The sequence below is a fragment of the Neoarius graeffei genome, chromosome 2 (genome assembly GCF_027579695.1).
Source record: "Neoarius graeffei isolate fNeoGra1 chromosome 2, fNeoGra1.pri, whole genome shotgun sequence".
Taxonomy (NCBI): Eukaryota; Metazoa; Chordata; class Actinopteri; order Siluriformes; family Ariidae; genus Neoarius; species Neoarius graeffei.
In genome coordinates, this window is record NC_083570.1 from 105595394 (window position 1) to 105667482 (window position 72089).

The following is a 72089-nucleotide window of genomic DNA, read 5'->3' on the forward strand; positions in this document are numbered from 1 at the left end:
TATTTACAATTTGTACTTTGTCCCAACTTTTTTGGAATTGGGGTTGTATTTTTAGTGCATATATTTATTTTCCTTTTTTTTTAAATACAAATGTTGGCTTCATACCAAACACACGTGGTCCTCTGCTTCTTTCTGCAGCTGCATCTCTTTCATTCTGTCTCACATCCTGACCATTTTCCCAGTAATACCCACATGCCTGTCTCCTGGTGTCCCCAGTGATTGTGTGTTGTCTCAGATCAGCCTCGTTATGTGTGGGTGAGATAATTGATGAGCAGTTGCTCCCTCCCTCCTCGGAGAACAGAGGTGGACTTGGAGCCACTGAAAAAGGACACACTTGGGAGTCCACTCTTCATTAGAGCAGCCTATAAGTGCACTCAGTCACCTGTTGGCGCTCACCTGGTCACTTTTTCTACACCTCTCCTGTCTTTCCATTCTCTCGGCACAATGGACAGTGCTGCTGCTTTTCTGGATGTGTGGGGTTTATTTGATCCAAACGGTAAGCCTTGTCTCTAAACCTCATATTATCGTGCTCTGATAATGAAACAGTAAAAATGGTGTGTTTTTATCATGGCAGATCATGGCTACATTGAGGGAAAGCATGTGGATGAGTTTTTCCAGTGCATTGTGAAGAAATTACGGGTGACAGTAAGCCAGTTATTTCTTTCTTTGTGTAATATAGCTGAATATTCTTGTGGAGAGAATATGTTAGGGTAAATTGGTCAAATAGTCACTTGTTTCTGTTTAGACAAAACTCCAAATTGGCTTTAACTTTGTGTTCATTTTTTGTTGCTTCAGTCCATCTGTCGCCAGTGATGTTGAAGCATATTCAGAGGAATCACCATTAAAATTGCATGACTCTATGTCAACAATGGTGTGTTTTTGTTTTTATCTTTTATACGCACTTCAAGATTATTTATCCATATTCAATTTGGAATTTCTCAGGTAAACCCTACATGTAGGTGAACAATTACATCCATTATTACGCACAATTTGTCAGAGGTCTACCCCAACCATCAACAGGACCATCCCTGAGCTGGTGTTATTAGGTGATCTGTGTGTGGTGATGGTACGAGTATATCACACAATGTATGCATACAGTACCAGTCAAAAGTTTGGACACCTCTACAGTGGTGCTTGAAAGTTTGTGAACCCTTTAGAATTTTCTATATTTCTGCATAAATATGACCTAAAACATCATCAGATTTTCACACAAGTCTTAAAAGTTGACAAAGAGAACCCAGTTAAACAAATGAGACAAAAATATTATACTTGGTCATTTATTTATTGAGGAAAATGATCCAATATTACACATCTGTGAGTGGCAAAAGTATGTGAACCTTTGCTTTCAGTATCTGGTGTGACCCCCTTGTGCAGCAATAACTGCAACTAAACGTTTGCGGTAACTGTTGATCAGTCCTGCACACTGGCTTGGAGGAATTTTAGCCCATTCCTCCGTACAGAACAGCTTCAACTCTGGGATGTTGGTGGGTTTCCTCACATTAACTGCTCGCTTCAGGTCCTTCCACAACATTTCCATTGGATTAAGGTCAGGACTTTGACTTGGCCATTCCAAAAAATTAACTTTATCCCTCTTTAACCATTCTTTGGTAGAAGGACTTGTGTGCTTAGGGTTGCTGTCTTGCTGCATGATCCACCTTCTCTTGAGATTCACTTCATGGACAGATGTCATGACATTTTCCTTTAGAATTCGCTGGTATAATTCAGAATTCATTGTTCCATCAATGATGGCAAGCCGTCCTGGCCCAGATGCAGTAAAACAGGCCCAAACCATGATACTACCAGCACCATGTGTCACAGATGGGATAAGGTTCTGATGCTGGAATGCAGTGCTTTCCTTTCTCCAAACATAACACTTCTCATTTAAACCAAAAAGTTCTATTTTGGTCTCATCCATCCACAAAACATTTTTCCAATAACCTTCTGGCTTGTCCACGTGATCTTTTGCAAACTGCAGATGAGAAGCAATGTTCTTTTTGGAGAGCAGTGGCTTTCCCCTTGCAACCCTGCCATGCACACCATTGTTGTTCAGTGTTCTCCTGATGGTGGACTCATGAACCTTAACATTAGCCAATGTGAGAGAGGCCTTCAGTTGCTTAGAAGTTACCCTGGGGTCTTTTGTGACCTCGATGACTATTACACACCTTGCTCTTGGAGTGATCTTTGCTGGTCGACCACTCCTGGAGGGTAACAATGGTCTTGTATTTCCTCCATTTGTACACAATCTGTCTGACTGTGGATTGGTGGAGTCCAAACTCTTTAGAGATGGTTCTGTAACCTTTTCCAGCCTGATGTGCATCAACAACGCTTTTTCTGAGGTCCTCAGAAATCTCCTTTGTGCGTGCCATGATACACTTCCACAAACGTGTTGTGAAGATCAGACTTTGATAGATCCCTGTTCTTTAAATAAAACAGGGTGCCTACTCACACCTGATTGTCATCCCATTGATTGAAAACACCTGACTCTAATTTCACCTTTAAATTTACTGCTAATCCTAGAGGTTCACATACTTTTGCCACTCACAGATATGTAATATTGGATCATTTTCCTCAATAAATAAATGACCAAGTATAATATTTTTGTCTCATTTGTTTAACTGGGTTCTCTTTATCAACTTTTAGGACTTGTGTGAAAATCTGATGATGTTTTAGGTCATATTTATGCAGAAATATAGAAAATTCTAAAGGGTTCACAAACTTTCAAGCACCACTGTACTTTTGTTGTCTTCAGTATTGTAGAACAATACTGAAGACAACAAAACTATGCAATAACATATGGAACATAGATGGAATTACGTGGTAAACAAAAAAAGTCTCATCTCATTATCTCTAGCCACTTTATCCTGTTCTACAGGGTCGCAGGCAAGCTGGAGCCTATCCCAGCTGACTACGGGCGAAAGGCGGGGTACACCCTGGACAAGTCGCCAGGTCATCACAGGGCTGACACATAGACACAGACAACCATTCACACTCACATTCACACCTACGATCAATTTAGAGACACCAGTTAACCTAACCTGCATGTCTTTGGACTGTGGGGGAAACCGGAGCACCCGGAGGAAACCCACGCGGACACGGGGAGAACATGCAAACTCCACACAGAACGGCCTTCGCCAGCCCCGGGGCTCGAACCCGGACCTTCTTGCTGTGAGGCGACAGCGCTAACCACTACACCACCGTGCCACTGCTATAATAACAATTCTTGAAAAATTTTTAAAAAAAGATACGTTCTTACCATCAAATACCTTTATTCCATATTTTGTTGCTTTTATGGATTTTTGGGGTTTTGTTTTCGAGTAGTTTTTATTTCGTCCTCAGTTGGTTCAGCAACACACTCTGCCATTTTGTTTTTCTCTACTTATGGTATATAAGCTGATAGCTTAGTAGGAGAGTAGCCAATCAGAGTGCACGTTTGCTTATATCCAGTGAATGTGGATAGAATAAATATACATACACTACCGTTCAAAAGTTTGGGGTCACCCAGACAATTTTGTGTTTTCCATGAAAAGTCTCACTTTTATTTACCACCATAAGTTGTAAAATGAATAGAAAATATAGTCAAGACATTTTTCTGGCCATTTTGAGCATTTAATCGACCCCACAAATGTGATGCTCCAGAAACTCAATCTGCTCAAAGGAAGGTCAGTTTTATAGCTTCTCTAAAGAGCTAAACTGTTTTCAGCTGTGCTAACATGATTGTACAAGGGTTTTCTAATCATCCATTAGCCTTCTGAGGCAATGAGCAACACATTGTACCATTAGAACACTGGAGTGAGAGTTGCTGGAAATGGGCCTCTATACACCTATGGAGATATTGCACCAAAAACCAGACATTTGCAGCTAGAATAGTCATTTAGCACATTAGCAATGTATAGAGTGGATTTCTGATTAGTTTAAAGTGATCTTCATTGAAAAGAACAGTGCTTTTCTTTCAAAAATAAGGACATTTCAAAGTGACCCCAAACTTTTGAACGGTAGTGTATACACATACACAGTGGGATCCAAAGGTCTGAGGCTTCACTGAAAATTTGAGGGTATTTTTTAAGAAGGTTTTATAATTTTGAAATGTTAATAGCCTATTAAAGACTCTGCACTATTTCTAGGTCTCTATTTAAATGCAAGTTCTTAATATAATATGGATCGTATTTGGTTATAAATAAGGACCGAGAAATGGTGCAGAATTGACCTTGTTAACTGCTCTCTAGAAAAGGTCACCTTTTCCTCATGCCCAAGCTCTTCTACTGAAGCATGTGTTCAGACAATACGCAGGTGGATTAGATCTAAAATGGATCATAAGATTTTGCACAAACTTGTGGTGTCCATGCCAGCCCGAGTGCATGCTGTCCTTAAAGCAAAAAGGAGCGAAACCAAATACTTAGGTGGGGTTTACATTAGACCGTATCAGCGGATCATTAGATTAACGTTTTAAAAACGATTAGCGTGCACACAGCAACGCCAATACACGGATACGCTAATCACATGACTAATTCGGTTGAAATGTGTCAGTGCGGCTCAGCGCTTCCTCCTCAGCGGCTGCGCTCCAAATCACTCCGCCCTGAATAGCGAGTGCCCTCTGGAGGGTGCGCACTCCGGCCCTGCGCAGCTCACAGAGCGCGCGAGTGAAGCGCACGAGCAGTGATTCGGGACTGAGCCGCTGTGTGTGTGATCCCAGTGCATATCGGGCATGCGCAAGTCACTTACCACTTGCAAGTGGAAGGATGGCAAGCCTAAAGACAATCATAACTACACAACGGGCAGTATTTGCATCAGTAGTATTTTCATACTTTTATACTCTTTAATGAAAGGTGATACAAGGCGGAAGTCCACGCCGTTTTTCAGCAGTCGCGTCACATGACCAACGCCAGCGAATCAGGAAGGTGGATGTCACAGTGACGTTGTCCAATGACGACGTCAGCTAGAGCTCAGCACAGCGTATCCGCGTATTCTCAATGTTTACACAGCACCGGACCAGACACGATCTGGATTGAATACGTGGGCTCTGGCGGATTCCCGTTTCCCGGCGTTTCCTGGCGTTTTAATGTGAACGGACAGTGCATCCGTGAAGAAAACGAGAAAGATACAGTCTAATGTAAACTTGGCCTTAGAGAGTCTGAAATTCGTGTAAATATCAAAGATTTTACTTTTCACTCAAGTTAGTGTCAATAAAATAACCTGCAATGAAACTGTTGTATTGTATTATTTTTATTATTTGTTTTTTTTTAAATTACATTTCATTTTATTCTAAAATTGTGTATTTTTAGCTTTGTCTTTGTGTATTTATATTTTCACGTCACCTTGCATTTTATTTTTTCCCACTCCAATTTTACACACTGTATCACATAACACACTGAGGAAAGAGCTTTCTACCTTCTTCTGCATACATTAGCTCACAGAAGGTCATGATTGATTAGTGTCAGTTTGATTGACAGGAAATAGAGAGTATGCCCCTCCCACATAGTGAGCAAGGCCAGTTTTGCTCTCTTGGCCTCCTGGGCATGGACAGCTGTGGCATTGTTGGGATTCAAGCCCGTGATCTCTGGATAATTGGGGAAAACTCTTTTCTGTTTCTCCATCTGGGGGATTGAATTTTACTTTGTTAGCATATGATTTATTTTTAAACACTTGATTGTACAGCAGTTTGAACTACCTGGTGTATGAAAAGTGCTGGTTATTATTATTAGTAGTAGTAGTAATAGTAGTAGTTTTGACTTTTATTTTATCTCATCTCTCATCTCATTATCTGTAGCCGCTTTATCCTGTTCTACAGGGTCGCAGGCAAGCTGGAGCCTATCCCAGCTGACTACGGGCGAAAGGCGGGGTACACCCTGGACAAGTCGCCAGGTCATCACAGGGCTGACACATAGACACAGACAACCATTCACACTCACATTCACACCTACGGTCAATTTAGAGTCACCAGTTAACCTAACCTGCATGTCTTTGGACTGTGGGGGAAACCGGAGCACCCGGAGGAAACCCATGCGGACACGGGGAGAACATGCAAACTCCACACAGAAAGGCCCTCACCGGCCACGGGGCTCGAACCCAGGACCTTCTTGCTGTGAGGCGACAGCGCTAACCACTACACCACCATGCCGCCACTTTTATTTTATGGTATTATTAAAATGCCATTGTATTTACAGCATCATGGTAGTTACGGAATCCTTGAGCTTTAAAATTACAGCATTTTTACAATTACTAACTGAACACTTAAAACACAATGGTACAGCAAAAGGTTTTATGTTGATAAAGTGTCATTCAGTTCTGTCTACAAGGCACCACACCTTTTTAAATCTGCTTCATCGTTGGTCTTAAAGTGAGTTTTATTGTTCAAAGGACAAGCTGATAGAGAACAGACTGCAGCGTATCAGAGACGCGAGTGCAGAAGGACGTCTGCAAATCCATCAGGTGAGCTGTTTAGTGTAGCCCTTGTATAATAAACTTCAGATAGAATTAAATGTTCTGTATGCCAGCTCTTTCTATTTAACACACACATCTACAGGTGGCCAGTATCATCCTGCCGGAGGAGGAGAACTTCCTGCTGCTGTTCCGCAGGGAGACGCCGCTGGATAACAGTGTGGAGTTCATGAGGGTTAGACCAGATTTTAATCCGTGTTGGGGGGTTCCCCCTAATCCTGCTTCCTTCATTTTTCCTGCTTTGGATATTTTACTATGTTTAGTATGAACCAGTAAAGATCTAATCTTGTTTACCTTTTTTATGTTATAATAAATATTAATAAAATAAGAGCAAGCGTTTAAGAGCAAGAAATCCCTACCGTGTGGTTCATGTGGAGTCCAGAACCAGAACATTTGCTTTCTAAATGTAACAACTTATTTTTTTTAAAATAACTTAAGCCTTAGTTGTTCATTCCAATTTACAGATTGAAGTACACGAGTATAAAAACAAATTACTTCCATTTAAAATAAAATCAGCGTGCATGAAGTATGAACTCTGTAACTGTCAGTTTTTCAAATCAGGATTAATGGCTTAAAAGTACAGTACACTGTTAGAAATAGGTATACAGGGTACAGTAGGAGTCCATTTCTGTCCTTCAAGGTACAATCTACACTAATGTGTAGATTGTACGGCTCATTATTAGACGTCAAGGTAACTATGTGCACCTTTTTAGGACCAAAATGGTACGTCCATGTTCTCAAGCAGTATATAAAGGGTGCAAATAAGTACCTTAGAGGGTACTGATCTAGTGACAAGCCGTTGTACCCCTAAAGGGACAATAATGTACTTTATTTTCTGAGAGTGTACTGTGCAAAAATCTTAGGCACCCTACTTTGTTATAGATTTCTATGTTATGACTTCTACATTATTGAGTCAGAACAAAAATATTTTAGAGTCCAAACGTTAATTTTCCAGCACAAAATTAAATGTTACAGGAAAAAACACGTTTACAGTGGGGCAAAAAAGTATTTAGTCAGTCACCAATTGTGCAAGTTCTCCCACTTAAAAAGATGAGAGAGGCCTGTAATTTTCATCATAGGTACACTTCAACTATGAGAGACAGAATGAGAAAAAAAAAAATCCAGGAAATCACATTGTCTGATTTTTAAAGAATTTATTTGCAAATTATGGTGGAAAATAAGTATTTGGTCAATAATAAAAGTTCATCAATACTTTGTTATATACCCTTTGTTGGCAATGACAGAGGTCAAACGTTTTCTGTAAGTCTTCACAAGGTTTTCACACACTGTTGCTGGTATTTTGGCCCATTCCTCCATGCAGATCTCCTCTAGAGCAGTGATGTTTTGGGGCTGTCGCTGGGCAACACGGACTTTCAACTCCCTCCAAAGATTTTCTATGGGGTTGAGATCTGGAGACTGGCTAGGCCACTCCAGGACCTTGAAATGCTTCTTACGAAGCCACTCCTTCGTTGCCTGGGCGGTGTGTTTGGGATCATTGTCATGCTGACAGACCCAGCCACGTTTCATCTTCAATGCCCTTGCTGATGGAAGGAGGTTTTCACTCAAAATCTCACGATACATGGCCCCATTCATTCTTTCCTTTACACGGATCAGTCGTCCTGGTCCCTTTGCAGAAAAACAGCCCCAAAGCATGATGTTTCCACCCCCATGCTTCACAGTAGGTATGGTGTTCTTTGGATGCAACTCAGCATTCTTTCTCCTCCAAACACGACAAGTTGAGTTTTTACCAAAAAGTTCTATTTTGGTTTCATCTGACCATATGACATTCTCCCAGTCCTCTTCTGGATCATCCAAATGCTCTCTAGCAAACTTCAGACGGGCCTGGACATGTACTGGCTTAAGCAGGGGGACACATCTGGCACTGCAGGATTTGTCCCTGGCGGCGTAGTGTGTTACTGATGGTAGCCTTTGTTACTTTGGTCCCAGCTCTCTGCAGGTCATTCACTAGGTCCCCCCGTGTGGTTCTGGGATTTTTGCTCACCGTTCTTGTGATCATTTTGACCCCACGGGGTGAGATCTTGCATGGAGCCCCAGATCGAGGGAGATTATCAGTGGTCTTGTATGTCTTCCATTTTCTAATAATTGCTCCCACAGTTGATTTCTTCACACCAAGCTGCTTACCTATTGCAGATTCAGTCTTCCCAGCCTGGTGCAGGTCTACAATTTTGTTTCTGGTGTCCTTTGACAGCTCTTTGGTCTTGACCATAGTGGAGTTTGGAGTGTGACTGTTTGAGGTTGTGGACAGGTGTCTTTTATACTGATAACGAGTTCAAACAGGTGCCATTAATACAGGTAACGAGTGGAGGACAGAGGAGCCTCTTAAAGAAGAAGTTACAGGTCTGTGAGAGCCAGAAATCTTGCTTGTTTGTAGGTGACCAAATACTTATATTACCGAGTAATTTACCAATTAATTCATTAAAAATCCTACAATGTGATTTCCTGGATTCTTTCCCCCTTTCTGTCTCTCATAGTTGAAGTGTACCTATGATGAAAATTACAGGCCTCTCTCATCTTTTTAAGTGGGAGAACTTGCACAATTGGTGGCTGACTAAATACTTTTTGCCCCACTGTATATCTGAGCAGCGTATTCCATAAGAGAGCACTTTTCAGAATAAAAAAGAAAACATAATGAAGGCTATTGGGTTTTGGTGCAAAATTAAGAAGCGAGTGTGACAGTCAAAGTGTCCAGAAGAACTGTGGCTGGTTCTGCAAGGTGCTCAGTAAAACCTACAGCTCATTTCCTTATAAAACTGCACTCATTGTACCTGAAACTACTATTGTTTTTAAACCAAAGGGTTGTCTCACACCAAATATCGACTTGTTATATTGATTTATTATGGCTTACTGATTACTATTTATAGTATTTTTTTTTTATATTGAAACATTTCATTTCATTATTTTTAAGCCAATTTTGGTCTTCAGCATTTCTTTACATGTGCCTAAGACTTTTGCACACTACTGTATCTCTTATGATATGCTAACTATTAGTGCTTGAGACAGTAACAAGAAACCTTTAGCCAGAAAAACAGCTCGCTAAATACCTAGCCAGTGTTAAATGCTGAAAAATTGTAATTTTAATATATTATTTTGGCATGTTGCCTGAGGATATTATGATTAAAAAAATCCTAAGCTAGTTTATTAGTAGCTATTTGTTACCCTTACATACACTATCATCAAGCAATATTTGCAAAGACAAATCAGTAACTAAACTTACCATTCTGTCATACCAACAATTCCGTAATGTTGGTAAACAGATGTCTGCTTTCCAAATGTTTAGCATAAAACTTCCCTTAATTTTATGTCTTGCCCTTTTCTAATAACACAGTAAGTTTGTAGAGAATCATAGCTTCAGTGGTGAACTGTTACAATTAGAACTGGGACTTGAGCTCAGCCAAAACTTAGCCAGATACCAAAAAAAAAAACCATCAGGGCAAGGGATTAGTGGCAGGCTGCCAGGTAGCTCAGTTGTGTGTAGCTGTCAGTAAGTTTCACAGGGAAATGAATACTTAAGTCTGAGTGAAAAATACTGCAGTGAGTGTGTGTGGAAGAAGAGTTTGGAGACAGAAATCTTAGTTTCTCGGTTGTTAGCCTGTGCTACTTGCTCTTGACAGCACTGGCTTGACCACTTTATTAGCATTTGCTAACACTACTGATGAACGCCACACCGGCTGGAAGGTGACTTCACTGCTGCACTGATGGCTCCAACTCACAGTTAAGCTCACGTTGGCCTTCAAGAAGGCTGAGGGTGATTAAATTTTTGGTCCCTCTCACTATAAATCAAAATCTGATTGGTTAATTCATCTGTCACTTCCTACATAAACATACACTGCCATGGCCTTCTGTCCCAGCAATGAAGTCCTAACCAATGAGTGAGCAGCTCTAAACTCTTCTTAGCCTAGACACAACAAACAAAAAAATCTCATTGGATAACTCAATTTTAATGTTTTCAGGACAGTAACCCTTTCATTTCTGAAGCAAGTTTGATAGAAAATGAGGCCGAATTAGAAGAGAATAATTATAATGAAAATATGAAAGCAATTAAAGAATGAAAGAAATTAAATATAGCATTTGAAATATATTTTTGATATGTTTGGGCCTTCTCTGAAGGCCTAGAAGGCCCTGACGGTTCCCCTCTGAATAGCTTAGCGTAACCAGTATAGAACTCAGGAGGAGTAAGTCACAATGACGAGAAGATATTTCTAACTTGTCTGCCGTCTATCAAATGCTAACTCCAGGTTGTAGTGTAAGAGCTGTATTGGGTCAAGACTGACTGTTTTGCGAACAGGTTTTAACTGTGAGTCATTTGATCCACCTGCAGATCTGGAGACGCTATGATGCTGACAGCAGTGGATTCATATCAGCTGTGGAGCTGAAGGTACCATTTAACTTTGAGATTAGATACAAGATATAGAACTTGGAAGCTTATAAATCGACTTGAATATTAATTTTACATGTTTTAATTTTGGACATGAATGTCATATTAAATACATTTATTTCTGTTGTATATTTAATACATTTACATTTTTTGGCTTTTTAATATTTACAGTGCTGTGAAAAAGTAATTGCCCCCTTCCTGGTTTGTTCTATTTTTGTATATTTGTCACACTTAGACACTTGTCACACTTTCATGTCATCAAACTAATTTTAATATTAAACAAAGATAGCCCAAGTAAACACAAAATACAGTTTTCAAATGATGATTTCATTTCTTGATGGAAAAAAGTTACCCAACCCTACCTGGCCCTGTGTGAAAAAGTAATTACCCTCTCAACCAACTAACCTCAAACAATTAACCAAATTGTAGATGCAAATGGTAATTAAGTGATCATTCTCATTGAATCAGTCTCATTAATAATTATTAAATCAGTCTCATTAAATACCATTAAATCAGTGCTTAATAATAAATTACCAAACAGCTAAATTATGGTATATTCCAAATTATTATGATCACTTACCGTATTACATAACTCATATGCACCTTGGAATTCTTTGAGGTTGGGTACTTCAAAAATATCGGAACAACAAATAAACACAGTTTCATTAATAATTGAATTTATTATTACAAAGATAAAAATGAACAATGTCAGCAGATATATACATATGATATGGTATGTGTTTGTGTGTGTGAGAGGCCTTATGGCCTAAGCAGAAGGCTAGCATGGGATGCTAGCTAGGTATGTTTGTGTGTGTCCACGTGGTGTAGGGGTCGTGACCACGTGTTTCTAAGTAGAACAAAAGAGTTAGCTTTGGTAGCTAACTAAGATGTGTTTGTGAGGCCTGTGTGTGTGGCCTGAACAAAAGAGCATGGATTGCTAGCTAAGGTGTGTTTGTCTGTGGCCTGTGGCCTAAGCAAAAAGGTTAGCCTAGCTTGCTAACAAGACAAAAGAATTAGCCTTGTGTGTGTGGCTAGCTAAGGTGTGTTTGTGAGGCCTGTGGCCACATGTTTCTAAGTAAAACAAGAGAGCTAGCTTTGGTTGCTAATTAGACAAAAGAATTAGCCATATGTGGCTAGCTAAGGCCCAAGGATCCTACCTCGTGGAGTTAAGACAAAAGGTGTGTGAGTGTGGAGGAGGGCCGCCACGTGTTCCCTTGAGACAATACACTTAGCCCTGGATGCTAATGGGACAAAAGAATTAGCCGTAGGCTAATTTCACTAGCTTATAACAGTACTAAATCCACTGAAATCTTGATGCGGTCAAATACGTGTAATAATGAAATTAAAGTGTTAGACAGGAATAGAGAGAGAGCATGCAAAGCCTATCTATTAAACAATTGAGAGATTAAAACAAAACAATAATTAATTCAATACCCTGAGGGTCAGCAGTGTTAAACCATTCCTGAGTTTAAATTCACACTTCTTCATAAAGCTAATTCCTAAGACTAGTTTTATGCCCAAAATTTGCCAGTCTTACTTCAGTATCTTGTCTCTACGCGAGATTATGAGATGTTCTGAGACTTTTAGTTCCGAGAGTTTTACCGTTGTGGAGCACGTGAGTCGATTCCGTGGAAAGCAGAGGATTTCTTGGTCCGACGCGTGGTCGCTCGTGATGAAAAGAGAGTCTCTGATCAGAATAATGTGCACAGCTTTTTAATTAGAAGGATCCAGTCACTTCTAAACTTTAAATGAACTGTTCCGGGCTGCAGTTCGTAACGTTACTATAATAGACAAACAAACTGGCTGTAGCTCAATCTGAGTTTAAAATCGCGCGATTCTAGAATCAACCGTGGCCAAAGATGAAAGAAAAGCGCAAAACTCTGATTCTTGAGGAAAAGAAAAGAAAAGACGTCTTTATCTGGTTTGCTCGGGGCGAGCGAATCTCTTTGTGTCCAGACGGCTTGAAGTCCAGACGAGAGAGAGAGAGAGACGGAAGCGTTGTTCCGTTACTTATGCCTTCCTGGAGGATGTGACATTGGTGGTCCCGCCCAGGTGTGACGTAGGTCAACGCGGAAGTTGGCTGATGGGAAATGTAGTTTCTTAAAGGGACTGTACCTACAAAATTTAATTGATAATTGGGTTCAATTTCAGGAGCCACACCCAGGCATGATTACTGCCATCCATCCATCCATCCATCCATCCATCCATCCATCCATCCATCCATCCATTTTCTGCTGCTTATCTGGGTCACGGGGGTAGCAGCCTAAGCAGAGTTGCCCAGACTTCCCTCTCCCTGGCCATCTCCACCAGCTCTTCCGAGGGAATACCGAGGCATTCCCAGGCCAGCTGAGAGATGTAATCTCTCCAATGTGTCCTGAGTCTGCCCCAGGATCTCCTCCCAGTAGGGCATGCCCAGAGAGCCTCCCCTGGGAGGCGTCCCGGGGGCATCCTAACAAGGTGCCTGAACCACCTCAACTGACTCCTTTCGATGTGGAGGAGCAGCGGTTCTTCTCTGAGTCTCTCCTGAATGACCAAGTTTCTCACCCTATCTCTAAGAGAGAGCCCAGCCACCCTGTGGAGAAAACTCATTTCAACTGCTTGTATCCGCGATCTCATTCTTTCGGTCACTACCCACAGCTCGTGACCATAGGTGAGCATGGGAACGTAGATGGACCAGTAAATTGAGAGCTTTGTCTTTTGGCTCACCTTTCTCTTGCTAGCTTTCTCTTCGCTAACTATCTGTCTGTCCAACTCCTGCTCCCACCTACCCTCACTTGTGAACAAGACCCTGAGATACTTAAACTCCTCCACTTGAGGAGTACTGCCAGACCTGTTCAATCTAAATATCACATAAACAGAACCAGGCTGGCAATGTGACATGGGCTAACAGATTCTAAAATGATGCCATGAAGTAAAAAGTTACAAGAACTGATGTGCAACAAAGTAATTGAAATCTATCAATCTGGAAAGGGTTACAAAGCTATTGCCAAGGCTCTGGGACTCCAGTGAACCACAGTGAGAGCCATTATCTATAAAGGGAAAACACTTGAAACAAACCGTGGCAAACCTTCCCAGGAGTGGCCGGCCTTCCAAAATTCAACCAAGAGCACTTCGACGACTGATCCAGGAGTTCACAAAAGAACCCCGACAAACATCTAAAGAACTGCAGGCCTCACTTGCCTCAGTTAAGGTCAGTGTTCATGATTCTACAATAAGGAAAGCACTGGGCAAAAATGGCATCCATGGGAGAGTTGCAAGGCGCAAACCACTGTTGACCGAAAAGAACACAAAGACTCATTTCACATTTGCCAAAAAGCATCTTGATGACCCCCAGGACTTTTGGGATAATATTCTGTGGACTGATGAGTCAAAAATAGAACTTTTTGGAAGACATGAGTCCCAGTACATCTGGCGTAAGGCGAACACAGCATTCCAAAATAAGAACATCATACCAACAGTCAAACACACTGGTGGTAGTGTGATCATCTGGGGCTGCTTTTCTACTTCAGGACCTGGACAACTTGCCATAATTGATGGAATCATGAATTCTGCTCTCTACCAGAAAATCCTGAAGGAGAATGTCCGCCCATTAGTTCATGACCTAAAGCTCAAGCGCAGCTGGGTTATGCAGCAGGACAATAATCTGAAGCACACAAGCAAGTCGACCTCTGAATGGCTCAAAAGAAATAAAATTAAGGTTTTGGAGTGGCCTAGCCAAAGACCTGACTTGAATCCAATTGAGATGCTGTGGCAAGTCAAGTTTATTTTCATAATGCTTTTAACAATAGACATTGTTGCAAAGCAGCTGTACAGAAAATTAAAGACTTTAAACATGAGCTAATTTTATCCCTAATCTATCCCCAATGAGCAAGCCTGTAGCGACAGTGGCAAAGAAAAACTCCCTCAGACAACATGAGGAAGAAACCTCAGAGGAACCAGACTCAAAAGGGAACCCATCCTCATTTGGGTGATAACAGGCAAGACCTTACGTAAATGCACAGTTCATACTCAAAAATCCTCCAATGTGGCTGAACTCAAACAATTCTGCAAAGAAGAGTGGGCAAAAATTCCTCCACAGCGATGTAAAAGACTCATTGCAAGTTATTGCAAATGTTTAATTGCAGTTGTTGCTACCAAGGGTGGCCCAACCAGTTATTAGGTTTAAGGTGGCAGTTACTTTTTCACATGGGTGATACAGGTTTTGATTAACCCTTAGTTTTAATAATTGGAGTGATCATTTAAAAGCTGGATTTTGTGTTTACTTACATCATCTTTATTTTATATTAGACTTAGTTGGATGACCGAAAACATTTAAAATGTGACAAGCAAAAATGGAAGAAATCAGCAGAGGGCAAATACTTTTTATATTTTGTATAATTCAAAAGTGTATAATTGCTTACGTTTTTGAAATGTAAAAAAAAATTAGAACTTCGAAAAATTTTAGGAAAATTTTTTTTTTCAGATTTTATGTAAATTAGGCAAAAGGTGAAGCAGCTGGGATTCATAGGAAAAAGTGTTCTGCAAGCATCTAAACAAACTCAGCATTTAGCCAATTCTGCCAATCTTGCAGATTATGACGTGAGGTGAACAGACAGTATTATAATACAGTGGAGTCAAATTGTAAGATATGAAGCATAATGAAGTCTAGTACGTACATCTGAAGTTTGATTGAAATAGCTAAATTCCTATTAAGCAGCCAACTTTGGCTGTTATCCGCTATCAATTGCTAATATGCTAACATTAGCATTGCCTAAATAGCTAGAATGTTACCTAAATTGTTACTTTGGGCATCGAGTATTCAACATCACTGTGGCAAATTAGATATTTGAGTAGAACTTGTAAAATTTTCTATTGCGGAGCTCTTTGCATGCAAATCAGAGTTCCATACTTAAGAGAATATGGTAATGCATCGACATGATTTTTGATGGTTTTTGCGACTGTACAATGTCCGTATGTAAGAATGACAAATGTGTACCGCTACAGGGAACCTGATCGTAAGTGCAAGGCAACATATCTCATAAACAGGATATCAGAGGGAGTACAATACTCACAGTCCAAAAACACAAACAGGGTCAAAACCAGAAATGCAATACAGAATACAAGGCTTGGTAAATGTTAGATGCAGGGTACAGTGCGTATAATTCAAAGTCTGTGTGTTATTGAGAGTCTTTATATGTATGTGCTGTGATTGCACTCTAATCAGGAACAGGTGCATGGTAATTAGTCCTAATGGCACCACACATGGACGTTACAGATGAAACCAGACAAATGCTTGACATGAAGTTTGATATTGGATGGTAGCTCTATAGTACTGATGTAAAGTGAAAGTGCTGTCCACCAGGCACCCAGCAGAGTCCCACCATAATAAATGTTGTGGTGTTGTTTCTGGTGCATAGCATGCTGTGTCAAAGAAAGGAATAAATATGTATTCATAACTGTGATGCGTATCTCGTTATTGGTATCACTGTCGCAAGACAATGCAGCAATTTATTGATATGGAACCCACAACACTACACAATTCAGTGGTTCTTTCATGGTGCTATAATATTATTATTCTATTCAGGGTGATTTTGTGCCTTGGCAAATATTTTTGCTCAAACACTCATCAGGAGATCTGCTTTTAGCCAGTGCCTAAATATCTGTATTATGTTTGACTGCCTAATTTTTCCAGGGAATTTCTCCCAGGTGCCTAATCTTTAACCAAATCTACATAAATTGACATTTTTGTCATGTGAATTTTTGATATTTGTATTGAGGTTTCTGATTATTTTTTAACCCATAACCAGTTATGTTATGAATGTGGTGTTTAATGTGAAGTTTGTAATTCAAATATACTAAATATCATATTTCCACATACATTTGTTAGCTTCTAAGCTCCATAGATTGCTGTAGTACTCAGTGACATAGTCCAGTCTGTTTCCCCATATACTAAGGGTTATACGACCCCGATTCCAAAAAGTTGGAACACTGTCTCATCTCATTATCTCTAGCTGCTTTATCCTGTTCTACAGGGTCGCAGGCAAGCTGGAGGCAGTTGGGTGAGAATTGATAAGAAAGCTCTGCTGGGCAAAATAAACCCTATCCATTCATTATCCGTAACCACTTATTCTGCGCAGGGTCATAGGCAAGCTGGAGCCTATCCCAGTTGACTATGGGCGAGAGGCGGGGTACACCCTGGACAAGTCACCAGGTCATCACAGGGCTGACACATAGACACAGACAACCATTTCACACTCTCATTCACACCTACGGTCAATTTAGAGTCACCAGTTAACCTAACCTGCATGTCTTTGGACTGTGGGGGAAACCGGAGCACCCGGAGGAAACCCACGCGGACACGGGGAGAACATGCAAACTCCGCACAGAAAGGCCCTCGCCGGCCCCGGGGCTCGAATCCGGACCTTCTTGCTGTGAGGCGACAGCGCTAACCACTACACCACCGTGCCGCCCTGTGAACTGTTTGTAATTCAAATATACTAAATATCATATTTCCACATACATTTGTTAGCTTCTAAGCTCCATAGATTGCTGTAGTACTCAGTGACATAGTCCATTCTGTTTCCCCATATACTAAGAGTTATATGACCCTGATTCCAAAAAGTTGGGACACTGTCTCATCTCATTATCTCTAGCTGCTTTATCCTGTTCTACAGGGTCGCAGGCAAGCTGGAGGCAGTTGGGGGAGAATTGATGAGAAAGCTCTGCTGAACAAAATAAACCCTATCCATTCATTATCCGTAACCACTTATTCTGCACAGGGTCGTAGGCAAGCTGGAGCCTATCCCAGTTGACTATGGGCGATAGGCAGGGTACACCCTGGACAAGTTGCCAGGTCATCACAGGGCTGACACATACTGTAGACACAGACAACCATTCACACTCACACCTACAGTCAATTTAGAGTCACCAGTTAACCTAACTTGCATGTCTTTGGGGGAAACTGGAGCACCCGGAGGAAACCCACGTGGACACGGGGCTTGAACCTGGACCTTCTTGCTGTGAGGCGACAGCGCTAGCCACTACACCACCATGCCGCCCCTGTTGGGCCGCTGTGTAAAACATAAATAAAAACAGAATATGATAATTTGCAACTCATGGAAACCCTATATTTCATTGAAAATAGTACAAAGACAACATATAAAATACTGAAACTGAGAAATTGTATTGTTTTTTGAAAAATATATGTTCATTTTGAATTTGATGTCAGCAACACATTTCAGAAAAACTGGGACAGGGGCATGTTTACCACTGTGTTGCATCACCTCTACTTTTAACAACACTCTGTAAACATTTGGGAACTGAGGAGACCAATTGCTGTAGTTTTGAAAGAGAAATGTTGTCCCATTTTTACCTGATATACAATTTCAGTCGTTCAACAGTTCAGGGTTTCCTTTTGCGCTTCATTATGTGCCAAATGTTTTAAATGGGAGACAGATCTGGACTGCAGCAAGCCAGTTTAGCACCTGGACTCTCTTATTACAGAGCCATGTAGTTGTCATATGTGCAGAATGCGGCTTGGCATTGTCCTACTGAAATACTGTAAGTAAGCCCTTCCCTGAAAAAGATGTTATCTAGATGGCAGCATGTTGTTCCAAAACCTGTATATATTATTCAGCATTAAAGATGCCTTCCCAGATGTACAAGCTACCCATGTCATGTGCAATAATGCACCCTCATACCATCACAGATGCTGCTTTTGAACTGTGCACTGATGACAAACCGGATCGTCCCTCTCCTCTTTAGCCTGGAGGACGAAGTGTCCATGATTTCTAAAAAAAATTCTACTTTTGATTCATCAGCCCTCGGGACAGTTTTTCACTTCACCTCAGTCCATCGTAAAAGAGCTCGGGCCTAGAGAAGGTGGCGGTGTTTCTGGATATTGTTTATATCTGGTTTTAATTTGCATTTGTGGATGCAGTAATGAACTGTTTTCACAGACGATGGTTTTCTGAAGTGTTCCTGAGCCCATACAGTGATTTCCACTACAGACACATGTCTGCTTTTAATGCAGTGTCTCCTGAAGGCCTGAAGATCACAGGCATCCAATGTCAGTTTTCAGCCTTGTCTCTTGCATACAAAGATTCCTCCAGATTCTCTGAATCTTTTAATGATATTATGGACCAGAGATGATGTGATCCCCAAATTCTTTGCAGTTTTACATTGAGGAATGTTATTCTTATAATGCTGCACTGTTTGCCCACGCAGTCTTTCACAGAGCAGTGAACCCCTCCCCATCTTTACTTCTGAGAGACTCTGCCTCTCTGGGATGCTCTTTTTATACCCAGTCATGTTACTGACCTGTTGTCAAATTTGGGGGGGTTTGCATTACACAACTTTTTCTTTTTTTTTGTTGCCCCTGTCCCACCTTTTTTTTGGAAACATGTTGCTGACGTCAAATTCAAAATGAGCAAATATTTTTCAAAAAAACAATAAAATTTCTCAGTTTCAACATTTGATATATTGTCTTTGTACTTTTTTCAAAGAAATATAGGGTTTCCATCTCATCTCATTATCTCTAGCCACTTTATCCTTCTACAGGGTCACAGGCAAGCTGGAGCCTATCCCAGCTGACTATGGGCAAAAGGCGGGGTACACCCTGGACAAGTCGCCAGGTCATCACAGGGCTGACACATAGACACAGACAACCATTCACACCTACAGTCAATTTAGAGTCACCAGTTAACCTAACCTGCATGTCTTTGGACTGTGGGGGAAACCGGAGCACACCCACGTGGACAACATGCAAACTCCACACAGAAAGGCCCTCGCCGGCCACGGGTCTCGAACCCAGACCTTCTTGCCGTGAGGCGACAGCGCTAACCACTACACCACTGTGCCGCCCTAGGGTTTCCATGATTTGCAAATCTTCACATTCTGTTTTTGTTTGTTTTACACAGCGTCCCAACTTTTTGGAATTGGGGTTGTTTTACACACTGTGACTTCATGCCAATAACGTGCAGTATCACCAAAAGACGTATGGTTTTTGTACAAGGTTCACAAACCCTGGAAATGGTCCTTAGTCCAAAATGTACTAATTAGGGCTGTGGCTAGTTTCATGTAGCTGATATTAAGGAATGATACTTTTCTAGGTGGGAGAGTTAAGTGTAAATTATTAAAGACAAATGTTTAAAAAAAACCCAGAATAATTCCAATGAATATATAAAACTATAGACATACAAAGAGAACTTGAAATACATGTGGATATCTACAAAGGTACTGATATAACTAGTAATATAAAATAACTTATAAAAGACTACAATACAGCTGTATGAGCTTTGTTTCTGCTCTGTACCTCATCTCCAGAGTTTCCTTGAAGATCTGTTTGCGCAGCACAACAGGAGCATCACACCTGAGAAACTGGAGCTGTACACCAACACCATCGTACGGTCACGACTCCAATGTTCTCGAATCTGACTAGCAGCAAAGACTTGTACAGTAGATGCTACACACATTCTAACTGTAATACTAAAGTTATTTAAGTAAAAGAATGTGCTTTTATGAAAAACTTAGAAAAATATTTCATTGTTGAGATGAAGAGGTTTTTCTATAAGGACATGTTTACCATTTGTGGAAGGAGTCTCCAGGGTCAGTGGTTTGCAATAATCAGAGATATGTCAGCAAATGTCTTTTTACAGCTGCTATATATGTTTGTGTTATGTGTGATAACTACCTTGTAACTGCAAATGGATAAAAAGAAAGATGCGTTATTCATTATTTTCAACATGCACTGATGTTTTATTAGGTGGGGTTTTTTTTTCAAAATAGGTGTAGTTTAGTCTAATTATTTTTATTAATTAAAGGTTCTGACTGCAAAGTTGAATTCTGGGCAAAATGTTTGATGACTATAACTCTTGGAGTTTCGAGATGTTTCACTACTGCACACACCATGTATCCTATGTGTAAATGTTTTGCCGAGATAAAATGCATCCTGCATTTTACGATTCCAGAGATTGCTGAAGCAAGTGAGCAACAATATTGATGTTCGTCCTTCAGGATCAAAGATGACCATGACTTCAATTTGGTGGGTGGCAGTTTTGGGTCCGGAGGTGACTGATGAGGCCAATCTGGGCTTTGAAGGTGCACCCACATGTCGGGCACATGTGGGTAGGTGCCATAGTGGGGGTGACAATAGTTCGAGCTTTCCATGCAGCTTGTTTCTTCTGGGCCTCGGTGATGCGTTTCATCTCTCCTGCCCATGCACCACTGGTGAGTTTTGCTTGCCGTGCTGGATGATCCTGAGCAAGCAACTCCCAGGGGTTGAGATCAATTTGTAGGGTTTTCAGGGACACTTTGAGATTGTCCTTGAAGCATTTCTTCTGCCCCCCAGATGAGCACTTGCCTTGGCACAGCTCTCCATACAACAACTGTTTGGGCAGTCAATTGTCTAGCATCCTGACAACATGGCCAGTCCATCTGGCTTGGGCTTTCTTTAGAAGAGTGGGAAGTCCAGCCCATTTTAGGACCTCCATGACTGGGATTTTGTCCTGCTACTTGATATGAAAGAGTTTGCGGAGGCAGGTCAAGCGGAAGTGATTGAGTTTCTTAGCATGTCTGCTGTAGACAGTCCAGGTCATTATGTGTAAAGTAAGGTGGTATGTATCACAGCATGGTAGACCTTCAGCTTAGTGGTAAGGCTGAGCCCTCTCCGTTCGCAGACATTCTCACAAAGTCTCCCAAAAGCTGCACTAGCCCCTTCAATCCTGTTGTTAACCCTGACATCCATGTTCACCGCTTGGGAAAGGGTGCTGCCCAGGTAAATGGACTTATCGACTGCTCCAATGTTCTGCCCATTCACTGCAACAATATCACGTGACCACTGTGGGATGTGTTTGACCTACTTTTAACCAAAACAAGTTGACGTGGGCAAACTTGGTGGACTCCGCTCTCCCGCCAGCTAAAAGCCAGTGGAAAAGAAAAGGAAAGCTTGCCTAGTGAGTGCAACTGCAAGATAGAGCAAGGTTAGATGACGTGCCATTTTTCTGGACAGATAACTAAATAATTCTAGCTAGCACTTAGTTATCTTAGCCTTAGAATGCATGGGCTTGACTCCACAGTAGCGAGTATGGAGTTCTACACTTGATGTTTTGATCTTACAGAGAAAGAAATGATAACACAAAAGCAGTAACTGAGAAAAGATATATTCAGCTTTTGTTTCATGGATCTGTTTGTGAACGTCAACCACAAATTACATCCCTGCAACTCAATACTCTCCGAGGTCGATGCAGAGTCACGATGTTTTCTGCGCATCGCCACCTTGGTGTGACGCAGTTCCATAGTTATGCTAATTAGTTCAAGCTCCTCACGTTTGGCTGTTTCTGTAGGGCCATGCTGTTTCTCTCAAGAGGGAGGGAAAACAGTCCCAAAATGGAGAAAAGCGAACCTCAGAACATCAAAATAATCACATCTCGTCTGCAAGATATTGTTTTTGCGGGACATAGGAAAATGCCATGCACAATAAAAATGTTTAAATTTCAGATAACTTTGCAGTCAGCATCTTTAAATAAAGTAGGTACATGTGAGCCTGATTATGATATTGGGCCATTTTTATGTCTTTTTTTGTGCTTCTTTTCTTCTTCCCCAGATGAAGATGTTTGACAAAAACCAAGATGGCCACCTGGATTTAAATGATCTGGCCAGGTATTAATATTAATGGACTAAAAAAAAAAAGTATACATTTTTACAGGATGGTTATTTATTTATTTACTTGTAAAAAGGTGTTTAGGGTGCATTGGTTAACAATTTCTTCATCTGTGTCCCCAGAATTCTGTCCTTAAAGGAGAACTTTCTGCTGAAGTTTGAGATGGATGTGAGTAGCTCAAATTGTGAGACTGCAGCAAACTTGAACAAATGTGCATGAACATCTAAATCACACCACCAAGGTTTTAAAACACCATGCTTTAACCTTGTTTTCACTGCTGAAACAAACAAGTGTTTCCTTAATTGTATCATTAACATGTGTGTCCCTCTATCCAGGCCTGCAGTCAAAAGGACCGAGCGAAAGATTTTGAGAAAATCTTTGCCCATTATGACGTGGTAGGTTTGCGTCTATGATTCATAAAATGTTCATAACCTGAACCTGAGGTTTAATGCTTTCTCCTAAATAAATGTGCATGTTCTTGTTAGAGTAAAACAGGAGCCTTGGAAGGACCAGAGGTGGATGGATTCGTTAAAGACATGATGGAGCTGGTCAAGGTAGAGATCTTTTGTCATGATGTCAACCATTAACGACTTAACAAGTGTAATTTCAATTTTATGAAGGTTTTCTTTCTAATTTATCAACATATCTGAGAAAAAATGTCATATTCCTGATGGTTGGATTATTTATTCTTGTTCCTCTGCGTTTACATGGTCTGTATAGAGGACTTTCACTGACGTCACAGGTTTTTATTTTTCACACAGCATCCGCCTTACTGGCAGGCAAACAAAGAAACAGCCGTGACAGTTAATAATGAAAACTGAGATGAGTGCAGCCAGTACAATCTCTCTGAAATGATTAAAAAATTATTTTATACTAGCAGATCATGTTACATCCAAAAGCTGAAACATGCAGGCATCACAGATCCATATAATTTACCCACAAATGGATTAATTTATTATTTATTCTACACATCTCTCTCTCTCTCTCTCTCTCTCTCTCTCTCTCTGTATGCATGCGTGTGTTCACTGCTTCAGATGGGTTAAATGCAAAAGGAGGAATTTCGCTGTGCTTGAGTGTACATGTGACAAAAACAAATAATAAAGGCTTGTTCTTCTTAATTTACCACAAATGTGATTATTCCACTTGAAAAGTGTTCGGCAAACCAGCTACCAGATTTAAGACACGATGACATCCTGAACTATTTAGTATTTGGGCTTCTAAATACAGCAGAGAGATGCTAAATCAGGGGTGTCCAAACTGATCCATAAAGGGCCATGTGGCTGCAGGTTTTCATTCCAGCCATGCAGCAGCACACCTGATTTGGCTTATTCAATCAACTGACACACCCACCCTTTAATCAAAGGTGGGTGTGTCTGCAAGTATTTGACTGTGTGAAGACAGTTCAGTTGATTGAATGAGCCAAGTCAGGTGTGCTGCTGCATGGCTGGAATAAAAACCTGCAGCCACACAGCCCTTTATGGATCAGTTTGGACACCCCTGTGCTAAATGCTTACAAAAGTACAGATACCTACCAATACTTCGAGGCAGGTCCATATGAGACATCACCAGCTTGACGACCACCAAGTACCACCAGAGGTCGTCAAGCTGGTGATGTCTCATATGGACTCATTGCAGATGAGGTTTAGCGTGCGGGATTTTACCACCAAGTGGCAGAAGCTTGAAAAGGGGATCATGGCTGGCTGCACAATATTGGTTTCCTTGTTTGTGGCAGCTATGAACCTGCTACTCAAAGCAGGAGAGTCACAGTGCAAAGGACCGATGGCAGGTGATGGGACAAGGCATCCAGCCTGCAGAGCCTTCATGGACGACATCACTGTGATGACCCCATCCATTCTCGGGACACGATGGGTCCTGAGTTCATTGGAGAAGATGGCCACCTGGGCCCGCATGCAGTTCAAGTCTGGCAAATCCAGGAGCTTGTGCCTCCTGAATGGGAGTCTGTCGGAGAACACCTTCAGCATCCAGGGGTCGGAGATTCCAACCATTCAGGAGGAGCAAATCCGGTGCTTGGGGAAGAGTTACAACAGTACCCTGAAGGATAGAGGGAACCTCGAGGACACCTCAGCCCAACTAAAGGAGTGGCTGAGGAGAATCGACAAGAGTTTGCTGCTGGGCAGGTTCAAGGTGTGGTGCTTCCAGTATGGCATCATACCAAGACTCCAGTGGCCATTTCTGCTTTATGACTTCCCACTAACCAGGGTAGAAGCAATGGAGAGAGTCTGTAGCAGGTTTATCCGGAAATGGCTGGGTGTCCCTCCAGCGTTTAGCTCAGTCAACCTCTACAGCAAGTCATCAGTACTCCGTTTACCATGCTCCTCCATCATCAAAAGAATTCAAGGTAACCAAGGCAAGGGCAGCGTGCACGCTTTTACTCTCCAAGGATACAAAAGTCAGGCATGCAAGCACTGCTATCAGCTGCGGCAGGAAGTGGAAACCCCTGGAAGCAGTGAAGGAAGCAGAAGCCTACTGGAGGCATCAGGAAATTGTGGGCACTGTGTGTCGGGGACGTCTAGGGCTCAGCAACTACAGCGTCAAGAGCTGGGCGAAAAGCAGCACACCAGATAGAAGGAACTTGGTGGTGCAAAGGGTCCGGGAGACAGCCAAAGAAGACCGTCGTATTAAAGCGGCGGGGCTGGGCTCCCAGGCGCATTGGATGCAGTGGGAAGAGGTGCTCAAGAGGCCATTGTCTTGGAAAGAGCTGTGGGCTACTGACCAAGGCCAGCTGAACTTCCTGCTGCGTGCTGTGGCCGATCTCCTACCCACACCAAGCAATTTGAAGATCTGGGGCAAGGAGCAGGAGGCATCCTACAGTCAGTGTGGCGCCAGCCTCTACACACTGAACCACATTTTGACCAGCTGCCCAAAAGCTCTCGCAGATGGGTGCTACAGGTGGAGACACGACAAAGTCCTCACAGAGGTCGCCAAGTGGGTCGAACTGCAGAGAGGCAACGTCAACAAACAGCCGCCAGCACCACCAAGATTCACAGGCTTCCATCTAGAGGGCAGCAAGGTTCCGAAGGGAAAAAGACCCAACAACCTACCATTTCTGCTGCACCATGCAACAGATTGGGAGCTGCGCGTGGATCTCAAGAAGAAGCTGGTCTTTCCTCAGGAGGTCGTGGCAACTACCCTCCGACCGGATATGATCCTTCTTTCTAGGAGTTCAAAGTCCATCATTCTAGCCGAACTCACTGTTCCCTGGGAAGACAGGCTAGCCATATCCCATCAGGCAAAGAAGGCTAAGTACCAGGACATAGTGGAAGAGGCGAGCCTTGCCGGGTGGCATGCCACCCTCTATCCAATCGAGGTCGGCGCTCGGGGTTTCCCCGCAACGTCATTGCGCAGTTTCCTGCAGAAGATTGGGCTTGATTCCAAGCAACTGCGGAAGGCTATCAGGGAGATAGCCACAGTAGCCGAAACCAGTTCCAGGTGGCTGTGGCTATCAAGGAATCGTAGCTGGACCCCTTCTGCAGGTGAAGGCTAACTCAGCCTTTGCTGCCCCACTCAGGAGAGGTGTACAGGTTAAGGGGTGAAACACCTGTGACCCTGAGATGCCTGCTGAGGATGCAGAAGGGGTCCCTAGGAACACCACAACACTCCACCAGTTCGATCTTTAACTTCCACATCCTTAGTTGCTCCTGCAGTCTCTGCTTGTACTGTAGCAAAGCATCTTCGGTGTTTATTTCATCTCTCTCTCTCTCTTTCTCTCTCTCTCTCTCTCTCTCTCTCTCTGTATGCATGCGTGTGTTCACTGCTTCAGATGGGTTAAATGCAAAGGAGGAATTTCGCTGTGCTTGAGTGTACATGTGACAAAAAAAATAATAAAGGCTTGTTGTTCTTAATTTACCACAAATGTGATTATTCCACTTGAAAAGTGTTCGGCAAACCGGCTACCACATTTAAGACACGATGACATCCTGAACTATTTAGTATTTGGGCTTCTAAATACAGCAGAGAGATGCTAAATGCTTACAAAAGTACAGATACCTACCAATACTTTGAGGCAGGTTTCGTACATGCTGGAATGTTATGAGAAATTCCTGACAAAGAAAAATACCTTATTATGACAAAGGTAAGCTCAAACATAGACTTCTAATAGTAATAAACAAGCCAGGGCTGAGCTCTAGCATATTTTATGATGTTTAGTCTCATGTACATTATCAGTACATAACAAACGTGCTGCTACTCGAGCCAAGTATTCGGTCTAATAAAATATATCGCGTCCAAAGCCCACATCCAGATCTACATTTTAATGTGACACAGAGCTTTCACACTAACCTGATATAAATTGTTCTCCACACACACAGGAATGTTTTTCTTCCTCTTTAACTGCAGCTCGGCATTTTTCTCATCTTTCCGGTTTCACCAGGAAGTGGTGAAAAGTTAAACTAGGCTTATTTCCACATCTGTTATTACATCCAAAAGCACTACAGGTCTCTGGTATTGTTCTTTTAGATGTAACATCTACAAATTTACAAGTTTAGATTAGATTAGATTAGATTAGATATACTTTAATCATCCCAGAGGGAAATTCCATTGTTTCAGCAGCCTTAAAAATATATACAACAAACACACATACAATACGCATAAATAAATAAGCACAAATACATTCAACCACAAAACACAGCCAGAGGTGAGGTAGCTGTCAAACACACACATATCCAAGTAGCAAGTGAGACTATAAGTTTATCTGAAAATGTTTACTAAATTGGGCTTATAATCACTCACATACACTTGTGCCGGTCATTGTCCAACAGAAAGCTCACCCAGCAACATGGCCACATAAACAAATCCGCAGTTATGATGACTTCACGTGAAAGTCCTCTATAAAAGACTTTACTACTGCTACATGCTAGCTACACTACCGTTCAAAAGTTTGGGGTCACCCAGACAATTTTGTGTTTTCCATGAAAAGTCACACTTTTATTTACCACCATAAGTTGTAAAATGAATAGAAAATATAGTCAAGACATTTTTCTGGCCATTTTGAGCATTTAATCGACCCCACAAATGTGATGCTCCAGAAACTCAATCTGCTCAAAGGAAGGTCAGTTTTATAGCTTCTCTAAAGAGCTCAACTGTTTTCAGCTGTGCTAACATGATTGTACAAGGGTTTTCTAATCATCCATTAGCCTTCTGAGGCAATGAGCAAACACATTGTACCATTAGAACACTGGAGTGATAGTTGCTGGAAATGGGCCTCTATACACCTATGGAGATATTGCACCAAAAACCAGACATTTGCAGCTAGAATAGTCATTTACCACATTAGCAATGTATAGAGTGGATTTCTGATTAGTTTAAAGTGATCTTCATTGAAAAGAACAGTGCTTTTCTTTCAAAAATAAGGACATTTCAAAGTGACCCCAAACATTTGAACGGTAGTGTACATTAACCATTAGCCTTAATGTACAGGTTCTATTTACATGACTTTACTAAATGCTAGTAATTACTAAGTAATTAAATCTTCACAATGTCCTGATTAATCCACATTGAGTCAATCAGCCATGACATGTTTGGCGTTTGAGATTTGCTATTCTTTATTTTTTGTACCAGAGTTACAAGGCTAATATAACTAACAAGGGAAATTATACACACATGATATACCGTACACACCTCAAAGTGTGCTGAATTGTTTAGTGTCATAAACAGACTTACAGTGGTGCTTGAAAGTTTGTGAACCCTTATATTTCTGCATAAATATGGCCTAAAACATCATCAGATTTTCACACAAGTCCTAAAAGTAGATAAAGAGAATGCAGTTAAACAAATGAGACAAAAATATTATACTTGGTCATTTATTTATTGAGGAAATTGATCCAATATTACATATCTGTGAGTGGCAAAAGTATGTGAACCTCTAGGATTAGCAGTTAATTTGAAAGTGGAATTAGAGTCAGGTGTTTTCAATCAATGGGATGACAATCAGGTGTGAGTGGACACCCTGTTTTATTTAAAGAACATGGATCTATCAAAGTCTGATCTTCACAACACATGTTTGTGGAAGTGTATCATGGCACGAACAAAGGAGATTTCTGAGAACCTCAGAAAAAGCGTTGTTGATGCTCATCAGGCTGGAAAAGGTTATAAAACCATCACTAAAGAGTTTGGACTCCACCAATCCACAGTCAGACAGATTGTGTGCAAATGGAGGAAATTCAAGACCATTGTTACCCTCCCCAGGAGTGGTCGACCAACAAAGATCACTCCAAGAGCAAGGTGTGTAATAGTCGGCGAGGTCACAAAGGACCCCAGGGTAACTTCTAAGCAACTGAAGGCCTCTCTCACATTGGCTAATGTTCATGAGTCCACCATCAGGAGAAGACTGAACAACAATGGTGTGCATGGCAGGTTTGCAAGGAGAAAGCCACTGCTCTCCAAAAAGAACATTGCTGCTCATCTGCAGTTTGCTAAAGATCACGTGGACAAGCCAGAAGGCTATTGGAAAATGTTTATGGATGAATGAGACCAAAATAGAACTTTTTGATTTAAATGAGAAGCATTATGTTTGGAGAATGGAAAACACTGCATTCCAGCATAAGAACCTTATCCCATCTGTGAAACATGGTGGTGGTAGTATCATGGTTTGGGCTTGTTTTGCTGCATCTGGGCCAGGACGGCTTGCCATCATTGATGGAACAATGAATTCTGAATTATACCAGCGAATTCTAAAGGAAAATGTCAGGACATCTGTCCATGAACTGAATCTCAAGAGAAGGTGGGTCATGCAGCAAAACAACGACCCTAAGCACACAAGTCATTCTACCAAAGAATGGTTAAAAAAGAATAAAGTTAATGTTTTGGAATGGCCAAGTCAAAGTCCTGACCTTAATCCAATGGAAATGTTGTGGAAGGACCCGAAGCAAGCAGTTCATGTGAGGAAACTCACCAACATCCCAGAGTTGAAGTTGTTCTGTACAGAGGAATGGGCAAAAATTCCTCCAAGCCGGTGTGCAGGACTGATCAACAGTTACCGGAAACATTTAGTTGCAGTTATTGCTGCACAAGGGGGTCACACCAGATACTGAAAGCAAAGGTTCACATACTTTTGCCACTCACAGATATGTAATATTGGATTATTTTCCTCAATAAATAAATGACCAAGTATAATATTTTTGTCTCATTTGTTTAACTGGGTTCTCTTTATCTTACTTTTAGGACTTGTGTGAAAATCTGATGATGTTTTAGGTCATATTTATGCAGAAATATAGAAAATTCTAACGGGTTCACAAACGTTCAAGCACCACTGTATTTCTGACACTGTGGCACACTTATCTATTTAAAAAAATTGACAAAAAGAAATAAAAAAAATTACACAGTGAAAAACAGACAGCCCTCCATCTTGAAGCTGAATCACTAAATGCTGAATCATGAAGTGTTGTTTTACTTATTTCGAGTCTTTTTCGTAGGTTTGCCAATTACACTGAGGTAAATATTGATATTCCAGATGTTTCTGTCTTGAATCCACTTTCTCTCAAAGCTCTTAGTCTGTCTGTGTAAAAGACTTTATGGCTAGCTAGTTACATTACTGGCATTACTGGCTGGATTATGCTGGTTAGCTAGCTTTATTTTATTTCCTCCTCAGCACCTAAAGATTGAAAGCAGAATGCTACATTAGACGCGATTTAATAGTAATATAGTTGTATTTGATTTGTTGAATCTTATGTTTACTGAATATTTTACCACGGATATTGTGGTTAAAATTGAGACAAACACGTGATTTAACTAAACTGTTAGCGACTATAGTGTATAATACTGTCCAGTGGATTTACGCACCAAAGCTTTCTATTCCCGGTTGTAAACAAATAAGTTGTTTATTTTATCTTAGGTATGTTTTTACTTGTAGCTAGGCCATTTATATATCGGTGGGTTGCTTCTGACGTCACATTTGCCTCATTAGATATGCAAGACCTGAAGTGGTGGTCAGCTAAGCTCACTGTTCACAAAATGGTACTATTACTGGGGTGCCTTGCTAGTCATTAAAATGCCTTAAACTTGCTTTGTTTTGTGCTGTTAGAATCGAACAAACCGTGAAACTGATAAACATTTTTCCGGGTTCCCCATGAAGTGATAAAAGGATGGGAGAGCAAAGGATTTTACTAAAAGATGACAAGAAAGGTGGCTCTTGAACCTCAAAGGGAGCGGAATCAAAGACCGCTTGAGTTTGCAGTGATCACTTTGTGAAAGGGTTGTAAATTCCTCTGATTTTTCCTTTGGATTCACAAATCATTGACTTTTCTCACCATTTTCCATTATTTCGTGATGTTTTGAAGTTCAGGAGATGCTTAAGTCCTCGGATGTGCTTTTATTTACTGTTTGATCGTGGTCGCCATATTGTAAGCTAACGCGTATGTTTTCACTTTATTTATCAGCAAGGACGATGATGTAGATTGGGCTCTTACACTGAACGAGAGAGATAAGATAATCGAGACAATCCACAGAAACACAAAAGCAGATCTTACGAGTTAACAGAACGAAACTGCTTCTCCGGCCATGCAGTTACAGTGAGCCGTGATAACTTCTACATCCTGTTTCACCCATACCCAGGTCTTAAAAGGAGTTTCTGTGGCTCTTTGTGAATGATTTACCTGGAAGAGAAGAGCAGGGAGGATTGAGGTTGTGGTTTGTTTACACCCTATACTAAGACTTGTAGTGTCCTAGCAAACATCTGCATACAAAAAAAAAACAGAAATTCCTCCTTACCTGGGCAAAAACGATATAGGATTTATCTTGTAGTGTCCTGATTCCCAGCTCTTTAACCCAGCTGCATATAAAAAGTTGTAGGCCTCCATGCTCTTCCAGGTTTTCATCTGTTTGTCCATGTAGAACAATGTCGACAGCACCAGGTAGTCTGAGATGTCAAGGAACTCAATGGATGGATAATTTTCCAACTCATAGGAAAAATCCTTCTTTACTAGCATGTAAGGATCTATCCCATTGCAAGGAGCAACTTTCTGAAGGTATCTTGACCGTGCATTGGCCTCTCATCTCATCTCATCTCATTATCTCTAGCCGCTTTATCCTTCTACAGGGTCGCAGGCAAGCTGGAGCCTATCCCAGCTGACTACGGGCGAAAGGCGGGGTACACCCTGGACAAGTCGCCAGGTCATCACAGGGCTGACACATAGACACAGACAACCATTCACACTCACATTCACACCTACGGTCAATTTAGAGTCACCAGTTAACCTAACCTGCATGTCTTTGGACTGTGGGGGAAACCGGAGCACCCGGAGGAAACCCACGCGGACACGGGGAGAACATGCAAACTCCACACAGAAAGGCCCTCGCCGGCCCCGGGGCTCGAACCCAGGACCTTCTTGCTGTGAGGCGACAGCGCTAACCACTACACCACCGTGCCGCCCCTGCATTGGCCTCTAAACTGCGAAAATAGTCAGAGACGGTTTCACTAGCTCTTTACATAACAGTGGCCGAATTGGTTTGTCTGACCACCACTTCATTCACCAGAACATGGATCCCAGCAGTAATTGAAAAAAAAGAGGAATGTAAGAAACTATCAGCAGGGGTCAAGGGGGCTGCAAGCCCCCTGAAGCTGTTGAGATTTTAACATTTAAAGATGCTATAGAACACATTTTTTACATAGATTTAACATAGAAAACCAACAGAATTTAACAATAATGTGTATCTATTTTATGCCATATTTTGTAATCAATGACATAAGTGGCAAAAAAAATTGTTATTTATAAAAATTAGATGAAAATGTAGCTTTGAAGAATATACTTCTAACCCGGACACTGTTCCGCTATCTCTTTTATGGACGATATCTTTTTTCCACGACATATTCAGGGCTGTGAAATTGTAAATAAGAAATCCGAGGAAAAGGGGGGGTCTGGGGGGCACATAAGCCGGGGGTCTGGGGCCCTGCGGGCCCCAGACACCAAGCCATTTTAGGTGTTATATGGTGTATTCTGAGCATTTCCTGCAAGTAAAAAATTGATCTCAACAAGTAAATATTTGACTAGTCTTGGTCTTCATTTTGCCATATAAAATACCGATCAACAGTTTTCTCTTTTAAAATGAAAGATCCATGTAAAATACCTTGAAATATCTAATGTGCCTATGTATTTTATCTCTTAATCAAAATAAAAGTTAAAAAAAATGTGTAAATAACAATTTAAAGAAATGTTAATAAAAGAAAACTTTGATAGGCCTTTCAAAATGACTTTGTGAAAAATCATGCTCAATATTTAAGTGAGAGATACCTGTTGTCTTCCAAATTACACTTAATTCTTGTATTATGTCCTGGCTTTTTCCAAGAATCTGTTACAATGTCTCTTGTCTACAGACCAAAAGTTTAAAAAAACTAATGTTTCTTATCTAATATATTATTTACATCTTTTCTTTTACTTCTGGCTCCTTCTATTCCTCTTTGCATCACTCCCAGCTATTTCTTTCAATTCATCTTTCAGTAAGGCTATTAGTTATTAGTTCTATAGTGTTTGCATTCCTCTATTAAAGCTATTTACAAAATGTTCATAGTCTGTCAAACAGCATCTAATGAAAGTCTTTTAATTTTCTTTTCTTTAACACCATCTCTTTCAGTTTTGCAAACTTGTTCTTTTTCATCTTTTCCTTCAGTCTGTCTGTGTGTTCTTTTCTAGCCCTCTTTGCATCTCTCTCAAACACCTCCTTAGCTTTCCTTTTTGATGGCATCTTAACTATGTCTGATCTTGCACCCTGTAAGTACAAAATTCATGTACACGGTGCCAGGTCACGCAATAGCTATTTTTAGCTCTGTCATTCGCAGTCAAGACGTGTTCCACGCTCAGCTGGCATAAAACTCCGCGAGTCCGGCTGTATTGAGCCGCCAGTCTCGTGCAAGGCGATTAAAACTGACTAGACCCCCCCCCCAATGATTTTTAATGCAAAAATAGACGTTTTGTGAAGATGATATTTTTCACGACAGAATCTGCGGAAATTTCACAGCCCTACATATTGAATTAAGTTCAACGCATTAGAAACAAAAGCACAAACGGAGTTAAAACACATTTTCTAGCAAATGGGCGCAGCCATATTGTTTTCTCGTTCTATCGCATACAGTCTCGCGGTATTTACATCAATTTAACTTCCGAGTGTTCCCGAATGTCAACGAGAACAAACGAAGCTGACAAAAACATCGCTAAACAAGCAAACCAAATCAGAATGTATTCTGCTGGTCATTTTACTTAAACAATTTAACGGATATACAAGAGATTTTTAAAAAACCACCACTTTGGCTAGAAAAATAGCGGAATTCCGCTAAATAGCGGACGTCTGGGATCCCTGCCAGAAGTAAAGCCACAAGCAAAAGTCACATGACTGAATACAACCATGAAGCAAAATAGAAAAAGATTAACGAGAAATGACTAAGAATAGCAGAAATGTTCACTCACCTGGTGTTTTCTACAGCAGTGTTAATGTCTGCTGGAACGACCCATATGCCAATCACTGGAGGAAGAGGCGTGTTGTGTATGGTCTGGTAGTCAATAAATACCAAAACTATGTACAGTACTTTTAACAATTTTTATAATCAGTTGGTGCTTGATAATACGAGAAAGTCTTTAAAACAAGAACAGCAGAAACTATTTAAAAAGTTTGATGAACAACACACAACTGTTTTTTCCACTGCTCATTTCAGTTGAAACTTTTATAATTCATGACAACAAACTAGTAAGGCTGCATCGATACATTAGGCCACGATACGATACGTATCACGATATTAGGGTCACGATACGATACGTATCGCGATACACAATGATACACGACAAACTGGTGTGAAAATCTCAAAAATGACATTTTTAATATGAATCAACAATAACACCATACATTTATGCAGACATTACAGTGTATGAGAAATGATGAGTGACCAGCCGATATAAACAGATAATAACACATCCTTCATCTGTTTACATAAAAGGGTGACTTAGGCATCAGGCTTCGTGAGGACTCGGCGATGTCTATATCTCGATGGTGGCGGCGTATATGCACAGTCATGTTGGTCGTATTCCCGGTGTATTTAATTTCTGCTGAACAGTGCCGACATACGGTCACCTGCCTGTTAACTGTTTTCACGCCTTGTTCACGGTGAACTGAGAACCCAAAATGCTCCCAAACTACTGATTTGTATGAAGCTGGTGGTTTTTCAATTTCCATTTTTACGAAGCTACCTCGTGTATTAGCAACACGTGCCAACGTCAATGTTACCAAACCATCTGATTGGCTACGGACAGAACCGAATGCACATGGAAGCGCACGATCTACTGCGCAAGCACGAATACCTCGGACACGGTATTGAAACTGCCCCGTACGTAAAAGTTGATCACTCTGAACTTAGTAGCTTATCATCGTTAGCATATTGAGTACGGTGTATGATAAATTGATTGCAGGACTTAATTGTTACCGTGTTCGAAATGACGAGAGCGGCATATGTCAATTTCCCAAATGTTTCCAAATAAATACCCACCTTTCGTGTCATTTCAACGATCACGCCCAACTATAATTGTTTTGAGTATAATATAGTCTCTACATGCGGAAAATGAGTTAGTATCATCGTGTATCACGATTTGTTTTGGCCGGCGATACATATCGTATCGTGGCGAAAGTATCGCGATGCATCGATGCATCGGTGAATCATTGCACCCCTACAAACTAGGCAGAGGAACAAACATTTAAATATATTTAAACTTCACACTGTGTCATTCCGCCAGACTTGATGGTAAGCTTGTTACTGTTAGCACCGTTAGTGTCATAGCCCCAGTGCAAAACTAAAGAAGCTAACGTTAAACAACAGACATGTCATGCTTACGGAGGCCGCGAGAGGCCCTTCATATAATCTTTTTTTATTCACCTTGTTATCCCGAGATAACGACATAATTAATTCAGGATCTTGAGAAAACAACACAACTAATTGAGATCTTGAGAAAACAACCATTATTTCGAGATCTCGAGAAAACAAAACAATTATTTCATGATCTCAGCTGGATCACTGTATCTCCGTCGGTAGAGACGAAGCCGGGCCAGTCTTCTGCGGAGGTGCCGCGGACTAATTTTGAAATTATCCCTTATTAAAAGACTTAATGCAATCTCTCCCTGTGTCAACCCCTGATCAAAATATTGCCTTATTAGGTGATCGATTATTCCAGACATTCTAATGACCAAAGTTGCGTCTATACAGAATGAGAAATAGCCCCAAAGTCAGCATATCACAAGTCTCTTGGCGCACCTGAATGAACCATTTCTCAGCTGTTTACTCGAGATCATGAAATAATTGTTTTGTTTTCTCGAGATCACGGAATAATTGTTTTGTTTTCTCGAGATCTCGGAATAACGGTTTTGCTTTCTCGAGATCTCAAATTAGTTGTGTTGTTTTCTCGAGATCCTGAATTAATTATGTCGTTATCTCGGGATAACAAGGTGAATAAAAAAAGGATTATATGAAGGGCCTCTCTCGGCTTCCGTACATGCTTTAGTGGATTTCATTTCTTTTTTTTTTTAAGTTCACGCTTCACTTGGATTGTGAACTCGCTGTGTATTTTAGCGTGGCTCATGTTTACTGTTTTTCCCCCCATGGCCGTCTCTCAGCCCAACCTGAGTGGCACAGACTTGGACAGGTTCAAACAGGCCCTGCTCAGCCACTGTGACGTCAACAGAGATGGAAAGATCCAGAAGAATGAGCTGGCGCTGTGTCTGGGGCTGAAACTCGCTCCCTGAAGCACAGCACACAAAACGACTCCCACACACACGTACACACACAGGCTACCTGCTAATGCTAACATTGTCCGTATAACATTTCAAGCAATAGTGCATGAGGACTAAACACTGCATTTAATACTCATTTAAACCTTATTAACATGAAAACTATAAATAAAAAAGAAAAAAACTTTTGACTTAGATGTATGCTGTACACTTGGCTGATCTTTCTGTGGTCATAAATAGATCAATGTGAATTTGTCTCATGCAGAAAAAAAAAAGTGTCCTGCTTTTTAACTTAGCTCTTGGTGATTTCTTCTGAGTTTAAAGAGTCTTCAACTTACAAATAGCTAACAGTTTCTGTTAATACTGAAAGAAAATATAATGCTCAAAAATAAATATCCTGACAAAGAAAGAAAATGTTACTGCTAATGTCATGGCTTCATTTTACGTTTGAGTTTCTGGACGTCATTAGAAGAATGTTATTAAAACGTTCCTGTAAGGTCAATGGTTAGAACCAAACATTTATAGATTAATGTTCTGAAAATACCATGCTAATGTGATTACAATGTTGCTCACTAAACTACATTTTTTTTTTCGCTTAGACAAAAAAAAAAATTAACATTATGGAAATGTCAGCATGAAACAACTTTGCTAGCTAACTAGTGTTAACTTTGTCAATGTTAACACTAATATGAATAGGCCAAACAACAAACCTGAAAATTCCTGCCAGAATTACAAAAGTTTTTGGTAATATTAACTTCCTTCACACTTGTGTGTAAAATCATACAGTGGTGCTTGAAAGTTTGTGAACCCTTTAGAATTTTCTATATTACTGCATAAATATGACCTAAAACATCATCAGATTTTCACACAAGTTCTAAAAGTAGATCAAGAGAACCCAGTTAAACAAATGAGACAAAAATATTATACTTGGTCATTTATTTATTGAGGAAAATGATCCAATATTACATATCTGTGAGTGGCAAAAGTATGTGAACCTCTAGAATTAGCAGTTAATTTGAAGGTGAAATTAGAGTCAGGTGTTTTCAGTCAATGGGATGACAATCAGGTGTGAGTGGGCACCCTGTTTTATTTAAAGAACAGGGATCTATCAAAGTCTGATCTTCACAACACATGTTTGTGGAAGTGTATCATGGCACAAACAAAGGAGATTTCTGAGGAGCTCAGAAAAAGCGTTGTTGAGGCTCATCAGGTTGGAAAAGGTTACAAAACCATCTCTAAAGAGTTTGGACTCCACCAATCCACAGTCAGACAGATTGTGTACAAATGGAGGAAATTCAAGACCATTGTTACCCTCCCCAGGAGTGGTCGACCAACAAAGATCACTCCAAGAGCAAGGCGTGTAATAGTCAACGAGGTCACAAAGGACCGCTGGGTAACTTCTAAGCAACTGAAGGCCTCTCTCACATTGTTAATGTTCATGAGTCGACCATCAGGAGAACACTGAACAACAATGGTGTGCATGGCAGGGTTGCAAGGAGAAAGCCACTGCTCTCCAAAAAGAACATTGCTGCTCGTCTGCAGTTTGCTAAAGATCATGTGGACAAGCTAGAAGGCTATTGGAAAAATGTTTTGTGGACGGATGAGACCAAAATAGAACTTTTTGGTTTCAATGAGAAGCGTGATGTTTGGAGAAAGGAAAACACTGCATTCCAGAATAAGAACCTTATCCCATCTGTGAAACATGGTGGTGGTAATATCATGGTTTGGGCCTGTTTTGCTGCATCTGGGCCAGGACGGCTTGCCATCATTGATGGAACAATGAATTCTGAATTATACCAGCGAATTCTAAAGGAAAATGTCAGGACATCGGTCCATGAACTGAATCTCAAGAGAAGGTGGGTCATGCAGCAAGACAACGACCCTAAGCACACAAGTCGTTCTACCAAAGAATGGTTAAAGAAGAATAAAGTTAATTTTTTGGAATGGCCAAGTCAAAGTCCTGACTTAATCCAATGGAAATGCTGTGGAAGGACCTGAAGCGAGCAGTTCATGTGAGGAAACCCACCAACATCCCAGAGTTGAAGCTGTTCTGTACGGACGAATGGGCTAAAATTCCTCCAAGCCGGTGTGCAGGACTGATCAACAGTTACCGCATACGTTTAGTTGCAGTTATTGCTGCACAAGGGGGTCACACCAGATACTGAAAGCAAAGGTTCACATACTTTTGCCACTCACAGATATGTAATATTGGATCATTTTCCTCAATAAATAAATGACCAAGTATAATATTTTTGTCTCATTTGTTTAACTGGGTTCTCTTTGTCTACTTTTAGGACTTGTATGAAAATCTGATGATGTTTTAGGTCATATTTATGCAGAAATATAGAAAATTCTAAAGGGTTCACAAACTTTCAAGCGCCACTGTAGTAATTTATCGATTCTAAGACTGAGTGTCTTTCTACGGTATTTAAATTTACACAAACTCATGAGTTCTCCCAAACTAACTGGATTTTCATTTCTTGTGTAAATGGTCCTGTCAATGATTTATGAAAAAAAATTGTTTGTATCCAGCTTGATAAATAAAACCCTTTGTGTAAGCAATGACTTGATGATAACTTTGTCAACAAGCACAATATTAAAATTTTCGAAACATCTAGGAAGCTTGATGGAGTGAAACTTTTTTGAAATAAACCATTTTTTTCAGAGGACCATAACTTTTAGAAAACATTTTGCTAACATCAAATTGTCAGCTGTGCAGCAAAAACTTGAAAGTTGTAACACGACCCCAATTCCAAAAAAGTTGGGACGCTGTGTAAACTGCAAATAAAAACAGAATGCGATAATCTGCAAATCAATGGATACCCTATATTTAATTGAAAATAGTAAAAAGAAAATATATCAAATGTTAAAACTGAGAAATTTTATTGTTTTTTGAAAAATATATGCTCATTTTGAATTTGATGTCAGCAACATGTTTCAGAAAAGTTGGGACAGTTTACTATTGTGTTGAATCACTTCTACCTTAACAACACACTGTAAACTTTTGGGAACTGAGGGAGACCAATTGCTGTAGTTTTGAAAGAGAAATGTTTTTCTGCTTCATAATGTGCCAAATGTTTTAAATGGGAGGTAAGTCTGGACTGCAGTCAGGCCAGTTTAGCACCCAGACTCTTTTACTATGGAGCCATACAGTTTAAATATGTGCAGAAAGCAGTTTGGCATTGTCTTGCTGAAAGAAGGAAGGCCTCCCCTGAAAAAGATTTTGTCTGGATGGCAGTATATTGCTCTGAAATGTGTATATATCATTCAGCATTAATGATGCCTTCCCAGATGTACAAGCTACCCATGTCATGTGAACTAACGCACCCTCATCCCATCACAGACGCTGGCTTTTGAACTGTGCACTGATAACAGGCCGGATGGTCCCTCTCCTCTTTAGCCTGGTGGACGTGGTGTCCATGATTTCTAAAAAGAATTTCTACTTTTGATTCGTCAGATCTCAGGACAATTTTCCACTTCGGCTCAGTCCATCATAAAAGAGCTCAGGCCCAGAGAAGGTGGCGGTGTTTCTGGATATTGTTTATATCTGGTTTTCAATTGCATTTGTGGATGCAGTAATGAAGTGTTTTCAGAAAACCATCTCGTCTCATCTCATTATCTCTAGCCGCTTTATCCTGTTCTACAGGGTCGCAGGCAAGCTGGAGCCTATCCCAGCTGACTATGGGCGAAAGGCGGGGTACACCCTGGACAAGTCGCCAGGTCATCACAGGGCTGACACATAGACACAGACAACCATTCACACTCACATTCACACCTACGGTCAATTTAGAGTCACCAGTTAACCTAACCTGCATGTCTTTGGACTGTGGGGGAAACCAGAGCACCCGGAGGAAACCCACGCAGACACGGGGAGAACATGCAAACTCCGCACAGAAAGGCCCTTGTCGGCTGCGGGGCTCGAACCCGGACCTTCTTGCTGTGAGGCGACAGCGCTAACCACTACACCACCGTGCTAATTCACCGTGTTAATACAAAATTATTCCAGGTGACTACCTCATGAAGCTGGTTAAGATAATGCCAATAGTGTGCAAAGCGTCATCAAAGTAAACACTGGATATGCTGAAGAATCTGAAATGCCAAATATTTTGTTGGGGTTTTTTTTAACACTTTTTTTGTTTACCACATAATTCCATATATGTTCCAGATGTTATTTCATAGTTTTGGTGTCTTCAGTATTGTTCTACAATGTTGAAAATAGTCACAATACAGAAAAAGAAAAAAAAAAAAAAAACAAAACTATGAATGAGTTGAGTAGGGGTGCACAAACTTTTGACTGGTATTGTACATGGTGAAGTTTTGTTCATGTTTATAGATATACACAGCAAACCTTACTGTGTCCTCGACCCCAGGAAGTCTGTGTGATGGACATCACACTGAGGAATGGAGAGAGAGAGAGAGAGAGAGCAAGCAGGTGTAAGAACTGAATCGAGTTGATTGGTGGTTCAGTGTAAATGGAAATGGGGTGGAAAAATTGGTGCCTGTTGTAGAGCTGTGAAGAAACGTGTGTGTGTGTAATAGCAGTGCTCCAGCAGCCTGTGTAATGATCATGCATTTGCCTGTCATTAGAAGCTCATCTCCGTATCACTCCAAGAGACCGGACTGCATATTACCCCTCCTCTGTACACAGAACAGAGCGGGAAAGTGAGCGTTAGTGTCACAAAGTGCACAGAATGAGTGGAGGCTTGTGTTTGTCCCACCAGGCCTGCTATTAAATCCAGCTATCACGAGTTTCTGAATAATGTCCGGACCTGGGGCACCTTTATTCTGAACTTTTGTAGAGTCAGAAGGTGTTGATTAATTTTCTGGATCAGCGGTTCTAACAGTAGTTCCAACTGCAAGGCAAATCTCATCTCATCTCATTATCTGTAGCCGCTTTATCCTGTTCTACAGGGTCGCAGGCAAGCTGGAGCCTATCCCAGCTGACTACGGGCGAAAGGCGGGGTACACCCTGGACAAGTCGCCAGGTCATCACAGGGCTGACACATAGACACAGACAACCATTCACACTCACATTCACACCTACAGTCAATTTAGAGTCACCAGTTAACCTAACCTGCATGTCTTTGGACTGTGGGGGAAACCGGAGCACCTGGAGGAAACCCACGCAGACACGGGGAGAACATGCAAACTCCACACAGAAAGGCCCTCGCCGGCCACGGGGCTCGAACCCGGGCCTTCTTGCTGTGAGGCGACAGCACTAACCACTACACCATGCAAGGCAAATGTTTAAGTATTTATGTTCTGGATGATCGATGCTCCATATAAACAGATTTTTAAAAAGTGTGGAGAAGTGTGTTGGTATGGGGACATTTTGTGTTACGAGATGATGAGTTAACATTTATGGCAGGAGTCTCCAGTGTCAGTGCTTTTTCACAGTCATAAATAACCGTTTTTTGACGAAATCGAGTTGTATGTGAGCTGATAGCTATAAGCCATGTACGACGAGATTGAGTGGAATAACTGTTTTATTCTATCCACATTCACTGGATTTTGAGAAACAGAGCATTTTTAGTTTTATTTTTAGCAAATTTGATAAATAAAAACTTTATACAAAACGTCCGACAAAATCATTTTCGCTTAGAATGTAAACAAACCGGTGAAACGACAGGAGCAATTTGTGAAAAATGCAAGCATAATAATCATAATAATTCTTGAAAAATAAAAAAAAGATACGTTCTTACCATCAAATACTTTATTCCATATTTTATTGCTTTTTTGTATTTTTGGGGGTTTTCGCGTAGTTTTTATTTCATCCTCAGTTGGTTCAGCAACACACTCCGCCATTTTATTTTTCTCTACTCACGGTATATGAGTTGATATCCTAGTAGTAGAGTAGCCAATCAGAGCACGCGATTGCTCATATCCAGTGAATGTGGATAGAATAAATAAAATTATTTTACATTTTCCACCAAAGGAAAGTCTTCACTGCAGGGTTTTTTTTTACAAATAACAAGCTGCATATATATTTTTTTTTTGTCTTACTGACCAATAGAGTGAAAAACCAATAGCGTCTGATGACGTGATGAGTGTTTATCGTGGTTATAATGTAAATGCAACTATAAATAGATTTGAAAAATGCCTATTTCATTAATAAATACATGTAATCATTGACAAATTGCTGTATGAAAAGAAAAATAAAACACTTCAGTGTTACTTCAGGGTAGTAACAGTAACTCTGTGCGATCACAGCAAACCATTGTTGATTATTTTCTGATAACAGCTCAACCCCAAGCGTTTTATTCACTGCGGCACTGGCTACTATTTAAAACACATCGCCAAACAAAAGGCTAATTTTATTTGTATATGTACAAATATATCCAGGAAATACTTTGTCTGTTGCAGCTCTCCTCAAAAGAGCAAAAATATTTTTTTTCCTGAAACAGAAGTGATGAGAACATTAATAATAATAATAATAATAATAATAATAATAATAATAATAATAATAATAATAATAATAATAAAATTAGTGCTCTGGTAACAACAAACATCTGTCTTATCATAATGAACCATCCAAGAGACATTTTTAAAGACATTTAAAAAATGTAATTATGTAATCTGACTTGAATCCATAAACTTTGTATAAAACATTATATATCCAATTTTATTATATAGTAAATCTTATGTACTGCAATACTGTCATCTAGTGGTTACTTAAAAATTGATGAAATAATGACAATGAGCATGACGTAAAAACTTCGATTAAGGATAGAGCACAGTAACAGGAGGTCGGGAAAAAAATAATTTAGCCATTAATGGAGTCTATAGTATATTAATTTGAGTATCAAATAATCTACATCCACTATTATAGATGCTATTTGGTGTACTGGCTCGTGTTAGCTGCAGTTGGAGCAACTGATATTTTCACCTTCATATTTAATTATTCTTATATGATTGAAATTACAGTGTAAATGTGTTTTATAATCAAGTTGTCTTCTGTTTTTTAGGCAAAATCTGAGACCAGTTCGAGAAAAAAAAAACTAAACTATAAACCTATTATTAGTGCAAAGAATAAGAATATTGTGTAATTTAATTCAAAAAAGTAAACTTTCATATATTCTATATTCATTACACGTAAGGTGAAATATTTCAAGTATTTTTTGTTTTCATTTTGATTATGGCTTATAGCTCATGAAAATCAGAAATCCAGTCTCTCAATGTACTAGAACATTTCCTAAGATCAATCAAAAAAGGATTTACAATACAGAAATGTCCAACTTCTGAAAAGTCTGTTCATTTATACACTCAGTACTTGGTTGGGGCTCCTTTACCATGAATTACTGTATCAATGCGGTGTGGCATGGAGGTGATCAGTCTGTGACACTGCTGAGGTGTTATTGAAGCCCAGGTTGCTTTGATAGTGGCCTTCAACTCGTCTGTATTTTGGGGTCGTGTGCTTCTCATCTTCCTCTTGACAATACTGCATAGATTCTCTCTGGGGTTCAGGTTAGGTGAGTTGGCTGGCCAATCAAGCACAGTAATATCATGGTCAGCAAACCATTTGGTAGTAGTTTTGGCACTGTGGACAGGTGCTCAGTCCTGCTGGAAAAGGAAATTGGCATCTCCATAAAACTTGTCAGCAGATGGAAACATGAAGTGCTGTAAAATCTCCTGGTAGACACTGCATTAACTTTGGACTTGATAAAACACAGTGGACAAACACCAGCAGATGGCATATATTACCCTAAATCATCACAGCCTGCAGAAACTTCACACTGGACTTCAAACACCTTGGATTCTGTGCCTCTTCACTCTTCCTCCAGATTTGAGGACCTTGATTTCCAAATGAAATGCAAAATTTACTTTCATCTGAAAAGAGGACTTTGGGCCACTGAGCAACGGTCCAATTCTTTCTCTCCTTAGCCCAGGTAAGACACTTCTGATGTTGTCTCTGGTTCGGGAGTGGATTAGGAATGCGACAATTGTAGCCCCTTTCCTGAAGATGTCTGTGTGTGGTGGCTCCTGATGTACTGACACCAGTCTCAGTCCACTCCTTGTGAAGCGTTCCCAAGTTCTTGTATCAACTTTTCTTGACAATCCTCTCAAGGTGCTGCAGTCATTCCTGTTGCTTGTGCACCTTTTCCAGCCAGCCTTTTCAGCAATGACCTTCTGTGGCTTACCCTCCTTGTGGAGGACCTGACCCTGTCTTTCCATCCACCCTGAGAAACTGCACCGACCAGTTGTCTCCAGTGTTCACAGACATTTTCAACACCTCACTGGAGACATGGCATGTGCCAGCCTGTTTCAAGTCCTCCACCATCATACCCATCCCCAAAAAAGCAAGAACCACAGGACTAAATGACTACAGACCCATCGCCCTCACCTCCTTGGTGATGAAGTCCTTTGAGCACCTTGTTCTCTCTCACCTCAAAGACATCACAGACCCCCTTCTGGACCCCCTGCAGTTCGCCTACAGAGCCAACAGGTCTGTGGACGCCGCCGTCAACATGGCCCTCCACTTTATCTTCCAGCACCTGGATTCCCCAGGAACCTATGCCAGGATCCTGCGTGTGGACTTCAGCTCTGCGTTCAGTACCATCATTCCAGCTCTACTACAGGACAAACTATTGCAACTAAATGTGCCTGACCCCACCTGCAAGTGGATCACTGACTTCCTGACTGACAGGAAGCAGCAAGTTAGATTAGGGAAGCATGTATCCAACACTCAAACAATCAGCACCGGATTCCCCCAAGGCTGCGTTCTTTCTCCTGTGCTCTTCTCCCTGTATACAAACAGCTGCACCTCCACCCACCAGTCCATCAAGCTCCTGAAATTCGTGGATGACACCACCCTCACTGGACTCATCTCTGGTGAGGACAAGTCCACCTACAGGTGGGAGATTGACCATCTGGTGACCTGGTGCAGCCAAAACAACCTGAAGCTAAATGCTGCAAAAACAGTGGAAATGATTGTGGACTTCAGGAAGAACCCAGCCCCTCCTCTCCCCATCACCCTGAGTGGCTCACCAGTAGACACTGTGGAGTCCTTTCACTTCCTGGGCACCATAATCACCCAGGACCTGAAGTGGAAACTGAACATCAGCTCCCTCATCTCGAAAGCACAGCAGAGGATGTACTTCCTGCGGCAGTTAAAGAAGTTCAACCTGCCAAAGACGATGATGGTGCACTTCTACACAGCCATCATTGAGTCCATCCTCACCTCCTCCATCACCATCTGGTATGCTGCTGCCACTGCCAGGGACAAGGGTAGACTGCAGGGTATCATTCGCTTGGCAGAGAAGGTGATCGGCTGCAGCCTTCCTTCACTTGAGGACCTGTTCACCTCCAGGACACTGAGGTGGACAGGAAAGATTGCGGCTGATCCCTCTGACCCCGGACATAAACTCTTTGAGACACTCCCCTCTGGCAGGAGGCTGCGGTCCATCAAAACCAAAACCTCACGCCACAGAAACAGTTTCTTTCCTATCCGCTGCTGGCCTCATAAACATGACCAGTGACCCCCACTTACTCTGCCCCCCATCAGTATCAGATACCTGACCCACTCTGCCCCCCACCTCAATAAAAAAGACCAGTGACCCCATTTATTCTGCCCCCCCAGCTGTTTACCTGATTTGCACATTTGTTTACTTTATCTTATTGTTTACCTAATTTGCACATTTGTTTACCTGCACAGTTGTTTATTTTATCTTGTTTTTTATCTTGTTTATTTAGTTCTTATTTCTTAACATCTTAGAATAGACTGTCTTTATTTTGCATTTATTTATTGAGCACCTTAACTCCAAGCCAAATTCCTTGTAGTTGCAACAATGACTTGGCAACAAAGCTTTTTCTGATTCTGATCATCTTCTGGACAACTGTCAAGTCAGCAGTCTTCCCCATGATTGTGGTTGTGTGGACTGAACTAGACCGAGATACACACATTATTTATACTGTTTTACTCAAACTTGAAATTAAATATTCTCATTTTGAGATTTTTTTTTTTACTTGCATTGTAGACTATTCATCTCATTATCTCTAGCCGCTTTATCCTGTTCTACAGGGTTGCAGGCAAGCTGGAGCCTATCCCAGCTGACTACAGGCGAAAGGCAGGGTACACCCTGGACAAGTCGCCAGGTCATCACAGGGCTGACACATAGACACAGACAACCATTCACACTCACATTCACACCCACAGTCAATTTAGAGTCACCAGTTAACCTAACCTGCATGTCTTTGGACTGTGGGGGAAACCGGAGCACCCGGAGGAAACCCACACGGACACGGGGAGAACATGCAAACTCCACACAGAAAGGCCCTCGCCGGCTACGGGGCTCGAACCCGGACCTTCTTGCTGTGAGGCGACAGCACTAACCACTACACCACCGTGCCGCCCCGTTGTAGACTACAATTATCAAAATTTAAATAGAAAACTGTTTGAAATACGGTGGCATGGTGGTATAGTGGTTAGCACTGTCACCTCACAGCAAAAAGGTCCTGGGTTCGAGCCCAGTGGCTGGCGAGGGCCTTTCTGTCTGCATGTTTGCATGTTCTCCTCGTGTCTGCATGGGTTTCCTCCGGGCGCTGTGAATGTGAATGGTTGTTTGTCTCTATGTGTCAGCCCTGCGATAACCCGGCAACTTGTCCAGGGTGTACCCCACCTGTCGCCCATAGTCAGCTGGGATAGGCACCAGCTTGCCTGCAACCCTGCACAGGATAAAGCGGCTACAGATAATGGATAATAATAATAATAATAATAATAATAATAATATGTTCAATTTATATAGCACCTTTCTCAAAACCCAAGGTCGCTTTACAATAATAGGCAGAAAAAAGAAAAGAAAAAAGTCCACCAAATAGAGGTCCGGATATCATTCCAATGGTGTAGCGGCCACAGTCCCACCAAAAGGCGCACAAAAACAAGTCCCACATCTCCAGCACAGCTGCCGTGACGCCGCCAGCAACATCGCTCGAACACCACAAAGCAAGCACAGAAGCACCGCTACGCAGAGCGCTGGTATGTCCCAAACCGCCTGCACAGCCGCCACGACGCCACCGAGCAACATCGCTCGGAACATCACGCCAAGCATTAAAGCACAGAGCGCTGGACAACCATAATGTTAAAATGAGCAACGAGCTCACTGCAGTCCATAGCTGGGAGCACAGGCATCACCCACGGCGAACCAAGGCCTGGAGGGAACCGACGCCCAAAACTGGGTCCGGAGCTACACCACAACCGGCGGACAAAAACACTCAAACAAACATCAAACACAGAAAAAAGAAAAAAAAGGAGAGAAAATAAAATTTAAAAAAAGCTCCGGCGAGAAGCGGCAGCCAGAATGCGCACAACGTACTCTCAACCGGAAACGAAAAAAATGGATGTTTGAAATATCGAAGAAACCTTTACTTGTCACATGCACACTTCAAGCACAGTGAAATTCATCCTCTGCATTTAACCCATCTGAAGCAGTGAACACACGCACACCCAGAGCAGTGGGCAGCCACACCAGAGCGCCCGGGGAGCAGTCAGGGGTCAGGTACCTTGCTCAAGGGCACCTCAGCCCAAGAACGCCCCATGTCAACCTAACTGTCTTTTGGGGGAAACCAGAGCACCCGGAGAAAACCCACGCAGACACAGGGAGAACATGCAAACTCCACACAGAAAGGCCCTCGCCGGCCGCAGGGCTCGAACCCGGAACCTTTTTGCTATGAGGCGACCGTGCTAACCACTACATCACCGTGCCACCTTGTAATTAGTCTAGAATATATTAAATTCTTACTTTCTTCAATAACTGATGGAAAATATTGAACTTTTCCCGGCATTCTAATTCTCTGAGATACACTTGGATAAACTAATGGTTATATTCGTAAACACTAGATGGCGCTGTTTAGTTATTTACAAATCCTACCTATTTATATTATAAGATAATCATTTTTTTTGTCTCTTTTAAGAGATAATATTAGAGTTTTTAGCTCTCTTCAAACTGCATTTCGTGAGCTCATGTTTGTTTATTCGTTCATTCCTTGTTAATTATTCATATCCTGGTTTTATTTGTAATTTTTCCCCTCATGCTTGACTTGTAAAGGACTGAATATGTCAGTGTGTTTATACTGCATGCTGTTAGCAGTAAACATGGATTATGAATAAATTATCCTTATTTTCACATATATCCAAGCTACCTGGGAGGAATAAAACGGATTGTCACCTTGCAAAAGTGGGAATAAACACTGTCAGTCTTGGATCAAATTGTAAAATATTACACTGCACTATACACCAGGCTTCTGTTATTAGTACAATATTTATTCACCATTCAAAATCAATCAATTATACTTTTTTTTTTACTTTATGTATAGATCCATTTTATTCGTTTCTTATTTTCACTCATTAATTTATATTTTGTTATCTGCAATTGACATTGTTTATATTTATTTCAGTTATGATACCAGTTACAGTTTAATGTATACTTTTGTTACCAATTATTATATTATTATTATCTTTGTTATTATTTGTCATTATTTACTATTGTTAATATGGTTATTCTCTAATTTGTTACATTTGTATTAATTGCTTGTTAATTTAAACGGGGGAAGACTTAGAACAAGCCATTGTGCTTTTTTCTTCCCCCAGCACGTTTTCTGTTTTTGTTCCATTTATGTTTTCTTGTAAATCTCTTTTATCATGTGCAAATAAATAAAATAAATAAAATAAATAAATAAATAAATAAATATGAAACCTATACGAATGACTCACTTGTTGACTCAAATGAATCGAATCCCTCGGAGTGGTTGCGAATAAAATAAATCAGAACTCCCGGAGCTGGACACACTCGAATCGAAGAAGCGATCCTGTCTCCATGAAGAAGTAAAACTTAGCGACTCGAACCTCGATTTAAAATCGATTTTAATTCAATGAGTCAAATGGCGTGTGATTCACGGAAAGAATCGATTCAGTAAAGTGAGTCGTGACGGACGGCCACTGAGAGGTGGAGAAGGCGTGGCTTCGGTGGCTGTCACTCACGCGCTCTGTCGCTCGGCAGCTCGCGCCCGTGTAAGATGACCGGAAAGGTGCAGTGACTGACCGGCTCCCGTTTTGTTTGTTGTTTTTCAGTCATTTCGCCATGTTTCCGGTTTTGTTTGCTTTCCGTGTAAGCGACAGGGATTTCGAAATGAGTCGTCCGAGGGAAACATGGTTACGTTTTCGCCATGGCAACCGTCGCTAAGGCGTCACGTTCGCCGTAGAGCCGTTTTATTCGCCCTCAGCAATCTCAGCACGCGCGCCGTTTCACAGACTGAGCATCGACTCAACCCGGTTCGGACATGGAGGCGGTTCTGGAGAGGGAGTGCAGCGCGCTCGGGGGACTGTTCCAAACAGTCATCACCGACATGAAGGTACGGTAACGGGGACTGTGACGTCACCGACCCTGTCTGTTATCTCCAGAATGGCGGTGTGTTATTGTCAGTGTGGTGTTGATGGCAGATGATGGAGATGCTGCGGGTTGCCTGGCAGCTGCTCTGCTGTGGCCTTAGGGCTGAGTGTGTGTGTGCAGTGTTAAATCAGACTGAAAATGAACACTTACAGTCCAGCAGGAAACAAACACTCGCACTGGTTCATTTACACCGAGGCATTAACCTCTACAGCGGTTCAGTGTGCCCTGCTGAAGACAAATTAAATGTTCATTAAAACACTGTGGGTGTTCATTAGACACTTCGGTATTTACAACACCACTGTCATTCTGGGACGAGGATTGTAGGTGTTTATACAGCACTGTTGGTGCTTATGCTACCCTGTGGGTGTTTATACAGCACTGTGGGTGTTTATGCGACCATGTCAGTGTTTATGCTACCCTGTAGGTGTTTATACAGCACTGTGGGTGTTTACGCTACCCTGTAGGTGTTTATACAGCACTGTGGGTGTTTACGCTACCCTGTAGGTGTTTATACAGCACTGTGGGTGTTTACGCTACCCTGTAGGTGTTTATACAGCACTGTGGGTGTTTACGCTACCCTATAGGTGTTTATGCTACCCTGTAGGTGTTTATACAGCACTGTTGGTGCTTATGCTACCCTGTAGGTGTTTATACAGCACTGTTGGTGCTTATGCTACCCTGTAGGTGTTTATACAGCACTGTTGGTGCTTATGCTACCCTGTGGGTGTTTATACAGCACTGTGGGTGTTTACGCTACCCTGTAGGTGTTTATACAGCACTGTGGGTGTTTACGCTACCCTGTAGGTGTTTATACAGCACTGTGGGTGTTTACGCTACCCTGTAGGTGTTTATACAGCACTGTGGGTGTTTACGCTACCCTATAGGTGTTTATGCTACCCTGTAGGTGTTTATACAGCACTGTTGGTGCTTATGCTACCCTGTAGGTGTTTATACAGCACTGTTGGTGCTTATGCTACCCTGTAGGTGTTTATACAGCACTGTGGGTGTTTACGCTACCCTGTAGGTGTTTATACAGCACTGTGGGTGTTTACGCTACCCTGTAGGTGTTTATACAGCACTGTGGGTGTTTACGCTACCCTGTAGGTGTTTATACAGCACTGTGGGTGTTTACGCTACCCTATAGGTGTTTATGCTACCCTGTAGGTGTTTATACAGCACTGTTGGTGCTTATGCTACCCTGTAGGTGTTTATACAGCACTGTTGGTGCTTATGCTACCCTGTAGGTGTTTATACAGCACTGTTGGTGCTTATGCTACCCTGTGGGTGTTTATACAGCACTGTGGGTGTTTATGCGACCATGTCGGTGTTTATGCTTCCCTGTAGGTGTTTATACAGCACAGTGGGTGTTTATGCGACCATGTCAGTGTTTATGCTGCCCTGTAGGTGTTTATACAGCACTGTGGGTGTTTACGCTACCATGTCAGTGTTTATGCTTCCCTGTAGGTGTTTATACAGCATGGTGGGTGTTTATGCTACCATGTCGGTGTTTATGCTTCCCTGTAGGTGTTTATACAGCACTGTGGGTGTTTATGCTACCCTGTAGGTGCTTATACTACCCTGTAGGTGTTTATACAGCATGGTGGGTGTTTATGCTACCATGTCAGTGTTTATGCTTCCCTGTAGGTGCTTATACAGCATGGTGGGTGTTTATGCTACCATGTCGGTGTTTATGCTTTCCTGTAGGTGTTTATACAGCACAGTGGGTGTTTATGCAACCATGTTGGTGTTTATGCTACCCTGTAGGTGTTTATACAGCACAGTGGGTGTTTATGCAACCATGTTGGTGTTTATGCTACCCTGTAGGTGTTTATACAGCACTGTGGGTGTTTACGCTACCCTGTAGGTGTTTATACAGCACTGTGGGTGTTTATGCTACCCTGCAGCACTGTGGGTGTTTATGCAACCATGTTGGTGTTTATGCTACCCTGTAGGTGTTTATACAGCACTGTGGGTGTTTACGCTACCCTGTAGGTGTTTATACAGCACTGTGGGTGTTTACGCTACCCTGTAGGTGTTTATACAGCATGGTGGGTGTTTATGCTACCCTGTAGGTGCTTATACTACCCTGTGGGTGTTTAGACTACCCTGTAGGTGTTTATACAGCACTGTGGGTGTTTGCTACCATGTCGGTGTTAATCCTTCCCTGTAGGTGTTTATACAGCACTGTGGGTGTTTATTCTACCATGTCGGTGTTTATGCTACCCTGTAGGTGTTTAGACTACCCTGTGGGTGTTTATACAGCACTGTTGTCTGTGGTTGGTAGAAGAGAGCAACTGGACTTGCTTGAAAAGTCTTGAAGACGTTTCGCCTCTCGTCCGAAAGGCATCCTCGGTTCTGTCTGTCTAATTGGGAGTATCAAGTATTTATCCTCTCATGGATCATCATAGAATCCGAATCAGAATGCTGATGGCTGCATTGTAGGTGGCTGATAGATGTCATAGACACCCACCTCTGTTCAATGATGGTCGTTCCAGGTTGACAAAAATGAACGATCCTCTCTGGCTAAGATGTCTGCCAGTTTTCTGGAAGTCCTCTCCTACTCCCGCACCAGTCGAAGGGAACTCATCCCAAAGTGCGTAGAAACATATCTGTGAAGATACTCAGTCATCTAGGTACATAGTAATCTGTGGTTGGTAGAAGAGAGCAACTGATTCAGCATTCTGATTGGGATTCTATGATGATCCATGAGAGGATAAATACTGGATACTCCCTATTAGACAGACAGAACTGAGGATGCCTTTCGGACGAGAGGCGAAACGTCTTCAGGACTTTTCAAGCAAGTCCAGTTGCTCTCTTCTACCAACCACAGATTACTATGTACCTGGATGACTGAGTATCTTCACAGATATACAGCACTGTTGGTGCTTATACTACCCTGTAGGTGTTTATGCTACCATGTCGGTGTTTAGACTACCCTGTGGGTGTTTATATAGCACTGTTGGTGCTTATACTACCCTATGGGTGTTTATACAGCACTGTGGGTGCTTATACTACCCTGTAGGTGTTTAGACTACTCTGTGGGTGTTTATATAGCACTGTTGGTGCTTATACTACCCTATGGGTGTTTATACAGCACTGTTGGTGCTTATACTACCCTGTCGGAGTTTGTACAGCACTGTGGGTGTTTATGCTACCCTGTAGGTGTTTAGACTACCCTGTAGGTGTTTATACAGCACTGTGAGTGTTTATGCTACCCTGTGGGTCTTTATACAGCACTGTTGGTGCTTATACTATCCTGTAGGTGTTTTATACAGTACTGTGGGTGTTTATGCTACCCTGTAGGTGTTTATACAGCACTGTTGGTGCTTCTACTACCCTGTAAGTGTTTATACAGCACTGTGGGTGTTTATGCTACCCTGTGGGTGTTTATACAGTTCTGTTGGTGCTTATGCTACCCTGTGGGTGTTTATAATACCCTGTGGGTGTTTATACAGCACTGTTGGTGCTTATACTACCCTGTAGGTCTTTATACAGCACTGTGGGTGTTTATACTACCCTGTGGGTGTTTATACTGTCCTGTCTGTGTTTTATGCTACCCTGTGGGTGTTTTATACAGCACTGTTGATGTTTATATTACTCCGTGGGTGTTTAGACAACCCTGAAGGTGTTTATACAGCACTGTAGGTGTTTTATACTACCCTATGAGTGTTTATACTGTCCTGTAGGTGTTTATGCTACTCTGTGGGTGTTTATTCAAAACTGTTGGTGTTTATACTAACTTGTAGATGTTTATACTACCATGTAGGTGTTTGTACAGAATTGTAGGTGTTTATGTAACCCTGTAGGCGTTTATTCAAAACTACAGGTGTTTATTCTACCTGGTAGGTGTTTATACTACCCTGTGGTTGTTTATACTACAATGTGGGTGTTTATTCTACACTGGAGGTGTTTATTCAACACTGTGTGTATACCACACTGGAAGTGTTTAAACAACAATGTAGGTGTTTATAATGCCCTGTAAGTGTTTATATTAGCCTGTAGGTTTTCTGACAACCCTATAGAAGCATATTCAACACTGTAGGTATTTTTACTACCCTGTAACTGTTTGTTCAACATGGCAGGTCTTTATACTACCTTGTAGGTCTTCATTTAACACTGTAGGTGTTTATACTACTCTGTAAGTGTTTATACTACCCTTTAGGTGTTTATACAACACTGTAGGTTTTTATACTACCCTGTGGGTGATTATTCAATACTGTACATTACATTACATCACAGGCATTTAGCAGATGCCCTTATCCAGAGCAACTTACAACTATAAGTGTTTATACTACCTGTAGGTATTTGTACTATGCTGTAGGTGTTTATACAACACTGTGGTTATGTATACCACCCTGTAGGTGTTTATTCTACACTGTGCTGTGTTTATCCAGTACTCTAGGTGTTTACTCAACTCTGTAGGCATGCATTTAATGCTGTGCACAATTATCACCGTAGGTGCTTTTACAACACTGTAGGTATTTATTGTAAGTGCACATTCAAACTGTAGGTATTTATTCAACACTGTAGGAAGGTATTTAATACTACAATTGTACAATCAAAACTATAGATGCTTAAACTACACTGTAGATGTTTACTGTAAGAAAGTATTTAATACTGTAAATGCACATTCAATACTGTAAATTTTTATCCTATACTTTAGGTTTTTATACAATACTGTAGGTGTTTAGTCAACACTGTAGGTATGTATTTAATGTTGAAAATGCATATTCAATCCTGTGGCTGGTTAGTAAACTCTGTAGGTTTTATACAGTACTGTGGGTGTTTATGCACTGTGGGTTTTTAGTCATAACTGTAAGTCTTTATACAGTATTATAGCTATTTATGTATTTAATACTGCAAGTGCACAGTTAAAGCCTAGGTGCTTATTCTACAGTAAGTGTTAATTAAATTTAGCACTGTAAGTAACACACATACAGTGCCTTGCAAAAGTATTCACCCCCTTGGCTTTTTATCTGTTTTGTTACATTACAACCTGTAATTTAATATTTTTTTTTAAACTGAATTTCATATAATGGCTCTGCACAAAATAGTCAAAGTTGGTGAAGTGAAATGAGAAAAAAAAAAAAATTCAAAATAAAAAAACTGAAAATTGACGTGTGCATATGTATTCACCCCCTTTGCTATGAAGCCCCTAAAAAGTTTTGGTACAACCAGTTACCTTCAGAAGTAACATAATTAGTGAAATAAAGGCCACCTGTGTGCAATCTAATGGTGATGATACACGGGGCAACTTTTTGGGCAATGTTGCCGAGCAATGTTGCTGGCAACGGGCAACTAGGTGAGACACAGGGCAACTTTTCAGGGCAACTAACAATGGGCAACAACATGTCAATCGATGTCTTAATTTTTGCTGTGACCATTTAATCAAGCTGTCTGTTGTTTTTTAGAGCTTTGGTGAGGTAAATTCCTCCATATAGAATATTAAAATAACTTACCGGCGTAAAAACAGATGAGGAGTCTCTCCATCTCTTCACTCCACTGACACTGAGCGGCCGCCATATTTGTTTGAAATTTCTGATCCGAACCTCACCGGAGGTCACATGACTCGATACTCGCGTTCTGATTGGCTTATCTCAAAAAGTTGCCAGAGATTATCAAAACCATTCAGAAAGAAACAATGTTGCCCAATCTCAATAGAAAAGAGTCAAAACGCAATTGCCCAGCAACATTGCTCGGCAACATTGCCCAAAAAGTTGCCCCGTGTATCATCACCATAAGTGTCACATGATCTGTCATGTTCTGGAAGGACACTAACTCTGCAACACTACTAAGCAAGCAACATGAAAACCAAGGAGCCTCCAAACAGGTCAGAGACAAAGTTGTGGAGAAGTATAGATCAGGGTTGGGTTATAAAAAATATCCCACGAAGCTCCATTAAATCCATTGTAGCAAAATGGAAAGAATATGGCACCACTACAAACCTGACAAGAGAAGGCCGCCCACCAAAACTTGCAGACCGGGCAAGGAGATTTGCAGAGATGCAACAAAGACACCAACGATAACACTGAAGAAGCTGCAAAGATCCACAGCGGAGATGGGAGTATCTGTTTATAGGACCACTTTAAGCCGTACACTCCATAGAGTGGGGCTTTATGGAAGAGTGGCCAGAAAAAAGTCATTGCTTCAGAAAACGCATATGGAATTTATCCAACAGCATGTGGCAGACTCCCCAAACACATGGAAGAAGATTCTCTGGTCAAATGAGACTAAAATGTAACTTTTTGGCCATCATGGGAAACGCCATGTGTGGTGCAAACCCTGAGAACACCATTCCTACAGTGAAGCATGGTGGTGGCAGCATCATGCTGTGAGGATATTTTTTTGTCTGCAGGGACAGGAAAGCTGGTCAGGACTGAAGGAAAGATGGATGGCACTAAATACAGGGCAATTCTGGAGGAAAACCTGTTTGAGTCAGCCAGAGGTTTGAGACTGGGACGAAGGTTCACGTTATCACCAAAATGCATGCATGTATTTATTATTTTGAAAACCCACCATCCGGCTGATCTGGCACGTTTTAATTGTGCAACAGTAATGACGTAAATAACAGCGCGGCAGAGTAGTGTCAGGAAGTGTTTTTTCATTTTACCACTAAGCTCACTATATAGTCTTCTATATAGAAATTCCCTATACAGTGAGTAGGGAGTAGTGAACGAGTGCGTGAGTTCCCCTGGTGAAAATCTTTCAAGGATTTTCAAGGATCCGTAAAGTTCTTTGTGAGGATCTTTGAGGATCTCAACAAAGATCCTCAAACGCTCTTCAAGAATCTTTAAAATTCTTGCCAAGATCTTCAAGGATCTTCAAAGTTCCTTTCAAGGTTTTCAGGGATCTTTAATATTATTGGCAAGATCTTCAAGGATCTACAAAGATTTTTTTTTTTTTAAATTTCTTGCCAAGATCTTCAAGGATCTACAAGGATCTTCAAAGTTCTTTTCAAGGTCTTCAAAGATCTTTGAAGATCTTGACAAGAATTCTAAAGTTCTTGCCAAGCTCTTCAAGGATCTGCAAAGATCTTTTAACTTCTTGCCAAGATCTTCAAGGATCTTCAAAGTTCCTTTCAAGGTCTTCAGGTATCTTTAATATCCTTGGCAAGATCTTCAAGGATCTGCAAAGATCTTTTAACTTCTTGCCAAGATCTTCAAGAGTCTTCAATTTTCTTGCCAAGATCTTCAAGAATCTTCAAAGTTCTTTTCAAGGTCTTCAAGGATCTTTAATATTCTTGCTAAGATCTTCAAGGATCTGCAAAGATCTTTTAACTTCTTGCCAAGATCTTCAAGGGTCTTCAATTTTCCTGCCAAGCTCTTCAAGGATCTATGAGGATCTTCAACGTTCTTTTCAAGGTTTTCAAGGATCTTTAGAATTCTTGCCAAGATCTTCAAGGATCTTTTAATGTTCTTGACAAGCTCTACAAGAATCTTTTAAAAAAGAAACCCACATCCAATTCCAAACAAAACAGTTTTTTTATTGATGCTATCAAACATGTCATGAACACAGTTACGTTGAACATTCAGGAAAAAGTAAACACACTGATGAAGATATTATGTTACCATCTGTTTGCTTTTTCCAAAGATCAAGATTACGAATAATAATATTGAGCCAATCCATCGTGCACTACCGCTGCAGCCACAGTGCTTTGATATGATATTCGTGTCTGATCAGTAACATGTAGAGACACATTGGGTTCACCAGTGATGCCATCAGTTTAGCTACAAATATGGTAGCTAGTCAGGGTCATGGTGGATCCTGGAAGACTGGGCGTGAGACAGGACCCTGGATGAGACACCAGTCTATCACAGGACACCATACACACATTCAAACACTTATTCACACTGAGGGACAATGCTTCTGTTTCTGTTAGATGTTTATGGAAGGCATTTCCTGTGTCAGCACTTTGTAACATTTTTCTAACATGGAAAGGTTTACGCTTTCCCGTTTTTTGGTAAACTGCATAAAAAACAAGGACAGACTGATGATCGCTATTATAAAGTACACTCGCTGGCCAGTTTATTAGGAGCACCCATACCGTACGTCCACTTGCTGTCTTATGCAGTGATCTAATCAGCCGATCCCTTGACAGCAGCACAATGCATCAAATCATGCAGCTACAAATCAAGAGCTTCAGCTAATGTTCACAATGTTCAAACATCAGAATGGGAAAAATTGTGATCTCAAAGTTTGACTTTCACTTGGTGCCACATGGACTGGTGTGAGTATTTCAGAAACTGCTGATCTCCTGGGGTTTTCACACACAACAGTCTCTAGAGTTTAGGCCACTCATTTTTTATTTTCTGGTTGACGGATTTTTCAGGTCAAATTTGTGTGATGTAGGGCGAAATAAGGAAAAAAAAACAAGGCTACAAGATTGAAAAAAATATTATTTTTTTTAAATGAAAAAAAATGTGTCGGAGGAAAAAAAAAAATAATAATAATGCACTTAAAATTTTTGGCTGTATTGTTGAAATTAATTAACCCAAAATATACGTACTAGTCTACCAAAAGAAGTTTCCAGTTGAAATATTGATGTGTTCATATTAATGAAACAAATATTAATTTAAGTTCAGCCATTCGTCATACCTTTTTGCGGGCAAGGATGTGTACTTTCGTTGGACATTCATGAGGACATCAAATGCTGATGGGCAACTGTCACTTTTTTATCTGTTGCAACTGGATTGGTCCTTATGTCCGCTGTAAAAAATTTGTAGCCAAATTCGTCCACTACAACCGTCATGGGCATCTGTAGGTCGGCTTGTGTCGAATCTGCTCGATGACCATCGTTGCCGACTCTAACGGTCAGGATATCGGCCAGAGCACAGTCTGCCGCGCGCGTAATAAACTCGCCGACACTTTCTCCTTCGGCAGACTGCTTAAATGCAGCTTGTCCCCCATTTAAACGAACCTGCACGAACGAAGTCACTGTGATTTGTTATCCGATTCTTCTCATATGGCATGAACACGCTGCCTGGACGCCACCATCATTCGCAATGCACTTTGGGAACTCTCGAGACGCGAGACGCGAATACAGTGACCGAAAAAACGGCAAGTTGTATCGCGAGGTATCAAATGGTCATGATAAAGATGTGATTTAACGTTTAATTTAGATTAAATAAAATTATTTTCACATCGGCATCTTTTGAGAGATCGGCGGGGGAAAAATAAATAAAGTTGAATATTTTTTTTCAAGCGGCACTTTTCTCAGCACTTCGGCGGATCCGTCAACCAGATAATATAAAATGAGTGGCCTTACATGGGATGGTGCGAAAAACAAAAAACATCGAGTGAGCGGGTGACAGTTCTGTGGGTGGAAACAAACGCCTTGTTGATAAGAGAGGTCAGAGGAAAATGGCCAGATTGGTTCAAGCTTTTTTTTTTTTTTTGCCAGGAAGGATATAGTAACTCATATAATAACTCTTTACAACCGTGGTGAGCAGAAAAGCATCTCAGCATGCAACAGCATAAGAACACATTGGGTTCCACTCCTGCAGCCAAGAACAGGAACCTTAGAATCAAGAACAAGCTCCTATTAAAGTGCTGATGACACGAACATGACTCTATGCAATTTCTTAAATAAACTATACAACATGGCAAACATGTTAGATTTCTGTTATAATTACGTGAAAAGAAGCTGTTGTTACGCAAATATCCAACTTTTAATTGCACAGCGCAAGAAAACTGGGTCCGTGGCTCGCGGCCATGTTGTGATGTCAGCGGAAGAACACGCTGCGGTTCACTGGCTGTTCTACTCTGGTTCTACTCGATGGAAATGGCGCATGAAAACGCCGGTGAACTCTCTAGTGCTAGCTCTTCCTCTTCTGGGAGTCTAGAATTGTGTTGATCTCTTCCGAATAGAATCTGTGATAGCCTACCCTCTTTACCCTTTGCCTCTCGTTGCTAGGCGGCAGTTACATTAAAGCCGCAAGCTTTCACAAGCAAATACATGACTGATATCACGCCGACTTTATGATTACATTTATGATTATCATGTAGAATCTATAGCTCTACGTACCTTTATCTTATGTCATTTCACAACACATATTCTGACAGGAGGACTGTCTTTGGATCCAGCATAGCTACTAGTAGACCCCCTCTGGAATACTGGCAGTGTTGCCAGATTGGGAGGTTTCCCGCCCAGTTGGGCGGTTTCAAGTGCATTTTGGTGGGTTTTGAACATATTTTGGGCTGGAAAACTTCAGCAGTATCTGGCAACAGATTCTGCTGACGTTTTCCAGCCCAAAATATGTTCAAAACCCACCAAAATGCACTTGAAACCACCCAACTGGGTGGGAAACCTCCCAATCTGGCAACACTGTGTAGGCACTGCTGATGGTAGTAACACACGTTTGTGCTGAACTGAACACCCAAGAGATTCTTTTAAGCTGGGAAGGGTGTCAAAACAATCCAAATCGAAGTGTTCAGAGCACAGGACGGATGTTGGTGAGGGCTCCCACTTGTCACGAGTGCACCTGACTTGCTTCACCCACTTCGCATGCAGCTCGGGATCTCTGGGAAACTTGAATAAACTTACCTCATCCTTGTGGGTTTTGGAGCAAAAGCCGGCAACACAACGCGAAGGCATAATAACTAATATATATATATATATATATATATATATATATATATATATATATATATATATATATATATATATATAAAATAATGTCTAATAAAAATACTAATAATGACAAACTGAACACCTGTCGCACCAACAACACACTGGTAAGTTAGGAGGAAGGTTCTTTCGCTGACGTCATATAGCTCCTCCTCCTCCTTCGTCTCCTGGGTGCTGCAGCCCCGTCAAATTTGCCCAAATAGCCGCGTTTATCATCATAACTTGTAAAATAGGCGCCTTCGTGAATTAATATATGGATCATCGGGAATTACTTTTTATGTTATAAAACATCGCCAAAGATGTCAAAAACATGTCATCAGCACTTTAAAGTGGCCGGTGATAACAGGAACTAACTTGTCTTGGAGACGTTCAACAACATTAAATGGTTTATTATTTTCCCGTAACAGCATGATTCCAAGTGTTTTATTCATTACTTAACAGATTTGTATTGTTGCAATGGAAACCTGCTGTATTTTTATCATCATAAGATGCAATACGGTGAGATTTTTCTTCTTTTTTTTTTTATTTTTACAGTTTTCGAAGACGTACACTTTGCCAGTACGACAATTGAAAATAGAGATGTTTATTGCTAAACGTTCTTTATTTTCAAGCAAGATGATTGATGTAATCCTGACAAATCTAAAGAATACAGTTCTAAACACCGAAAGCCTTCTAAAGACACTGTGTCCTGGAGAGATACCGAGTTTGACACACACATGTGGTCGAGGCTTATTTAGATCATCTGCACTTCGTCCCACTGCTGCTTCAGGACTAATCCCATTCGCCATGATCCCACCGTCTCTGTGTTCACGCTCCTCGTGTCTGTTCATGCTGTAATCTGTGTGTTTAACCTGAAGGAACATGATGCATTTGCCGGATCAGTTACTGCAGTTTTCAACACGCACGGTTTTTATGATGGTTTTATATTTTATTACCACGCCCTCCCCCTGTGCCACGAGCCTGCTTTGCGACTTTGGCCCGCATTTTGCACACTCCTGTGCTCGGCTGTCCAATTTGGAAGCAGTATGAGCTTCACTAATTTAGAAATGGACATCAGAGATGAACATTTAACATCAGACACCGAGCATGAACTTCTTGTCAAAATGGCTGCTCTGAGTCTTCATGTCTCTGTTCTGGAAATGAAAAAGGAAATTCTGGTAGCGTTGACTGTCACTTTGTCACCTCAATAGTTGCAAAATTTCACAACAAACAAGACGGATCTGAATGTATTTCTTTCACCGTAACAGATTTTGTTCTTAATTTATAACGATGAATGAGAATCAGGGCTTTGAACCAGAATTTTTTTCCTATTGGTTCGTTCCGAACAGAAACGGAATTTTAACGTTTCCGGTTTTGGGTTCCACCATTAAATAGACGTTCCCGAACCGGTTAGAACAAAAAAATTTCGTTCCCAGAACGGTTAATTACGTTCCCTGTCAGCTAATGGCTATAAAGTTATGTCTCTGTCTCATCCAGCTTAAGCCAAATGTAGGCTAATACTATTACAACCTTCATTAAATAAGACAAGAAATAATTCAAAACAATTATTATTTCAAATGTTGGCGATTTGGATTCTCAGTATGTCTTCCCATCTACACAAACAGAAAAAGTGCCAAACATGAAAGATAATTCGTTTAGTGTGTTACCAAAGGCTAGTCAGGCCCTATAGAGGGCTACCGCATGACGTCACTGCGCCGCGAGATTTTGTTAGGCGCCATATTGGAAGACCAAGTACACATCTATGCAAGTACATACATACATAAAACAAACTACACCTGAAATGTAGCCAGAGCCGGTTCTGCCCTAATCTGGACCCGGGTGCAACATCGCGCAACCCCCCCCAAAAAAAAACACCAGTCTAAATCAGGACAACCATCACATAACTATAACTATAAACATTTTATATCAACTATTTTAACTAAATGGGCTATAATAAATAAGCCTGCAGGCAGCCACGGCGGGCTGCCTCAGAAAAGTAACCATTTGTCCTACCTTAAAACTCGTTTTGCATTTTCTGCCTCCTTTTTTGTATTTTCGACCCTCCGTTTATTTTCTTTCCTTTTCTGAAAACCCGATTTGTGTGCAGACATTTTGTTCTGCTACCAACGAACTAACTCGTCAGGTCTCGTCTCTCGAGCCCGCGATGATTCCCGTGGGAAGGGCAACAATTGATACATTTTTACAAACAGCCAATAGGGAGGTTGCAACGTTCAGGCTCTTCTTTGCTCAGACACTCAGTAATGGAGACGTGATAACAGTCCACCTTTCCGCTCTCTCCATTCAGTCAGCGAACGTCACACAGGAAGTGAACCCCAGCGGGTCATAGAAACTTGCGCAGGAGAAGAATGGCTTTTTTATTTGTAGGCTACGGAAACTTTGAGGAACGAAATAAAAACCGGTATTAACCGGTTACCATTATTTTTAATAAGCATTTCTGTTCCAGAACATAAAAAATAATAAAGTTTCTGGTTTCGTTTCTGTTCCATGTGAAATAGAAAAAGTTCCCGGTTTTCGTTTTCGTTCCTTGAACCGGTTCAAAGCCCTGATGAGAATGTGTATTAATTGTATTTAATGACAGTGTGGGAAATAAGGAATTTTAAGCAGGCTGTCACAGGACAGACAGGTCTGAAATGTTTTCTGTCTGTCCAAAATTTCAGCCTGTCTGAATGACGGGAATAATGTGGCTGGAGGTCTGGGGCCTGCCTTAGATGGCTTCTCAGCTATTTCCAGGCACATTTTTTGTTTAATCTTTCATGGATCTATAAAGTTCTTTGTGAGGGCCTTTGAGGATCCTGTTGAGGATCTCAACAAAGATCCTCAAAAGATCTTCAAGGATCTTTAAAATTCTTGCCAAGATCTTCAAGGATCTACAAAGGTCTTTTCAAAATCTTCAAGGATCTACAAAGATCTTGTAACTTCTTGCCAAGATCTTCAAGGATCTTCAATTGTTTTTTTTCAAGATCTTCAAGGATCTTTAATATTCTTGCCAAGATTTTCAAGGATCGACAATTTTCTTTCCAAGATCTTCAAGGATCTACAAAGTTCCTGTGAGGTTTCCAAAGATCCTGTGAGGTTTTTCACCAGGGATCTTCAAAGGCCAAATTGCACTCGACATTTGGTTGCTAATTACACTACAAATTGAATCTATTTTACAAGAAAATGTCAGAAAATTCAAGAAAAACATGCTTAAAGGTCTGCCTAAGAAAACCGTAGCATACACGGGTCAGTTCCATGTCTAGAAAAAAGTATGGGGGGGGGGCAAGGATGTTCCAGTTGGTTACAACCTCCTGGTACTCCTACAGTATATAGGTACTATAATGCCAGTCATGTCAACAATGACTTTTTTTTATACTATGTTAATAAATTTACAACCCCGATTCCAAAAAAGTTGGGACAAATTGTAAATAAAAATGGAATGCAATAATTTACAAATCTCAAAAACTGATATTGTATTCACAATAGAGCATAGACAACATATCAAATGTCGAAAGTGAGACATTTTGAAATTTCATGCCAAATTTTGGCTCATTTGAAATTTCATGACAGCAACACATCTCAAAAAAGTTGGGACGGGGCAATAAGAGGCTGGAAAAGTTAAAGGTACAAAAAAAGGAACAGCTGAAGGACCAAATTGCAACTCATTAGGTCAATTGGCAATAGGTCATTAACATGACTGGGTATAAAAAGAGCATCTTGGAGTGGCAGCGGCTCTCAGAAGTAAAGATGGGAAGAGGATCACCAATCCCCCTAATTCTGCGCCGACAAATAGTGGAGCAATATCAGAAAGGAGTTCGACAGTGTAAAATTGCAAAGAGTTTGAACATATCATCTCCAGTGCATAATATCATCAAAAGATTCAGAGAATCTGGAAGAATCTCTGTGCGTAAGGGTCAAGGCCGGAAAACCATACTGGGTGCCCGTGATCTTCGGGCCCTTAGACGGCACTGCATCACATACAGGCATGCTTCTGTATTGGAAATCACAAAATGGGCTCAGGAATATTTCCAGAGAACATTATCTGTGAACACAATTCACCGTGCCATCCGCCGTTGCCAGCTAAAACTCTATAGTTCAAAGAAGTCGTAGTATCTAAACATGATCCAGAAGTGCAGACGTCTTCTCTGGGCCAAGGCTCATTTAAAATGGACTGTGGCAAAGTGGAAAACTGTTCTGTGGTCAGACGAATCAAAATTTGAAGTTCTTTATGGAAATCAGGGACGCCGTGTCATTCGGACTAAAGAGGAGAAGGACGACCCGAGTTGTTATCAGCGCTCAGTTCAGAAGCCTGTATCTCTGATGGTATGGGGTTGCATTAGTGCGTGTAGCATGGGCAGCTTACACATCTGGAAAGACACCATCAATGCTGAAAGGTATATCCAGGTTCTAGAGCAACATATGCTCCCATCCAGACGACGTCTCTTTCAGGGAAGACCTTGCATTTTCCAACATGACAATGCCAAACCACATACTGCATCAATTACAGCATCATGGCTGTGTAGAAGAAGGGTCCGGGTACTGAACTGGCCAGCCTGCAGTCCAGATCTTTCACCCATAGAAAACATTTGGCGCATCATAAAACGGAAGATATGACAAAAAAGACCTAAGACAGTTGAGCAACTAGAATCCTACATTAGACAAGAATGGGTTAACATTCCTATCCCTAAACTTGAGCAACTTGTCTCCTCAGTCCCCAGACGTTTACAGACTGTTGTAAAGAGAAAAGGGGATGTCTCACAGTGGGAAACATGGCCTTGTCCCAACTTTTTTGAGATGTGTTGTTGTCATGAAATTTAAAATCACCTAATTTTTCTCTTTAAATGATACATTTTCTCAGTTTAAACATTTGATATGTCATCTATGTTCTATTCTGAATAAAATATGGAATTTTGAAACTTCCACATCATTGCATTCCGTTTTTATTTACAATTTGTACTTTGTCCCAACTTTTTTGGAATCGGGGTTGTATAAGAAATTTAGTAATTAACAACACAGCTATTCTTACAGAAGAGTTCAAATTTTGAGTTCGAGATTCCAAGTCACTTTGGAACAAAGTGACTTTTATGAACAAAAAAAATGCACATAATAATAACCATGGTTTTCCCCAAAGCGTTTTAGCGTATCAGGCCCGATACGCTTGCTCTACCTGCTGATACGCTTAGTCGCTTTAGTTAAAATCCGATACACTTAGATTTATACCGATACGTTAAATTTCCTACCCACAAGTAACTAGATACGTAGGAGAGCAAATAAAAGATCCATTTACATACTGATTGATATTTGTGTTAAACAAGCGGTCTTTTTTTTCCAATGTTTGTGTTGATTCTGTCATAGTAATATGTCCGCATGGTATGATGTAAACAAACTGTAATCTGTTGGCTACGTCAAGATCACGTGTTCAAACCATCCAATAAAAATATCGAAAGAAAACATCAGGCATCCCGGAATTTTCCGATTCATTATAAGCGATCTCATTGGCTGCCGATTTTGTCCCGCACCAGACGGACACAGCCGACTGATTTTAATAAGCGAGGAGAAGACTCGCTGGACAGTTTGATCCACATCAGCATGGATGACAGCGAGACGGACTATGAAAGGGCTGCCCAACATTGGGCCAAGCAAAAGCCAAGGAGAATTAATCTGCTTTAAAGGAGGAGAAAACCTCATTCATTAGTTTGGGTTTGCAGAAAGATTATGTACTTATAAACAGTCTCACGAAGTGAAGTTGTCCAAATGTGTCGAATATAGCATAATTTCAAATAATAATCATAAGAATTTTTGGCAGTGTGATGTCACTGGGATCCGTTTAACAAAAGGCGGCTCGGGATTATTCTTTTGTTAAAGGCTCACAGTGACCTCACACTGCCAAAAACGCTTATCATTATTATTTGAAATTATGCTACATTTGACACTTATTAACAAATTCTCTTCATGAGTTTTTATAAATACATAATCTTTCTGCAAACTTAAATGTATGAATTAAGTTTTTTCTTTTCCTTTAAATATGTTTTAATCTTAATCTAGTCCATTTAATAAAGTGCCAAAATTTAAACTTTATAATATGCAGTTGCCTTACTTTTCAGTGCATCTTAGTTATACATACATTACGGTAATTGCATCAGACACATTCTAAATCATTACAGTTATAGTAATACAGCGACTTCTTTTAAGGTGGCAGGTCTTAGGTTCAGATCCCTTTGTGATCAACAGGAGGTCATGATGATCGATTCTCTTCATTGGATTGCGTAAGATGGAGCAAACCACTGTTCATATTTTCATGCACATTTTTAACGCTACTTGATCAGAGATAATTAAGGGATCCCTGTAGATTTTCAATCCATCATATACCTCAGTAATCTAGAACAAAACAGTTTAACTTGCATGCTGAACTTTAAGGTGAAATTTCAAATGTGTATACATTAATTAGCCTGGCAAGCCAGACTAAATGTGAATATTTAGTCTGGTCTCGGTCGTAGACATTTCCGAAGGGTGTGGGTAGGAACAACCCGCTGTCTTTCAAACTGTCTCTGTGCGTATAGGCCAATCAGCGCAACAGTGACTGTGACGTAGTCAGAGCGACAGAAAGCAGTGGGGGAGGCCTTGAAATAAATAATTTTTCAAAATGCGTATTAATAAACAGGTTCGAGATATTAAGAAGTTTGGAGATAATGACCACAAGTTTGGAGTCTGTACCACATACACATTTTTTTTCCAAGTGTTTTTCAAGGGTTTGCTTAAACTGTTTGAGAGTTTTTATTTTTATTTAGTGGTGTTTGGTGAAATAATTTCCCTTAAATTTAAAATAACGGGAAAATAAGAAACAATCAAAAAGTAATGTTTCAAAGCTGTTTATTAATTCTTCGTACTGCACAAACTAGCCCCATCCTTTTGGCTACGAGCGGAGCCAGCTGGTAGATCAGACTTTTGCCATAGCCGGTCGGCAAAACAGCGAAAACGTCCTTCTTGAAAAGGAATGAGCGGAGAGCCTCTTCCTGCTCATGTTTCAACGAAAACTCCAAGTCTGATTCTTCTAAAACTGATTCCAAAGCGGAGTCAAACTAGCGCTGTTCACTAGCCGTAGCCATTTTTCCTGTTGCGCTTTCTCCAGCGTCGCGCAGCTTTGTCGTCACTCCTGCAAAAGCCCGCCCAAAGAATCCAAACAAAAACCTTGCGTTGTGATTGGCGGGCACGATTTGATGCCCGGGGTGTTTTGTTGATATGGTGCGAGGCTAGACCCACTCGTAGGCAAAAAATATTTTTGGCCACTAGGCAGGTGGGTCTAGTTTACTAGGCTATACATTAATACTATTTAGGCCAGAAATCATTGAAACACTGGTCAAGTCTGTCCTATAATCACGTATCTAAAACCTCTCAGAGACCCTAAAAATGCACCTGAGAGCATCTATTTTCAAAAAATTTTCCGGGGGGGCATGCGCCCCGACCCCCCCAGTTTCGCTTCGCGCCTTTGGCAGTGTTTCCCACAGACCAGGTAGCAATTTGTGGTGCTCCACTGTGCCGATGAGGGAATCGTGCGCGGTGGTGTCGTGGCGGTCGGTGGAGTCGGTCATTGGGGTGTATGCAAAGTGTTTACAGCGGGCGGTGTTCAAACACAGTATTTTTCTTCAGAGTCACCTTCTGGGACTATTTTAAAGCTACAAGAAGCCTTTGAGATTATTCAGTTCAATCTAAATTATTTTGAGTTCTTTAAGAGAAGACAGCTAAAACAATTTTTACTAGAACCCTGCCTGGTTTCATTCCTCGACCCGACTTTACATAACAGGGCAGGCCATTAGTTTGCTGGGCTTGATGTTGGTGGAAAACCTGTCTTTTAAATTTATGAAAATTACTCACCAAAATTGAAGTTAAAGTTTAGTTTTTTGCCTTTTTGGTGGCAATCTTTCAATCATTCTTTAGTTAGCATTAGGGGTGGGCGGTTTGCACGGTATGATACCGTATGCGGTATTTTTTGACCAACGGTAGAGAGTTTGTGTCATAGCGTGTACCGTGATAGCTCATTGCCTCCTCTAGTTGGCAGTAATGCATAGTTTGAACGCCCGCCTGGCTGCTTCGAAGAAGAACAACAACAATGGCGGCGAGTAGTGAAGAGACGGCAGCAGAGGAAGAGCTCGTGAAAAAAGTCGGTGCAACATCAGTAATCTGGACATGGTTTGGATTTAAAGTGACGGATATTAAACAAGAAAATGTTATCTGCAAGATATGCCGGGCGACAGTGATCGCAAGACACGGTAACACAAGTAATCTGTAATTTATATACAAAACTACAATACCGTGATGTATACCGTATACCGTCAGTGGCTCAAATTATACCGTGATATACATTTTTGGCCATACTGCCCACCCCTAGTTAGCATTCAAGGAATAAATTGCAAAAAACAAGCTGGAGGTTTTTATTTTAAATATTGAACTCAACACTTACCTCAACCAATACTAAAATGAAATAAATAGTATAATGTAACAACAAAATAATAAAATAGATAGCATCAACAAGGCATCCCCGCGAGTATAACAACATTTTATTTAGGCTAGTGGGAAATCCTTATTTATTGTGAATGTCAAGCCATTATTAATAACTTGCATGAATGCTGAAGCGGGATAAACGGGATAATGCAATAAGGCCGGTTCCTCGCATCAAAATTGGTTTGTAGCCTGACTCAGGGACGTCCGTTTCATGCAAGCCAAGAAGGCTATGATAAAGCTCATCACGAGCACGACGTAGGCTACCTTTTAAAATAAGGGGTCGGACCTACTTGCAGTCTGGGTATATGCGCAACGGCAGGCCTGTGGACACGCCTCTCTCTCTCTCGGTGTGTGGATGTGTGCGCGTGCGTAAACGAGAAGAAAGGGCACTATGAATGAACAGAACGATATGCAACGGAATTTTTTTTTTTTTCAAAATCTCGAGTCTGTATGCTGATAGGAATCCATTGTGTGGCGCTGCGCAACACAATGGTCTATGTATGGGAAACCCTGTTTGGCGCTCGCTTTCGCGCCATTGGTGCTCAATTGTCTGTGTATTATCATTCCAGAATTTAGGGCTTTAATTTTTTTCTGGGGAAAACACTGATAATAACAACATAACCACTGATTGGCAGTTTGGCACTTAACATAAAACTTCATAAAAAAATTCATACAATTTGATCAAATTTAACACGATCGTTAAAATACAACGTAAAAACCGCTTTGTCAGGATCCAAAACCTGGCGTAGTCTATTTTCTTTTAACATTAGTGGTAAACCTACTCCGCTGATAACATCTCATCTTATCTCATCTCATCATCTCTAGCCGCTTTATCCTTCTACAGGGTCGCAGGCAAGCTGGAGCCTATCCCAGCTGACTACGGGCGAAAGGCGGGGTACACCCTGGACAAGTCGCCAGGTCATCACAGGGCTGACACATAGACACAGACAACCATTCACACTCACATTCACACCTACGGTCAATTTAGAGTCACCAGTTAACCTAACCTGCATGTCTTTGGACTGTGGGGGAAACCGGAGCACCCGGAGGAAACCCACGCAGACACGGGGAGAACATGCAAACTCCACACAGAAAGGCCCTCGCCGGCCCCGGGGCTCGAACCCGGACCTTCTTGCTGTGAGGCGACAGCACTAACCACTACACCACCGTGCCGCCCCCCGCTGATAACATTTGGAAGAAAAATTAGAAGTAGATTAGTCCCATATCTTTACAATTTTTTTTATGGGCCATCCGATTTGATGCTTTTGAAATACAGATGGACAAATGCGAAAATTACCGGTCAGTGTCTGCCGGTCCGGCCTTATTTCCCACACTGTGTAATGAGAGAGAAATTTTCTCCAAAAAAAAAAAGGTTACCCAGAAACCGAAAAGCTTTCTGAAAAGTACTGTCTTCTGTTATGAAGACTTTCCTGTGGTGGAAAAACTAACTGGAACTGAACCGAATCAGGAATCGAACTGAATCGAATCGTATCTGCATCAGTCATAAATCGAATTGTATCAGCAGTGAATCCGAAGTGAATTGTGACTTGTTTTTTTTTTTTTTTGTAACGTAGCTCATACTGTACTACGCGTCAAGATCTCATCTCGTCTCATTATCTGTAGCCGCTTTATCCTGTTCTACAGGGTCGCAGGCAAGCTGGAGCCTATCCCAGCTGACTACGGGCGAAAGGCGGGGTACACCCTGGACAAGTCGCCAGGTCATCACAGGGCTGACACATAGACACAGACAACCATTCACACTCACATTCACACCTACGCTCAATTTAGAGTCACCAGTTAACCTAACCTGCATGTCTTTGGACTGTGGGGGAAACCGGAGCACCCGGAGGAAACCCACGCGGACACGGGGAGAACATGCAAACTCCGCACAGAAAGACCCTCGCCGGCCATGGGGCTCGAACCCAGGAGCTTCTTGCTGTGAGGCGACAGCGCTAACCACTACACCACCGTGCCGCCACGCGTCAAGATGTGTATTATAATATAGTATAAAGTGTTTTTTAATACTACTGAGTACTGCAATTGTTCTTACTTTAGATAAAAATAACACCAGAATGGATTATTAATACAATCATGAATCTTCCTCTTTCAGGCTCTGAGATACAATCATCTGTATTTCCAGATGTTTTGGGGTTTGAAACAGATGTTAGGTGCTTGTATGGGGGTGGGAAGGTGAAAGAGCTGAGGGCTGGGGGTTGATCCAGACTGCAGCATCATGGCTCTGGTTCTGCAGCCTTCTCACGTTGTCAAGGCAACAAATGTTGCCTCCGGTTATCAAACTCTCAAAGAGGCAGGGATGAAGCACGGAGACATCTCACACACACACGCACAAGTTCTTCAGGCTGTGTACCATCTCTTCTTTGACACGCACCTGTTCTGTGAACATCGCATACGTCACTGGATAATTACATTAATAGGCTGTAATTGAATTTCTATGATGCAAGTCTCCGATGGAGTGTAGAGACAGGAAACACGAACTGGATATGACCAAATGTATTCATGCGCATTTACATAAGATATGTGGTGCTCATAAAAACGAGTTTTGAGAAAACATTCTTGTTTCTACAGCGACAGGAGCAGGATACTCGCGGCAGCCATTTTGTGGGTCGTTCCAAAAACCTCTAAACCCTTCTACACACTCATTCCTAATAAATTATCCCTCTTTCATTCCGACAGGGGATGAGTATACGAGTTTACGGACACTGCCAGGGATCAGTGTCCGTGATGAGGAAATGTCCTGTGGTCCTCGATTTGTGACACATTCATCTCAGTCTTGAGGCCTCGAGTAGCTTTTGAACAGCCTGTAATTTGCTTATAAACATTTTATACATATCGTATTATTTGCTTACAGCCCAGAGAGTGCTTCTGAGTGGGCATTTATTTCTTTTTTTCCTCCTGGATTGTGTTTCCAGAAATTAAACACTTCTATTTCAATACCTTCAGCTGGATAGATTTGAGTAATAGTGGTGTGTGTGTGGAAACAATTATATAGCCTGAGACCTATAAGAGAATTATTTAACTAGATAGAGACTGTGATTAAAGTCACAGTAATTTGCACTAGCTCTTACAAACCGGGACGTCTGGTCACCAGAACGGTAAAAGATAGAGAATGACGCTTAGTGAGTAAAAAAAAAAAAATGCGTTTTTCATGGATCATTCCAGTTTGGTGATCCAGATCAGCACCAAAAGTCATAGCAACTTAATTCAGCCCAGAGGTAGGCCTATTATCTGATCCAACAAGTAGAACGTATCCAGCGACGTGCAACGAAATTCGTTCTTGGTCTTCCATTTCTCTGTGCCGAGTCCTATAAAGAACGGCTCATTTCTACCGATTTATTACCTTTCTGCTACTGGTATGAATATTTGGATCTAATCTTTTTCTTTAAAGCCACTACTGGCCCG

General features: G+C 41.1%; 2 protein-coding genes across 3 annotated transcripts in view; both read left to right on the forward strand.

The window, feature by feature from the left end:
- Positions 1 to 444: 444 nt before the first annotated feature.
- LOC132874728 (secretagogin-like) lies at positions 445 to 36264 on the forward strand. Its single transcript, XM_060911106.1, has 11 exons — positions 445 to 496; positions 575 to 645; positions 6355 to 6426; positions 6521 to 6610; positions 10775 to 10831; positions 20135 to 20212; positions 22413 to 22468; positions 22592 to 22637; positions 22805 to 22864; positions 22955 to 23023; positions 36072 to 36264. Exons 1-11 carry the CDS (start codon positions 445 to 447, stop codon positions 36198 to 36200), a joined length of 780 nt encoding a protein of 259 aa, XP_060767089.1. The 3' UTR covers positions 36201 to 36264.
- Positions 36265 to 49138: 12874 nt separating this feature from the next.
- Positions 49139 to 72089, forward strand: part of LOC132882088 (protein MTSS 1-like) — a 115221-nt gene continuing 92270 nt past the window's right edge. For both annotated transcript variants that reach the window (XM_060915320.1, XM_060915321.1), the window contains exon 1: positions 49139 to 49529. In XM_060915320.1, the coding sequence (XP_060771303.1) occupies positions 49458 to 49529 (72 nt within the window). In that variant the 5' untranslated portion in view covers positions 49139 to 49457. The remainder of the gene's footprint in view (positions 49530 to 72089) is intronic.

Bases quoted from the DNA above. Each gene is read 5' to 3' on its own strand.
- LOC132874728 (XM_060911106.1), top strand. From the start codon at position 445: ATGGACAGTGCTGCTGCTTTTCTGGATGTGTGGGGTTTATTTGATCCA. The intron at 497-574 runs GTAAGCCTTGTC...TTATCATGGCAG, and splicing joins GGGTTTATTTGATCCAAACG to ATCATGGCTACATTGAGGGA. The intron at 22,638-22,804 runs GTGAGTAGCTCA...CCCTCTATCCAG, and splicing joins TGCTGAAGTTTGAGATGGAT to GCCTGCAGTCAAAAGGACCG.